The following is a 62,094-nucleotide window of genomic DNA, read 5'->3' as shown; positions in this document are numbered from 1 at the left end:
CAAATGTATGTTTCGATCATTTGCCAAAATCTACGCCATATTTGAACCCCCTTCGCTTCAAAGCCATAAGTTATTATATTATTATACACAACTTATAATTGTGTGTAGATATGTTGGATTGGAGTAACATACAGAACAGGTGCAAATAGCAAATATTCTCCAAATACGATGTTTCCAATATTCTCCAAATCGTATTTCATCGTATTGTCGCGGTAATACACAAAGAGGTAAGGCCGTGAATAAAGTTTCACCCTCCGTACAATTAACGGAGGGAAGCATTTCGAGTAGGGATGTTCAAGGCAGAATATCGGCGACACATTTATAATGCTTGCTTTAAATGCGGCGTCAGCATTTTTTGGGGCGACCAATTACTTCGCGATAAGCTTCGCCTAATAATTAAGTGTCAATAGGGTGTATTTACCGCCGCAAGTTTAAATGCGAAATCTTAAGGCAGTCTACGCCTCTCTGTTAGCACCTGTTGTGCATCTTGCTCCAACCAGCATACCAACATCAGGCCTAAACTTATCTAGCAAAACTTTCGATTTAATAGTTTGCGTATTAGGCACGTAATAGTGTTTTTCATATTGTTTGAAACGACAGATTTAAAGCCTGTTTTAACAGTGATTGCTCGGACCAAGCTATGGTAAAAAATTACCTAGTGAAAGTTTGCAAAAGTATAGCAAACCATAGGCGTTAAACCATTTTTAGTCTTTAAGAGAATGATAATATTTGATTTTCAAACACGTAAGCTGGTCAAAATTTAATAAAATAGCCATATGCATTATCTAAGTAAATTCTATTTATCAAATATATGTTTCGATCATTCCCCAAATTCTACGCCATATTTGAACCACTTTCGCATCAAAGGCATATTTTAAGTGGGAAGTTTTCGGCCCATATCTGTTTTTGCTTGCAGAAACAAGTTAAGGAAAATAAAAAACAAAATATATAATATAAAGTACACAATACAAAATATTAAAAACAAAAATAATAAAAAAAATAAAATAAAAAAAATAAAATCAAGTAAAAATAGAAAATAAACACTAAGCCCTGAAAATATACCCCCTGACAAAATATACAACAACCGCACCCCCGCTATGGCATGTTTCAGACCGATTTTTGTCCAGAGCATTATAGAAAAAGTGAACATCGTAGAACTTTCAAATTTTCAGACATGGCGTAGAGTGGTATGAAGGTGCTGTGTAGAGGTTTATGAGGCTGCACCCCTAGGCACCTCCAATTGGGGGACAAAAAACAAAAGTGTTATGTCATCGTTTTAGTTCATAACAGCTATCTACTACTATCTAGCGGCAGAAAAATTTCAATACAGAATGCTTTCATTCACTTGCTTTATTCAGCTCGCGTCGCGACGAGGCGGCAGCTGGTATCCCTGCTGCGCCCTATTGTCCCGCGCGTGCAACATTTGTGTTGGAAGTGGCTTGCCTAGTAAAACTATGCAAATGCGACTTGCCTTTCATAAAGAGGCCTCTCTAAGTAAAAAAACCTATTGCTCTTACAACACAAAATATTTTACCACCGCAAATTTAAATGCGAATCCTACAGGCAGTGGACACATCTCTGTTAGCACCTGTTGTAATTGTTGCACCATTCAAACATATCAACACCAGGTCTAAACAAATATAATTATACAAGGGCCGCAACAACAAAAAGCTTAAGTTTAACGCATTCTTAACGACGACGTTACAAAGCTACGTCATAACATGGCGTCATAAATAAATAAATCTTGCGTTTATTGGATTTAAATTGGCAAAACTTTCAATATAAAACGTGGCTTATTAGGCACATAAACGTGTTTGCATATTGCTCAAAACTACAGATTTAAACTCTGTTTCAACAGTGATTGCTCAGACCAAGGCATGGTAAAAATTTACACAGTAAAAGTTGGAAAAAGTATAGCAAACCATAGACGTTAAATCATTTAGAGAGAATGAAAATATTGACTTTTTAAACATGCTAGCTGACCAAAATGTAATAACATGGCCGTAAGCATTATCTACGTAAATTTTTATTGATCAAATGTATGTTTCGATCATTTGCCAAAATCTACGCCATATTTGAACCCCCTTCGCTTCAAAGCCATAAGTTATTATATTATTATACACAACTTATAATTGTGTGTAGATATGTTGGATTGGAGTAACATACAGAACAGGTGCAAATGGCAAATATTCTCCAAATACGATGTTTCCAATATTCTCCAAAACGTATTTCATCGTATTGTCGCGGTAATACACAAAGAGGTAAGGCCGTGAATGAAGTTTCACCCACCGTACAATTAACAGAGGGAAGCATTTCGAGTAGGGATGTTCAAGGCAGAATATCGGCGACACATTTATAATGCTTGCTTTAAATGCGGCGTCAGCATTTTTTCGGGCGACCAATTACTTCGCGATAAGCTTCGCCTAAGTGTCAAATAGGGTGTATTTACCGCCGCAAATTTAAATGCGAAATCTTGAGGCAGTCTACGCCTCTCTGTTAGCACCTGTCGTGCATCTTGCTCCAACCAGCATACCAACATCAGGCCTAAACATATCTAGCAAAACTTTCGATTTAATAGTTTGCGTATTAGGCACATAATAGTGTTTTTCATATTGTTTGAAACGACAGATTTAAAGCCTGTTTTAACAGTGATTGCTCGGACCAAGCTATGGTAAAAAATTACCTAGTGAAAGTTTGCAAAAGTATAGCAAACCATAGGCGTTAAACCATTTTTAGTCTTTAAGAGAATGATAATATTTGATTTTCAAACACGTAAGCTGGTCAAAATTTAATAAAATAGCCATATGCATTATCTAAGTAAATTCTATTTATCAAATATATGTTTCGATCATTCCCCAAATTCTACGCCATATTTGAACCCCTTTCGCATCAAAGGCATATTTTAAGTGGGGAAGTTTTCGGCCCATATCTGTTTTTGCTTGCAGAAACAAGTTAAGGAAAATGAAAAACAAAATATATAATATAAAGTACACAATACAAAATATTAAAAAAAAATTAAAAAAAAAAAAATTAAAATAAAGTAAAAATTAAAAATAAACACTAAGCCCTGAAAATATACCCCCTGACAAAATATACAACAACTGCACCCCCGTCTAGTTCTTTTTTGGTTTCCTATGGTTTCCTATGGTATGTTTCAGACCGATTTTTGTCCGAAGCTTTATAGAAAAAGTAGACATCGTAGAACCTTCAAATTTTCAGACATGGCGTAGAGTGGTATGTAGGTGCTTTGTAAAATTTTATGAGGCTGCACCCCCAGGGGGCTTTGCTTGGGGGGTAAAAACCTGAAATATTGCGTTTTAGCACTTTGTAGCTAACGACTGCCATCTAGCAGCAGAAAAACTTTCATACAGAATTCGTTCATATTCGCTTGCTTTGTCCAGCTTGTGAAGTGACGAAGCGACTCACCGCCTGCTGCGCTTTATTGTCCCGCACGTGAGACTTTTATTGTGCGAAGTGGCACGTCCTAAACTGGGCTCGTGCGATTTGCATTTTAAAACGAGGCTTCTCTTTAGTAAAATGACTTAATGCTGTTAAGAAACAACTTATTTTACCGCCGCAAATTAAATGCGAAATCTGGTGGCAACTCTAATCCAACATATCAACACCAGCAGGCCTACACAACTTAAAATTGTGTGTTGATATGTTGGATTGGAGTAACATACTATACAGGTGCAAATAGCAAATATTCTCCAAATACGATTTTTCCAATATTCTCCAAATCGTATTTCATCGTACTGTCGTGGTAATACACAAAGAGGTAAGGCCGTGAATAAAGTTTCACCCACCGTACAATTAACGGAGGAAGCATTGCGAGTAGAGATGTTAAAAGCAGAATATCGGCGACTCATTTATAATGCTTGCTTTCAATGCGGCGTTAGTTTTTTTTCGGGCGAACAATTACTTCGCGATAATCTTCGCCTAATAATTAAGTGTCAATAGGGTGTATTTATCGCCACAAGTTTAAATGCGAAATCTTAAGGCAGTCTACGCCTCTCTGTCAGCACCTGTCGTGCATCTTGCTCCAACCAGCATACTACCAACATCAGGCCTAAACATCTAGCAAAACTTTTGATTTAATAGTTTGCGTATTGAGAACATAATAGTGTTTTTCACATTGTTTAAAACTACAGATTTAAAGCCTGTTTTAACAGTGATTGCTCGGCCCAAGCCATGGTAAAAAATTACTGAGTAAAAGTTTGCAGAAGTATAGCAAACCATAGGCGTTAAACCATTTTTAGTCTTCAAGAGAATAATAATATTTGCTTTTCAAACACGTAAGCTGGTCAAAATTTAATAAAATGACCATACGCATTATCTACGTAAATTCTATTTATCAAATATATGTTTCGATCATTCCCCAAATTCTACGCCATATTTGAACCCCTTTCGCATCAAAGGCATATTTTCAGTGGGGAAGTTTTCGGCCCATATCTGTTTTTGCTTGCAGAAACAAGTTAAGGAAAATAAAAAACAAAATATATAATATAAAGTACACAATACAAAATCTTAAAAAAAAAAAAAAATAAAAAAAAAAAAATAAAATAAATAAAGTAAAAATTGAAAATAAACACTAAGCCCTGAAAATATACCCCCTGACAAAATATACAACAACCGCACCCCCGTCTAGTTATATGGGCCGAAAATTTATTTTCGGGACATATCTTGTTTTTGCCGCTATTTATATGGGCCGAAAATTTATTTTCGGGACATATCTTGTTTTTGCCGCTATTCTTTTTTGGTTTCCTATGGTATGTTTCAGACCGAGTTTTGTCCGAAGCTTTATAGAAAAAGTAGACATCGTAGAACCTTCAAATTTTCAGACATGGCGTAGAGTGGTATGTAGGTGCTTTGTAAAAGTTTATGAGGCTGCACTCCCAGGGGCCTTTGCTTGGGGGGTAAAAACCTGAAATATTGCGTTTTAGCACTTTGTAGCTAACGACAGCCATCTAGCAGCAGAAAAACTTTCATACAGAATTCGCTCATATTCGCTTGCTTTGTCCAGCTCGCGTCGCGACGAGGCGGCTGCTGGCATCCCTGCTGCGCCCTATTGTCCCGCGCGTGCAACATTTGTGTTGGAAGTGGCTTGCCTAGTAAAACTATGCACATGCGACTTGCCTTTCATAAAGAGGCCCCTCTAAGTAAAAAAACCTATTGCTCTTACAACACAAAATATTTTACCACCGCAAATTTAAATGCGAATCCTACAGGCAGTGTACACATCTCTGTTAGCACATGTTGTAATTGTTGCACCATTCAAACATATCAACACCAGGTCTAAGCAAATATAATTATACAAGGGCCGCAACAACAAAAAGCTTAAGTTTAACGCATTCTTAACGACGACGTTACAAAGCTACGTCATAACATGGCGTCATAAATAAATAAATCTTGCGTTTATTGGATTTAAATTGGCAAAACTTTCAATATAAAACGTGGCTTATTAGGCACATAAACGTGTTTGCATATTGCTCAAAACTACAGATTTAAACTCTGTTTCAACAGTGATTGCTCAGACCAAGGCATGGTAAAAATTTACACAGTAAAAGTTGGAAAAAGTATAGCAAACCATAGACGTTAAATCATTTAGAGAGAATGAAAATATTGACTTTTTAAACATGCTAGCTGACCAAAATGTAATAACATGACCGTAAGCATTATCTACGTAAATTTTTATTGATCAAATGTATGTTTCGATCATTTGCCAAAATCTACGCCATATTTGAACCCCCTTCGCTTCAAAGCCATAAGTTATTATATTATTATACACAACCTATAATTGTGTGTAGATATGTTGGATTGGAGTAACATACAGAACAGGTGCAAATAGCAAATATTCTCCAAATACGATGTTTCCAATATTCTCCAAATCGTATTTCATCGTATTGTCGCGGTAATACACAAAGAGGTAAGGCCGTGAATAAAGTTTCACCCACCGTACAATTAACGGAGGGAAGCATTTCGAGTAGGGATGTTCAAGGCAGAATATCGGCGACACATTTATAATGCTTGCTTTAAATGCGGCGTCAGCATTTTTTGGGGCGACCAATTACTTCGCGATAAGCTTCGCCTAATAATTAAGTGTCAATAGGGTGTATTTACCGCCGCAAGTTTAAATGCGAAATCTTAAGGCAGTCTACGCCTCTCTGTTAGCACCTGTTGTGCAATTTGCTCCAACCAGCATACCAACATCAGGCCTAAACTTATCTAGCAAAACTTTCGATTTAATAGTTTGCGTATTAGGCACGTAATAGTGTTTTTCATATTGTTTGAAACGACAGATTTAAAGCCTGTTTTAACAGTGATTGCTCGGACCAAGCTATGGTAAAAAATTACCTAGTGAAAGTTTGCAAAAGTATAGCAAACCATAGGCGTTAAACCATTTTTAGTCTTTAAGAGAATGATAATATTTGATTTTCAAACACGTAAGCTGGTCAAAATTTAATAAAATAGCCATATGCATTATCTAAGTAAATTCTATTTATCAAATATATGTTTCGATCATTCCCCAAATTCTACGCCATATTTGAACCCCTTTCGCATCAAAGGCATATTTTAAGTGGGGAAGTTTTCGGCCCATATCTGTTTTTGCTTGCAGAAACAAGTTAAGGAAAATGAAAAACAAAATATATAATATAAAGTACACAATACAAAATATTAAAAAAAAATAAAAAAAAAAATTAATATAAAGTAAAAATTGAAAATAAACACTAAGCCCTGAAAATATATCCCCTGACAAAATATACAACAACCGCACCCCCGTCTAGTTCTTTTTTGGTTTCCTATGGTATGTTTCAGACCGCTTTTTGTCCGAAGCTTTATAGAAAAAGTAGACATCGTAAAACCTTCAAATTTTCAGACATGGCGTAGAGTGGTATGTAGGTGCTTTGTAAAAGTTTATGAGGCTGCACTCCCAGGGGCCTTTGCTTGGGGGGTAAAAACCTGAAATATTGCGTTTTAGCACTTTGTAGCTAACGACAGCCATCTAGCAGCAGAAAAACTTTCATACAGAATTCGTTCACATTCGCTTGCTTTGTTTAGCTCGCGTCGCGACGAGGCGGCTGCTGGCATCCCTGCTGCGCCCTATTGTCCCGCGCGTGCAACATTTGGTTGGAAGTGGCTTGCCTAGTAAAACTATGCACATGCGACTTGCCTTTCATAAAGAGGCCTCTCTAAGTAAAAAAACCTATTGCTCTTACAACACAAAATATTTTACCACCGCAAATTTAAATGCGAATCCTACAGGCAGTGTACACACCTCTGTTAGCACATGTTGTAATTGTTGCACCATTCAAACATATCAACACCAGGTCTAAGCAAATATAATTATACAAGGGCCGCAACAACAAAAAGCTTAAGTTTAACGCATTCTTAACGACGACGTTACAAAGCTACGTCATAACATGGCGTCATAAATAAATAAATCTTGCGTTTATTGGATTTAAATTGGCAAAACTTTCAATATAAAACGTGGCTTATTAGGCACATAAACGTGTTTGCATATTGCTCAAAACTACAGATTTAAACTCTGTTTCAACAGTGATTGCTCAGACCAAGGCATGGTAAAAATTTACACAGTAAAAGTTGGAAAAAGTATAGCAAACCATAGACGTTAAATCATTTAGAGAGAATGAAAATATTGACTTTTTAAACATGCTAGCTGACCAAAATGTAATAACATGGCCGTAAGCATTATCTACGTAAATTTTTATTGATCAAATGTATGTTTCGATCATTTGCCAAAATCTACGCCATATTTGAACCCCCTTCGCTTCAAAGCCATAAGTTATTATATTATTATACACAACTTATAATTGTGTGTAGATATGTTGGATTGGAGTAACATACAGAACAGGTGCAAATAGCAAATATTCTCCAAATACGATGTTTCCAATATTCTCCAAATCGTATTTCATCGTATTGTCGCGGTAATACACAAAGAGGTAAGGCCGTGAATAAAGTTTCACCCACCGTACAATTAACGGAGGGAAGCATTTCGAGTAGGGATGTTCAAGGCAGAATATCGGCGACACATTTATAGTGCTTGCTTTAAATGCGGCGTCAGCATTTTTTGGGGCGACCAATTACTTCGCGATAAGCTTCGCCTAATAATTAAGTGTCAATAGGGTGTATTTACCGCCGCAAGTTTAAATGCGAAATCTTAAGGCAGTCTACGCCTCTCTGTTAGCACCTGTTGTGCATCTTGCTCCAACCAGCATACCAACATCAGGCCTAAACTTATCTAGCAAAACTTTCGATTTAATAGTTTGCGTATTAGGCACGTAATAGTGTTTTTCATATTGTTTGAAACGACAGATTTAAAGCCTGTTTTAACAGTGATTGCTCGGACCAAGCTATGGTAAAAAATTACCTAGTGAAAGTTTGCAAAAGTATAGCAAACCATAGGCGTTAAACCATTTTTAGTCTTTAAGAGAATGATAATATTTGATTTTCAAACACGTAAGCTGGTCAAAATTTAATAAAATAGCCATATGCATTATCTAAGTAAATTCTATTTATCAAATATATGTTTCGATCATTCCCCAAATTCTACGCCATATTTGAACCCCTTTCGCATCAAAGGCATATTTTAAGTGGGGAAGTTTTCGGCCCATATCTGTTTTTGCTTGCAGAAACAAGTTAAGGAAAATGAAAAACAAAATATATAATATAAAGTACACAATACAAAATATTAAAAAAAAAAAAATTAATATAAAGTAAAAATTGAAAATAAACACTAAGCCCTGAAAATATATCCCCTGACAAAATATACAACAACCGCACCCCCGTCTATTGTTTTTTGGTTTCCTATGGTATGTTTCAGACCGATTTTTGTCCGAAGCTTTATAGAAAAAGTAGACATCGTAGAACTTTCAAATTTTTAGACATGGCGTAGAGTGGTATGTAGGTGCTTTGTAGAAGTTTATGAGGCTGCACCCCCAGGGGCCTTTGCTTGGGGGGCAAAAACCTGAAATATTGCGTTTTAGCTCTTTCTAGCTAACGACTGCCATCTAGCAACAGAAAAACTTTCATACAGAATTCGTTCACATTCGCTTGCTTTGTCCAGCTTGTGAAGTGACGAAGCGACTTACCGCCTGCTGTGCTTTATTGTCCCGCGCGTGAGACTTTCATTGTGTGAAGTGGCACGTCCAACACTGGGCTCGTGCGACTTGCATTTTAAAAAGAGGCTTCTCTTTAGTAAAATTACTTAATGCTCTTAAGAAATAAATTATTTTACCGCCGCAAATTTAAATGCGAAATCTGGTGGCAACTCCAATCCAAACATATCAACACCAGGCCTACACAACTTAAAATTGTGTGTTGATATGTTGGATTGGAGTAAATACGAAACAGGTGCAAATAGCAAATATTCTCCAAATACGATTTTTTCAAATATTCTCCAAATCGTATTTCATCGTATTGTCGTGGTAATACACAAAGAGGTAAGGCAGTGAATATACTTTCACCCATCGTACAATTAACGTAGGGGAGCATTGCGAGTAGGCATGTTCAAAGCAGAACATCCGCGACTCATTTCTAATGCTTGCTTTAAATGTGGCGTTAGTGATTTTTCGGGCGACCAATTTTATTCGCGATAAGCCTCGCCTAATAATTAAATGTCAATAGGGTGTATTTACCGCCGCAAATTTAAATGCGAAATCTTGAGGCAGTGTACGCATCTCTGTTAGCACCTGTTGTGCATCTTGCTCCAACCAGCATACTACCAACATCAGGCCTAAACATCTAGCAAAACTTTTGATTTAATAGTTTGCGTATTAGGCACATAATATTGTTTTTTATGTTGCTTGAAACTACAGATTTAAAGCCCGTTTTAACAGTGATTGCTCGGACCAAGGTGTAATACCAATTTACAGAATGATGAATGGTCGGAATGGTCGGAACGCTCACAGCATTATTATTAAATATAATAACACTTGACCCACCTTCACCCAAACGCTAACCCCCACCCTAACCCAAATATTGTGCGTTGGTTTAATAATTGTTTTAACGGGGTAACATTTAAATTAGTGAGCGTTCCGACAATTCCGACCGTTCATCATTCCGTAAATTAGTATTACCCGGACCAAGCCATGGTAAAAATTTACCGAGTAAAATTTGCAAAAGTATAGCAAACCATAGGCGTTAAACCATTTTCAGTCTTTAAGAGAATGATAATATTTGCTTTTCAAACACGTAAGCTGGTCAACATGTAATAAAATGGCCATACGCATTATCTACGTAAATTCTATTTATCAAATATATGTTTCGATCATTCCCCAAAATCTACGCCATATTTCAACCCCTTTCGCATCAAAGACATAAGTTAAGTTGGCAAATTTTCGGACCATATCTGTTTTTGCTTGCAGAAACAAGTTAAGGAAAATGAAAAACAAAATATAAAATATATAATATAAAATACACAATACAAAATACAATATATTAAAAAATAAAAAGTATAAAATAAAAAAAATAAAATAAAATGAAAAGTAAAAAAAAAAATAAAATAAAGAATAAAAAATGATTAATAAAAAATAAAAATTGAAAAAAATAAATAAAATCAATTAAAAAAAAAATTAAAATAAATAATAATTGAAAATAAACACTAAGCCCTGAAAATATACCCACTGACAAAATATACAACAACCGCACCCCCGTCTAGTTGACAAATGTTACGGGGTTTCGTTACTTAAAAGATGTATGACATGCTTCCCCAAGTGATGTGTGATATAGTCGATTATTTAGTCGTACCATTTCAAAACCGTCACGCAGCATTGTACTTTGTTTGCATACTAAATACGAACGAAAAAATGTGAGTATTTTTAAATTTCGAAGAAAAGCTGATCGATACGGAAAAACATTTTTAAATTGAAAGGCATGCGAAAAAGTTTCACAGTTTTAAAATTAAAACATATTAAAATAAATATTTAAGGTAAACCTACTTGTCACTGTTCTTTAGAATGACCTTGGTAGCCGTGAAACGCTTTTGATGAAATGAATATTTATAACTGAACTACAAATTAACCACTTCTCGCTCTACCGACCCTCAATTTGACAATCAATCTTGTCGACAATCTTAAGCCCGTAGTTCAGCTGCTGCTATAAACTACCGTGCATTTAACAAACAAAACTGTCTTTAGTTTTACAGTTTTTAGCCGAACAGCGATTAACCTTACTTTAAAGTTTAATAATATCAGACAAAAAATTATTTTTACAAAAATCAAACACGATTAACAAACTGTTTTGAAAATTTACAAATAATCGCACAGCCCGGTTAATATTTCTAATCTCGCAGCTACTTCAATATCAACTGATGTGCATTTAGAAAACAAAAGTGTCTTTAGTTTTACAGTTTTTAGCCGAACAGCGATAAACCTTACTTTAAAGTTTAATAATATCCGACAAAAAATTATTTTTACAAAAATCAAACACGATTAACAAACTGTTTTGAAAATTTACAAATAATCGCACAGCCCGGTTAATATTTCTAATCTCGCAGCTACTTCAATATCAACTGATGTGCATTTAGCAAACAAAAGTGTCTTTAGTTTTACAGTTTTTAGCCGAACAGCGATCAACCTTACTTTAAAGTTTAATAATATCCGACAAAAAATTATCTTTTTTACAAAAATCAAACACGATTAACAAACTGTTTTGAAAATTTACAAATAATCGCACAGCCCGGTTAATATTTTTAATCTCGCAGCTACTTCAATATCAACTGATGTGCATTTAGCAAACAAAAGTGTCTTTAGTTTTACAGTTCTTAGCCGAACAGCGATCAACCTTACTTTAAAGTTTAATAATATCCGACAAAAAATTATCTTTTTTACAAAAATCAAACACGATTAACAAACTGTTTTGAAAATTCGCAGAGAATCGCACACCACAGTTAACAATCTACCAAACAATTAAAAACTGTATTTATATTTTGGTGCTTAACCAAACACCGTTTGCTTTTGCAAAAAAGCCCCGATTTCGCAAATTGAAAACAGTCGTAGTACAAATAATAACTTTTAGGCCTTTGTACAAACAATAGCTTTTTGGTATAGGCCTACCAAATAACCGATTTCAGTGCTTCAAATCCAGTAATAACAATAAGCCCGTTTATATGCACGTTTAAGCCGGATTCGAATCTGATTCGTTAATTTATTCTCTCTCGATTTGGCGCTGGAATGAATTAAGTTCTCTCGTTTCCTAATCTGACAAAAGGAGTGGTTTTCAATCCGTTCTCCGCCTAATCTGTTCGTTTCGCTGACGGCCGGAATTGTTTGATGTTGAATGACCTGCTTTAACGCAGTAAACATCACGCCACTTTTGGGGCATTATGACGTAACACGAACGGCTAGTCGTAAACTAAACAAGTTTAGCGCATAAGGAAAGAACATTACACACACTCGTTAGAATCAGATACTAATTTGTGACATAGGCGCTGGTCTAGAATCCACAACATATAACATTATTTGTGTTAGGATGCGGGTTTGGGTAGGTTTAAATAGTAATAGTTGGCCCACCCTCACCCAAATATTGTACTTTGCTTTAATAATTGTCTCAACGCTGTGGTAGGATTCTAGGCCAGCGCCAAATACAGTTTTCATTAATGTTTGGTACATTTTATCACCTTCTTTTGTCCACTTTGCCTTGTATATAGCGTTGACCAGCACAAACAAGCTTAACTTTCCTGCACTTACATTCTGTGTGCCAGGTAAACTAAAGCACTATACAGACAGTCAAAAACGTACTTAATCGGCAAACCTAACTCAAGTAATTCTTGTTTTTTTTTCAATGTTAGGTGAATAAAAACGAACAAGCAGCAATAAATTGCTACCGCAAGGAGTAGCCTAAGCCGAAAAATTGGTTGTGCGTTAGAGGTTTACTGGAATATTACGTAATAATGCATATCAGTGCAGTTTGTACACTCAAGCTGGCTTGAATTTCGCGCCATGTAATTACGACGCTGGAACGGATTACTTTTCAAGCCGGCTTGAACCTTAATCTAATCTGCCTGAGAAAGGTGCATATAAACAGGCTTAGTAAAACTGTTTATGGTTTACAGAATGACTTTTTGGGCCTGGCTTACAGTTTGCCGACCACTGGCCTAGGTTCAAGTTTAGATAAAGAGTCAGGCAGATAGATATGTATTTTTTTACTCAAATTGTGTGCTTAGAGAAAAGGAAAATTAATCTGATGGTGACCTAGCATTTCTTTAATATTCATGAAAAGTATGATCAGTGGATTTGTTGTGCAATTTTAAGGCCTATGATTTTAAAGTGGATATTCAATGTTTTTGCTATATTTTAGTTATGCTTACTATATTTTCATTTTGTCCTACTATGTTTTTAATATAATGTTTTGACGTTGGATTATTTTGTAATGATTTTATAATTTTCCATGTTTGAGTAGAACCTTTGCTTTCTTTTAGTTGATTTTGGTAATAAATTTGTTTTGCTAGTTGTTTATCCTTGTCAGGTTGCTATTGTATATTTTGTATGTCAGAATTTTTTCAGCATCTCTTGTTATGTTGCATCTACGAAACATTTTTTTACTTTAATCGACTTTAAAATTCCCTTAGTTATTCATGGCTTAGTTGCCAATTTTTTTTTCTCTTCAATGAGCTCTACGGGTCATTGATCGTATTGGTACGTGTGATAAATGCCGTGTCTCTTATAACATGTGGAGTTTTTCTTTCTTAAGTGGCGCTTGAACTAACATGAAAATAGGTAGGTGATCAGAAATATTATATTCTGTAATAATCGCTGCGGTAATATAATTTGTTATCAAATTGGAGTAGAAGAGCTCTAAACTTCTATTGTGTCGCTCAAACCTGGTAGCCTTGTTTATATATATTTGTGCCTGTGCCTAATATTTTGGTAATGTATGCAATGATGTTCCTGTTGGCATGATTCAATAAATTAATATTAAAATCCCCTCGTTTAATAAATTCAGTTTTTCGTTTTAGAGTTTTCTAGTTTTATAAGCAGTTGGTCTTCAAATTTATCAATATTACTTAATGGATGCCTGTTCCCTGTATACAGTGCCCACTACAAGTTTTTTTCATTTGGCTGTTCATAATTTCAAACCATAAATTTTCTCATTGATTTTCCTTGTTTAGTTCGATTTGAACGTCTGGACGTATTTTAATAGTTAGTGCCCCATAAAAAATATGTTTTTATTATAACCACTTGTCCACATATGTATTTTTTGCTGTATGTTTCGCAAAACAAATAAATTTAATTGGAAATAACTAACCAATTATTATTCTATGCCACAGTATGTGCATGTATCCCATGAGCGATTATTTAAGTTTTCCAGTAAAGCCTTTCGTTATTGTTGGCATGGCTTTTCTAAATTACTATTTTTTGGTCAGCGTTATTTGAAGATATTTTGAAGTAACTCGCTTTCATTTATTGAGTAAATATGGTGTAATAGATGCACTTGGTATAGTCAAAACAATGTTTGATGATTTTTTGCTTTAATAAAAGCAACACCGTTTGTTTAACTTTGAAATAGCACTGCGATAAACAGCGAATCTGTATTTAAACTGGGGAAATCAGGTGGCACTACATAAAGACAAATTGTATTGAATTTCTCGACAAGCGCACAACCGTGCTTCATCAGGTCAAAGTAGAAAATCAAAAAAGCCGGTAAGAGAAAGACAGAGCAATGACACGCACATATCGCGCACATTGCTCCGTCTTAGCAAGAATCGGCGCGATTGGCTAAAATAGAAAGAAAGTCCTATGCTCCTAGACAAAAAAGTAGTCTCTTATCGCGTTTATTGCGGCGGTTTACCAGAAATCAATTTTCAGTTGTAAACACGTTGGATTTTTCTTATGTTGTACCCATTTGGTTTAGTTTGATAGTGTTAGGCTTTTACGACAAACTCATATTTTCGTCACGTTTAAACGCTGCGTATTGTCCTATAATACGCTACTTTAGAAAACTTACTCTGGTATTACGTTAGATTCTAATTTACTGAACGTAATATATATGCAGTCAACGTTAAGGGTGGTATACGTTAAAAGCCGTTTTTGTTACCGCCTCTTCCTACCCGAGAATAACGTAATATGTAATAGTTAGGGCCATTTTTATTTTAACCTAAAAAAAAATTTTTTTTACTTTATATTTATCAAATTTGTGGGGGTTTGAATAATAATTTGTCGATTTCAGACTCAAACGTTATATTTTGTCGAAAAGTCAACGTGTTTTACGGATTATGAAAAGAGCGTCGTGTTTTTTGGCGATAGATTTAGCTTGCTTAGGCATTTTTGTATTACAGAATGTCAGTAGGCTATTCCTGAAATCCAAACTGTTGATCGTCAAAAAGACCACGTTGGTGAAGGATGAAGTGTTTTATAATAATTATTTCAATACGTAACAATAAATAAAAAAGATAGACAATTTGCGATTAAGGTTACTGCTGATCCAAGGGGGCATTGTGACATATTTCTTGCTTTTATGGGTGTTAATATGGTTTGTGTCGCAGTTCCTGATTTACAATGCTTCCACGACAATTTTTACAAAAATTACTCTAAAGAGACACAAAAACTTCGTCAAAAGCCATAATTTGACAAATTTTGACTTTATTAAAAAAATTTAACTCTATTGTAAATTTTAACTAGTAACAGTGATCAAGAGCCCACTGCATGATCGATCGTTCATTTTGTTTAAACACGCAAGTTTCAGGTTTATTTCGCAAATTATCGTGCTTATTGCAGGTGTATTTAATGTACATAGCCAGAACAGTTACGTTAGTCCTTTATCAGTTAGAATTTAACTGGTAAATATAGGCTACACTATTTAACTTAGGCAACGTCTGGTATTGATCCACTGTTTCATATTTAACATTCACTTGTCTCCCTTAAAAATGCATAAGATTTTTTTAATCCTGTTTTTTTTTTTGAGAAAGATGCAGTTGTAATTTTTTGCAAACTTTTCTTTTGTTCTTATTTTAGCAAATAGCCCACGTTTCCAATATGACGTTCATATATGGTGATATAAAAAGAACTCAATAAAACGTGTTGACGAGTGTTTTTGCAATATAGTTACCTTTGCCTCAAAATGTAACTGCCACATAAATGTATCAAGATTATAGGCCTATATACATATTTCATAACTATATTCAATTTTTTTTAAATATTACAAAAATAAATATAGCCCGAAAGACAAATATATAAAACTAACCAAATATATGCAAATGTGACGTTAAACAGTAATAGGCTAATATTTTATAAAACGTTTTTGAGATAACATTTAACATTAATTTAATTGACGCACAAACAGATATTTTTAAGCAGTTAGAGAAACAATCCGGCCGAAAAAATATTTAAATGTTTTTTTTTGTGCAACTTACAGGAGTTGCCAAAACACTACTTTTAAACGAAAAACGTTTGAAGAAAAAAAATTAGGAGGTTTATAGTAGGTAAATTACCAACAATATATACTCCTTTAGTAGGTTAAATAGTACGAAACTAAAGAAGTACATAGATTGAATATATTAAAGAATTTGCCAGCAATTAGACCGCGTTGAAACTTGTTTGGACGTCAATAAGGAACAATAAAACGAATATACCCAATTCAACATATTAAGCTCTACAATATAAAGAGAAAAAAATGAATGGCAACAGTATACATTATACATCAAAAAAACGAACACAGTGGATTGATCAAGATTTCTCACGGCTTATCATTCCAACGCAAGCGATCTGGAAGATTTTAAATGACTGTTTTTAGTCGGCGATTCGCTTCTTTATCTCTTCTGATGGACGTGCCCTTCTTTATTGATGGGAAGTCTTTTTAAACTTCGTCATGCTTGTAAGGGGACTTTTGTGTTTGGACATTCCCGAAGTATACAGCCATGGGCCTGTGATGGCTTTCGGCCAGGGTCACAATTAGAGTTTCCATAAACATGCCTGGACATTGTCTGGCACTTTACTTGACGCATTTTCGTACCAAGACCGCATGATGTAGAACACTGCCCCCAACGCCCTGCATGCCACTCTGGTTTGGTGTGGAGATCTTTGCGCCTGTTGATTAATGTCGGTTCACCGAACGAATGTTGTACAGAAGTTAAACGTCGTGACGTAGCTGTCGGACAGTTTCGAATAAAGCAAGGGAGCCGTTTGTAAGGCCTTTTTTTTGCAATGCACCTGTAAATAAATGTAATAGTTCAATGCAGAGGTTGGGGGATTCCCAAGGGGGGGGGACAGGGGGAATTTGGATTTTTTGTAAGAAATCGTGGCACAAAAGCGGGCTAATGTTTTTTGCCCAATGTGCCATGTATAACCTCCTAAATTAATAAAACGAAAATGTACTAGAAATGTACAATGTAACCGGAAATACTTTTTTACTTGAGCTTTCCAGAGGTATATTTTAAAAACGAATCCAGCCCTAAGACTGAAAACCGTAATAAGAACAACAACAACATCGGAATAAAACACACTTCGAAATAAGACGAAAATAGGACTAAAAACTAATATTCGTAATAACGCCGAAATCGAAATAAGTCCTAAACCAGTTGGAATAAGACCTAAATGGCCATAGTCAGGCCTATTCAACGGTTTACCTAACCCAAAACCCATCTCTAAAAACATCACTAACTCTCCTAATAAGTTTAACCCTAACATTACTCCCTTCTAACCCCAATCAGGGAAAATCATCCGATGCCAAAATAGCGGCGCCTTAACGGGACCGGTCCAACTAGGGCGTTCAAACGTATAGACATCAAAACGGCCGATGTCAGACAGACGGTCCCTGATCGTCCCATTCCCTCTACCTACAGAATCAGGCGTTATTCTGGCCATTAAAGCCCTATTTCGATGAATTTAGGACGTATTTCGACAGATTTAGGTCTTATCCACACGATTTAGATCATTGTTTCTCACAGGGAGCCACCTGACCCCCTTATGAAGGAATTTTTTAATTTGGGGAGAAAATTTGTTCCAGGGAGGAATTGTGGAAGAAAAATGATTAGAGAAAGAATTCATTTAATGAATGGTATTGTGAAGAGACGGCCCAAGGGTCGTAAGCATCGCTAAAAACTGCCGCACTACGTAAGCGCAGAGGGCATTGACCGTCGTTCACGATCGTTGTCGGATCAGAATGCCCTAACGACGAGCTTACGCCGTCATGAATCAGCTTTTACCTATAACTTTCACTGTGATTCGCATCATAGAGCCCATGTTTTCATAAAAATACAAACATTCAAGCGCTAAGAGGCGCTTAAGAGTAAAACTGGCAAACGATGCTAACGTTTTTTTTTTTATGTCGCGGCACACCGGTTACGGAGCACTGTCCTAAACCAGCAGAATTACTGCTCGCAAACAAATCCTAACACAATCTAAAAAGAAATAATGTCACAAACATAATATTAGGTTGTCTGTCGGACTCTTATGTGTTCATAATTACATGATTGTTTTGCTGTATACAAAGCTCTGTGGCCCACTGAAAACAGCGTCATGGCCCACTTCTTGGCCATGGCCCATAGGTTGAAAACCTCAGAGAAGCTAAGCTGGCCTACGAAGAAAAAAGGTTGAACACCAATGGTTTAATAAAAATAAGAAGCTTATTGTAGCCGAGGTTGGAGAGTTAACAGCGATTTAACTCGTTGACGTTCATTGTAAATTTTTCAAATAGCGGTAATAAATTACGATAACATTGCAAACTACCAACGGCCTTAAAATTCGACCGCACATTTATTTTTAGGTAAACATTATTACCAAATAAAATGTTAAACAACCATAAGAGAATTGTTCAATTATCCCGAAGCGTATCGTAGCTTTAAAATACCCAGGTGTGAAGTAATCGTATACGAACGTTTTAAATCACCCTGAAAAGACCCACACAATATCTGCCTTCATTGCTGCCAACTGTGGTCTTGTCGTAAGTGATATGTATATATCAAGTCGAGTTGTTTAAACCACAAACAGCTTAAGACACCTATACCAACATGTTTACCCCACCACGTCTTTATTGTTCAGTTTCACTGTACAACGGTTGCCATTGGCGCCCTGTATAAATCAGAGCCGTGCAATACGACATGCGGCACCTATTTTTGTTGTTACATGCACCTATAATATATATTTCTTTTTTTTGTAAGTAGCTGAAATTAATATTACTCTAACCATATGAAACGGGAAACAAAATCATCATCACTTAAGAGAAACGATGAACTGTTCGACATTCACTAATGTGTTACATAAATTCAGCCTAAAGAAACGTGACGATTGATTACTAGACTGTTAATCGGGTATTTTCATGAGTCCTTTTTGCCCACCCATGATAACCCTTTATCTTGAACTGATGTTTCTCTACCATAAACCGTTGTTTCTTCGGGCAATTGAATTTAACTGCCTGATGTAGTTAATATATTGTTTATTATTTGTGAAAATGTTGTTTGTTTGTTTGCTACAAATCGTTTAAATTTAAGCTTTTTCGCATAGGCTATATATTTTTTTTGTTCGCTTGCCATAAGGTAGGTGTATTCAGACCTGAGAATAAGTTATTATAACCTCGATTTCCGGTAAGCATTCCTAACTAAGTAGCTAACTTAGGGGACAAATTTAAAATCTACTGTTCTGGTGCCAATGGTGTATAACGTTCCGTATATAATAATACCGCTAACACGAGACATGTTTCGACCTAATGCCCAATTGACACCTACAAAAAATACTGGGAATCAAGAAATGCATTTAAATAGAGATTTTATATGACATTTTTATCAAGATATCCCGCCGTCACTAATATACAATATATATACATATAAAAACCTACTGTCAGTAAACAATTATGGCGTAACGAAGTGGTTCTTAAACTTCGGTCCTCTATACTTTTTTGCCGGTCCTCAAACAAACCAAAAAAAGATTGGCTTACTTTATGCAGTTGGCAAACTATGATGTTTTAACTACGCAAATGCAAATTTTGTTGCGCATCACGGATTTTCGTTTGTTTTTCAAGTAAGTATGTTACGCCCAATTTAGGGCAGTCTTTCAGCACGAAAGCGCCAAGAACAAATCATTGCACTTTAGCTACAAATTAAAATGCATTGGGTCGAAATAAATTCTGGCCTAAATTTTAGTTAATGGTAATGATGTCCTGACCTAAAGAACAATTTGTATTACAGTCTGGCGCTCGTGACAAGCGAAGCGAAAAAAAGCAAAGAAAGTATTTACTACGCTCAGGTAGTAAATACACATGCGGCCAGATTTTAAAGACCGAATTGCCTTAGTTTGAGAACATTAAATCCACTAAAGAGACAGGACACACAAAATCTTATGAAAAGTATTGAATTTCCACTAAAGAAACTAGTTGGAATCGCAAAAAAGCGAGGACACAATGTTAATAAACTTGCATGGACAGGTAGGTAAGACAACAGGCATAATTAGATTTGCTTTTGTTAATTGACCTAGTTAAACTAGGCAAAAAGTATTTCCCAATGCCCTGACAATCTTAGGCGGGGAATTTAATCCTAGACTAAAACGGTAGCAAAAACATCGCAATTGAACACCAAGACAAAGCCTGGTGCAATACATGACTCATTGCAACCCTACAGATATGTTTCGGCACAAATTTACAAACGGTAAAATGTTCTCATGACTTCCAGCGGCATCATCGCGCATAGATGTTTTTTGGAAACTGTCGTTCAAAACGTTAAAAATGTCAACATTGGTCAGTATACTAATGTCCGACCATATTGTGGTAACACTAGGGGATGGCATTATCTCAGCACAACGCGGTAAAGGCTTTTGGAAATTTAATACATGTTTATTAAATGACAAGCGTTACAAGGAAAAACTAAGACTAGTAATTACATATTATAAAGCAGAAAACCAAATAGGTGCAACCGATCCTCAAGGTGGCTGGGACGACTTGAAAGCAGTGGTTCGGGGAGAAATTATTAGATAAGCGGCCGAACTAAAACGAAGGTTTAAAAAAACTAATTAAGAAAACACAAAACGCTATTTCCAAAAATTCCGAAACATAAACAGCCCCTGCAAGAAAGATTGTTCAAACTTAAGTCGGATATTTAAAACACGGATGCTACGCTAAACAAAAAGCGCCGAAAATATTGCGTGTTGTGCCCTTTTATGCACAAGGTAACCCTTTTATCAATGTTAAAAGCCAAAACCCCCAATTATGCTACCCTTCTTCGCGATGTTATGTTCTGTGCTAACTTCCGAATGATATTCGGCTTTAAAAAGAGAGAGTATACCTCGGTTTTAAAAGATACATATAAGTATGGTCGTTAGCTGCATGACAGCTGTCCTACTATAATTTGTATTCTTGTGGTTTTATCGCCATTTAATTCTTAATAAAAAATGTTTCCCACTACCACGAATAATGCTATACTTTTTGGTGAGTGTTGCTTAGCCCTATAGGCAGGCATCTACTAAGGCCAAAATATAACAACGGTGCTCTGTGATGACGTAGTAGTTCACCACTAACCTACTTGTTTAAGCTTTCATGTAATTCTTATAGCGGAATTCTTGTGTTTAAAAATTGCAACTGATAAAGTTTTGAACAACAACTTATTATTGGCCTATTTATCCTTAGATCAAGATTAGTTGCTCTGAAAAATATTCTAAGAAAAAAATACAAAAAAGTAATACATTATAGTTTTCATTTTTATTCGTTGATTTTTTTTCTCCGAAGAGAATGGTGCTCTTGAATCACGGTTGCCGGTACGTAAAGGATTTTACTATTTTCCAGGTTCGACAGTGTCAAAGGGTAACAACCACTGGCTTAGTGTAAACTACATGTTTCAGTTTAGAACCCATTTACCCTTTAGAAGGACGTTTTCCTTTCTTCCCGCTTCTACATTTCACAAGTCTTGTTTTCCATCCAGATCCACACTTTTGGTTGCCATATGCTTTGCATTTTTTCCACGGACTTGTGACCCATCGGGGTAAATATTTTGCAGCTTTTGTTGAGGGACCGTTTCTGTGGATTTGTGACCTAGGCTGTAAGTGTTCAAATATAATAATTTTACCTTTATCAATGGAATAAGATTAATCTCCAAGGGCTACTATTAATGTCCATTCCATAATTTATGTTCTTCGTTGAAAATAATTTATTAATTATCAGATTATACCGAATACTTACACTTTTGCGCGTTCGTTTTGGTCTAGAAATGTAATATCTGTATTTTATTCTGGGTGACGATCGTGGGTTGAGGCTAAGAACTTGTAACGTTATAGGTTCCTCTAGGGGCAGGTGTGAGTGGATTACTTCGGTTGATACAGTGGCACCACTGTATTCAAAATTTGTTCCTAAATGCATTATAATTAAACGCATGTAAACGTCTCCAGCTTACAAATCACACACAGGTTTCCTTTACCGTTAACTGGAATGTCAAGTTGAATGGTTGAAAGTGTAAGTGCCCCATTAAGGATGTATTCCCCTCTGCTATTTCGCAAGGCTAGGTATATTCCGTCAGTTGTTCGCTTGCCCTTCTGTATAACTTTGATGGAAGCGGCTCCGACAGGGAAAGTAATGACATCATTATATCCGAGATTTTTGCTGTTGTATTTACCTTTAAAATGATGTAAATTTTTGTTTTCCGACATAGGATAAACGTTACACAACAAACTAAACCTGTACATAGTGTTACCAAACGAGATATAGAAGACTCCAAGTGTCAAGATAATGCCAATGTGCTCATTTAATGTGGGTAATTCGGAAGACAAAATATACGGCACAAATGCCAATCAATTATAGTGTTAAAATACTCCATATAGTTTGTAGGGAGTATAGCACCCAGTTTGCGATATTTGGGAGCGAAAAATTCTCATGCTATGTTTACTTTTTTTTGTTCGGTGTGCTATACACACTAAAAAACTTAAATTTGTTCGATGTAATGTTAAAAATGGTCTTCAAAAAAGTTTATTTTTTTAAACTCGCAACGTCAGTAAACAAAACCAAGCTTTTGTGCATAAAGGAAACGATGGGTTCATGGATCATCACCTGGCTATATTTTAATATAGTCTTCTATCGATAGAAAATTATTTTGAATTTCTTTGTGTATAGTTTTCTTATTAACCAGATATTTATGCACAACTGTGTATATTCTGGCAAATAACTGACATTAGCAGCCGATGAATAAATTTCACTCTACACGACCCTAAGATCAAAATAACTTTGAACTTTAATATTATAAATAACTCTATATAACCAACCTCTTACTCTCCTACAAGTCGATTTATGTCCTTTACATATGCCACACTTGTTGAATCTTGCTTTTGATCCCAATATACCATCGCAACCTGCCTCCATGCAACGCCCGTGTACACACAAGTTGGATGTATCAGGCCCACATCTACATGGAAAATTTGTAGACTGAAAAACTGCATAGTTCAATTAAACCCAAGCAGACCTTTAATTAATATTGAGGAAATAAGTTCAGTACGTTTGTTGCATAGAAATGATTATGTTTAAAAAAATCAAAGATCAACTTCGGAGCATAATGGTTGGAGGTTGTAGTAAGACGTAATAAGAATATCAAAGCCCATACAGAAGTAGGTATCATTTTGAACGTTGCGAATTGATGTTGAAAATGAATAAAGAGTTATTCAAAACGTTCAAAATGATACCTACTTCTGTAAAGATCAACTCGTTTATATTTTATGTTAAAACCACCTTGTGCCATCCACCACTCTATCAGCTAAAGTAATGTAGGCTCCAGTTTGTTGCGATTGACATATTAGTTTGCACCGATCTCGTGCAGCAATATCATGATATTTCGGTGTCCATGTAGTAAAGGTTCTATCGCCAAGCAGAGGAATGTTTTGGCCATTGAAAGCAGCACACTGTTCACTTCTGAAGTTACCAGGTTCTCTACCGTTGACTTTCGGGCATTTATGGATATTACAGCTGTTAAATATAATTCTATCCCCCAAACAATATCTGCCACCATTTTGAGGTATCGGATTGTTACATTGTCTACTTGCCATCTGAACTCCTCCTCCACAAGACCTATCAGAATGACAAGTTGTCAATTAAAAGCAGTTCAACAATAAAAAAAGATGATATAGAAATTTAAATTTTGTCAATATTCATGTAAATGATATACCTCGAGCATGAACCATACTGGCTCCAGGAACCCCAGTTTCCGTTTACAGGCTGCATGTTGGTTGGTTGAATGCACTTCCCTTGCCAGCATTTTTTACCAGGCGAACAATAGGTACCATCCGCTCGTGGATAATTTCTTGTGTGACATGATTCACTGCATATAGGCAGTATTTAGTCTAGGCTATTGTATTGCAAGATAATAATATTTTCCAAACTTTTGCACTTATAAAAACTTTACAATAAACAGTCCGCCTTGACTATGTAGAATAATTAATGGATTACGGGCAACCATTATCCATTATTTTTTTTAAACCAAATACTTTTTAGGACTTATGGGCCTTCTAGTCGTTAATTCTTAAACTAAGAAACTTAATTGATGAACTTACGATCTATGGGCGGATGGAATTTGACACCAAAGTCTCCCACATTCCATCATGTATGGACACTCAACAGCACCTTTCCCGAAAGCCATCTCACATTGAGTATTAGCGTTATACATTTCACCCGGAAGGTCGCGAGGAAATATCTGAAAGCATAAATTATATAGCCATTTATCCTCGCATACAGCTGCAAAAAACGGGGGGTAAAAACGTATCCCGCATCCCGAAGTAATTTATCTTATGCCTTTTCTAATTGACAACAAGCTAGGGCAGGGAATCTATGCCATTTGTGCGAATATATAATGTTTGCAATACGGACATCGTTTTTCGTGCAATACCTTTTGAAACAAAATAAACGCAATATATAATAGTTGTGCCTTGCGCGATCTTTTCACATAATTTCCACTCAACCGTCTCGCAACTAGGGGTGGTTTGAAGTTAGTAATATATCAATTACTTACTTGACAATTTTTTGTGTTACTTATTCAGGTTAATTGGTAAGTAAAAGTAATGCGGAGCTCTCTTATGTGGTCCAAATTTTTTTAGCGGATATTTCAATTTTGGTAATGGCAAATAAAAGGTGCTACTACTGCAACCTGCAGGGCCGCATGTGGAAAACCATTGAAAGGATAAAAGGCGATGCAAAGAGTCACCCCTTACATATGGTTAGAAATAAATATCAAAATGTTATTCGTCGCACACACACACATACTTGTTCTGGATTTACTGTAAATTTTGAACACCAAAAATATTTAATTATACGTGGAGATTTAATAAATATCATCATGCGGCGAACAGTTAACCAAACCTATTGATTTTAAACTAATAAAATCTGATCATTAGTTGATACATTCACAAAATTCAAACTAACGATTTATAAACGTCAGAGAACACAACCTGCATTTGTGGATGTCGTTTTAAGAAATGATTTTTACAATCTATTGTTTGCTCTTTTGGTTTGCTTCCTGGTACAGTTGTTTGTTTACGTTGGAAACGCAACAAATCAAGAGAAATAGATTACGTTGTGGTTAATTCTTACATTATTCACACCTGTGTTTTCTCTAAGAAACTTCATACTAAAGAAATGTTGTTATTTTACTTCACAAATCGTCTTGTGGTGCGCACATTTAAGCAATTGCAGCGCACCCTTATAGGCTTTGAGGGAACTTTCAACTCACACAGAAGTAGTAGCATTGTATCGTATTATGTAGAAACCTGTACCGAATTATCCAGTATTTACCTTAGGCTTGGACGGATAGTCCAATAAGCAGTTACCACGCCCTTCTTGCAGGTAGTTTAGCACTGCTTGTCTGGAACATGGGCTCCAGGGTTGCTTGCTATCAACTTGTGTCATAGTTGAACTCATAATATGCGTTGTGGGATCAATATCCACGAAATTGTAGCGACAAAGCCTGTTGTCATCGTGCATCATGTTTAACACGTGCCCAACCTGCGTATATTAAGTTGTCCTTAGTAACACTGTTATATGGGATAGTCCGGTTCTCAACCTTTCATGAGTGGTGGCCCCATAAGCTCTCAAAACTTTGTGGTCCCCCTTTCTCACGTTTTTGAAAAAATGGTCATGGAACGATTACTCTCTAAAGTCTTAAGTCAAAACAAAAACGACGAATTGAAGTCCTGGTTTTCGCCTGATCTACAAATTTAACGTATGGTTGAGACAACACTAAAATCGTTAAGCGGAAAATAAGTTACCTCATGGGCAACAGTATATGCTGCTGAGAGTCCATCGTCCTGAACAATCGCACAACTGTGATGGCTGGAACACATTGTTCCAACCTCAGCCATACCTGGAATTGGACACAATCATGTACGTATTACATAAGATTGAATAAAAATTAGTCATTTTTAGATTTCACTCCAATAGTGGGTATACTCCTTTCGGTCATTCGCGTGTGTTTTGTATTTTTTAGTTGAAAAAAATGTAAGCGTACATTTCACTAAGATATGACCAGGATTGTTTTACCGTTTAGGTTTGGTGACCGCTAATAAATTTTAGAAGGCTGAAACAACCCGCTTACAACGACAGCTGCTAATAATTATCTGCTGTAGATGTATAAGTACACAGTATATTTTGAGAGACCAAAGCAACTTAGAGGAAACACTGGAAACCAGTGCTCTTGAGAAAAGTTATGTAGCACACGGCCGTTTTTGCGTATTGTGTCTCGACATGTATTAGGGCTACCATATTTTCGGCACCCCAAAAGTAGACAGTTTTTGCCGGCAAGTAAAACGAAAGTAGAATTGTTACGTTTGATGATGTTTTACATTTCCTTGGTAGTTGCAGGCAAAAGTTACAAAACCAAAGCAAAGGACTGATCATTTTAACGTGATCGTAAAATTGTTTAGACCTAATATCATTTAAATTATATACAACCGCCAAGATGCTCCAAACTGATCCAACTAATAGGCTTGACTTAGTGCCAACTTTGCTAAAATAGTCGGTCACTTTAGAATTAGATGAAGATGAGGCTTCATTTTCACCTCTATTATCCTGCTTATGCTTCGTGGTTTTAATATGGCCAACGAGGCCAACACTACCTTGCCACAGAAATTAACGTGCCATATCCACAAGTAATGCATTCAGCTTCGAAATTAATATACGTCCTTTTGTGAAACAAGGTGTTTTTCTGAATACTTCTGGCGTAGCTTATCAGTAAACATAAATTCCCCTTTGGCATTATAATTTATGGCTTATTTTGCTTTATGGTTGTCTAAATTTAAAGAATAATAAATTCTGTTGCAATTTTTCTGGCGCAATGTTTGCAATAACAATCAAGAAGGTAGGGCTAGTAGGGCGATTTGTTGGAAAAAAATTTTAAACCAGCAATTTAGCATGTTTCATGGCTACAGTATTTTTTTGGAAATAAATACAACATCTCCCCTAAAAGTCTTGCTGAAAGTATAAGCAACTAACTCGAAATGCGAAAAAAGAGGACATTTGAGCATTTTTAAGCTTCCTCGGAGGACCTTTCACTTTTTTTGAGAAAAGAGGACATAAGGTAGGCCTAATATATATTATGTATGCAAGTACAAAAATATTTGCAAAAATGCGATCTGTAAAACTGTGGTACGCCATAGATACATGTATGTTTTAAACCTTAACAGTGTCAAACTTTGTAGAAAATTAAGATGATGGACTGATGTAAACCTTGCACTGTAAACCGTCATTGCAGAACATTAATGTGTTTCAAAATCAAGTCAAGATTTTGATTTGCTGTTCCAATCAAGATAAAACAGATTGCTAATTTAAACAAGGGTAGAATTGAACCCTTATTTAATATAAAGAAGGTGTGATTTACACTAGTACAATTGTGGACCACTCAACAGTCTCTGTGGACCACGTGAACTAATAGCATACGAAAACTATATTTTGTATCACTGGTCAGAACATACTGTTTTATAGATTTTTTTTACATAAGCTAGCATAGAACCTGTACAAAAGTTAAATGTACCGAGACGTATCTAAGATACAAGGTATAATTTTATACCTTCCCTAAAACATATGTTTTCTAAAGTCAAAATTCAGCTGAACTAATTTAAGTTAATTTCAGACATACGCGATGTTGTATGCTAATAAAAATATAGTTTTAAAACCGTTACAAATTCACAGTTACTGTTTGCGCAAAATTTTGGTGAAAGGTGTATAGCCTACAACCTATAGCCTACAAGTGTATTTATATTGAAAAGATAGCCTATATAATAATGCGCCCTGTGAGTAACAGATTTCCCTGGGGCGGAAACCTTTTATGGAGAGCAAAACTGTATTGGTGTGGCTGTCTAGAGAGTTAGGTAAAGAGAACGGATTGGTTTCAGGCCTTTGAAACAAGGTGGGTTGTACCGTTATGCTTGATTAATAGTGCGTGCAAGATCCACTTTCGTAGATTGCATAAGAGTTAACTAGCACTTTAGTATAAATAAATTCTTATTTTACCCTAATGAGTAAACTTGTATATCTCTTCAACCGAATTATTACAGATTTACTGATTTATAAAAAAAAAATTAGACAAAAGAGGACATCTGTCAAACAGTTCGATAGATTACCAAGTGTATCGCACGAGTCTCCACAAAGATCTTTTCGTGTCAACAAGATGGCAAGGTCTGCATGTTCGGGATCACTTTCGTCAGGAACGTTATGACGTTTTTGCCATTTGCAAAACTCATGCAGTGTTCGAGCTGCGCTGGTACTGATCGTAAGGTTGCTTCGTTTATCGTCCACGACCAAAATCTTTTAAAGAATTAAAAAACATTTTTCAGGAATTTAACAAATAAATTTTATTAGGCATTTACATATATCTCTAGTTTCACCTTCACTATGCTAAGGGCCAAGGCACTCCCAAGACTAGGATGGGAAAAAACTCTGTTAGCAACCATCATAATGCTGAGGATATAATGTTCCAGGTCTTCACCATGCTTTTCCGCCATTGATGCATCCGCCACAACCAGGGTTTCGATGTAACGCTGGCGCGACAAAAAGTCGCGCTTTTGGCGTGACTTTGCGGAGTAAACATTTGGATTCTTAAAGTCGACAACAAATTGCTTCGCAGTTTCGATTTCGTCAGAGGCTTTGTTTAGATTGACGACCTAAAACAGAATATATGAAAAAATTAATGTTAAAGCTGATTAGGTCGAGTAAATCGACATCGTTTCGAAACGAACTTGTATGATCATCAGTTAATGTAATGGTTATCACATGTAGGCTAATGTTAATCACGATGATACAAGTGTGTATCGAACGTAATTAAGATGTCGATTTACTTGATCTATTTGTATTTGACTTTTTCAAAGCTGCATTACAGATACGTGCATAGTGTAACTTACTAAAAATAAAACTGTGGAAATTGTTTCTAGATTAATTAAAATAAGTTTTTTTGTATCGAGCTTTGTGAGTATGAAAGTAAATGGTAACTTACTTTTTCTTTTGTATCCTCAAATGGGGAATTTAAGGTTTGTTTATATTTTGGTATAGGCTGTGTATTGTGTACTCCACACTGGGGTCTTTGATCGTAACCTGGACGGGGGCCTGTCACACTGAGGCGTTCGATAACGTGTTGGTTTGACGAGTTTCTAGAAATGTTAGCTGAAGGTCTGATAGTGTATAGATAATCTCCGGTATAAATCTCGCCCGTAAGACCTTCACATATGCTGAATGTTGCTTGTGATCCAGGTTTGCTTAGAACTGAGCCTTTGTAGAAGCATTTCCTTAGCTGTTGGTTGGCGAGGTAAGGCAATGATGTATTTATGAATTGATAAGACGAAGTAAAAGCGGGTGAAATTAAACTGGAATCAGGTTCCAGACTAACCTTAAAGTCTTCACCAAACGCGCTTATTTTGTAAATTGGGTTGTCGAATACCCCGTTAAGATCTTCTTCGATGTTGCCTAATCTTCGACTGCGATAGGGTTCAATGTAATTATCACTAAACGTGTTGAGCAAGCGTGTTGGTGTAAACAACTCAATTTCCGGTAAATTCATTTTGTCTTTGGGGCGGGGCTTCACGTCCACTTTAGATGCTCCACAAAAACATATCAGTGATAGTAGAGGAATCCAACGACGAAAAAATGACATGATGCAGGACCAAACTCATAAGTCTATTATATTGCCGATTGACAATTCAAATGAAATATTATTCAATAGTTATCACTTTTGTTTAATAAATTATAATATATGACCTGTGAAAACAAAATGCTTTGTTCTACGTCCTGGTAAACACAGCCAAACAGTTCAGATAAGGCATTGGGTGTGACGCGTGACCTTCCACGAATTGTTTTAAATAAGTATGGCGAATAAGAACGAGCGTTAAAGCATAAAACAAAAAATCGTCTGGGTTTATTAACAAATTGCGAAACTGATATTGTTAATTGACGTATAAGAATATTAGCCAGCATGCTGTTGTATGGACAACACCGTGCTACAAAGTTTTCCTGAACCTAGATAAAACTCATTGCTAGCCGCTGACCAGCTAGCATACTTTCAGGAAGATCACCGTCGGTCGTATATTGCCGTTTTACTGAAACAAAAATGTTGTGTAACAGTTTAGCCTACTTAAAAACTAAAGTAATTCATTAAACTAACAAAGACCTAGCACAGGGTTTCTCAACCGTGTCCCTCGCCCCCCTGGGGGGCCACGGAGCTGTCATTGGGGGGCCACGAGCATAAGTCTGTAACAATGTCATGGTATTGCAAAACCTGTGTCACTATTTTGAATTTTTTTAGTTAAACTCAACTTGTAGTATTAAATCTTCTTTTCGCCTAATTGCCAATCATTGTTACGTCACATACAACCAAAATTTGTGTTTTTCCTGTTTACTCAGTTTTTCTTTGGAACGTTTAACCAGCATTTTATTAGTTTCTAAACCGCAAGTTGGAACAAGAGTAAAACTAATACAAGCAGTTGAACATTTTTTTTCACAGAATAATTGTTGTTGTTCCATTGATTAAATTTTGTGGTAAAATTAATTGTGTTAAGTAGCGAAGGATAGTTGATTTGAACATACTTTCAAAGAAGTTTACAATTCCAAATACGTTTTTACACGAAACTTAAATATGGTTTTGTGTTATCAAATGTCGAAAACTCGCAAATAGTGCGAGATTTACGCCTCTTTTGGCTTCACAAAAGTTAGACGAGACGGCCATAATTGTGCAAAGTGTCTGCACTGCTCGGTTGTGGTGGCAAATGCGTCATTACTACCCTCAAAACTAAAAAAGCAACCCCGAAGAAAGAATGACGATACCAATGTTATTTCTGCCAAAAGAATGCGATTCGACCAGGAAGCGACGTTACCTTATTTTGCATTTTAAGTGTATTTTTTCATTGGCTTTCGTTCAATCGAAGTGTTTTTATTAACGTGGTGAAATAAAATAAGTGAAAACACGTTAGACACAATTTTAGATTTTTTTATAATCGAAGGGGGGCCACGAGGATTAAAAGCCTTTCGAAGGGGGCCACGAGGCATGAAAGGTTGAGAACCACTGACCTAGCATATTATCGAAATAGGAAATAGGATAATAACCTACTGCTCAATACATTTGTCCAAATCAGAGATACCCAACTATCTAAACTTCTAAAGCAAAATCGAAGTTTGAGCTTAGCCTACAATGCGATACACCAGGCTTGTGTGTCGGCTCGGGTATACCTTATATTGCTCCGAAGAAGTTATAATACTGTTGACAGCTTGTTGTATGTAATTGAAAATTAAACTTTGATATAATTATAAAATGAACACTAATTGTAAAACCCACTAGAGTTTTGTGTAAACTTCGTAAACGAATTTTGTGCATTTTTTTTACCCTAGTACAGGGGTTTTCAACCTTTTTTTGCTCATGGCCCACTTGATTAGTAAAAAAATGGCGGTGGCCCATCAACGTTTGATGAAAAACACTAAGTTTCAACAAAACAATAAATTAATAAAGCTTGTATATTATATCAAATGTGTTACGTCGTCCGATACTTAATCGCGTGGCCTGGGACCGCCCAGGCAGGTAGCTCAATATATAAACAGGAGAATGAAAGACGCACGCCTTCTGTTTTCTATTAGGAAAACAAAGGGGCGTAAACGCAAAATCAACACTTGACAAGTAACACATATACACACCAACTATGATCTGTCGAAGCCAAGCAACACGTGGCTGTTCAAATTACACAGATACCCTATGGCTGCAATTAAAAACCACTACAGCAAAAAGTAAGCCATTTTGGGGCACTATAGCAACGTTACACGACATTCAATATGTACAACATATACATTATTGGAAACTACGTCAACGTTCTCTCACAGAGAATATAATTACTCTACTTAGCTACGTTCAAAATGGCCACCGGCAAACCACAGTTTCAAATCTTAACTTTGCTACAAAGCATTAAACAAGTAAGAAGTCCTAAAACCTTTTTAATTGCAGCACACCAACAGCTAAAAAAATCGGCAGCACACCTACGAAATATATGTTGATCGACAACATCAGCAAATATGATGGGCAGCCAATAGAAAAAGGAATATTTTGTAGTGAAATTCGGCGAAGGCGCCGAAAATTTTAAGTATTACATTCCTTTATCTTCTGATTTTGCGGTTTTCTAAAAATTTCCGAATCCAGTCAAAGTCCTAAAAATTGTACTCCCTTGCTATATCGCACGGTTGATCTCTTACATCTGGAATATTGCATAAGGTCAAATTACCTACCTTGATTTTTCGCGACAATTCGACTTATTAAAAAGTACCCTGGAACACAACCAACACAATTACGGTAATGTCGCGGCACACCGGTTACGGAGCACTGTCCTAAACCAGCAGAATTACTGCTCGCAAACAAAACCTAACACATAGTAAAAATAAATAATGTCACAAACATAATATTAGGTTGAGTTGTTTGCTATTTATCTGTCGAACTATTATGTGTTCATAATTACATGGTTTTTGATATCGCTGTATGCAAAGCTCTGTGGCCCACTGAAAACAGCGTCATGGCCCACTACTGGGCCATGGCCCATAGGTTGAAAACCTCTGCCCTAGTAGATATAACTAACTGCTTCATTATGGCTTATATGACGCACGCCGAAGTAATTCAGAATTGATAAATGATAGTGTTAAATCCTGCTCAATTCGTACAGTTTCGTAATAATGAGATCAACTGCACAGGTTACAATATTATGGATGAGTTCAAAGTCAGGAAATAATATTTTTCAAAAGCATTTTATTTAAAAAAGGTTGGGGTTTCCGTATTACTGCTGCTAAGTTTCGATATAAAATCATTGCGCGACGCCCCTCAAACATTAAAACGCGCACAAGTGCAGTGATTCTCAAGCTTTGTTAGCATCAGGATAAATTAAAACATTTGATTTTAGGTTTTAAAGGGAGTCGCCAAAGCATCAACGAGGTTTGTTACGTCACACGCAAATTGTTGCTTAAAAATTGCTGATTCCTACGACAATTCGTGTGTTAGGTCACACGGTTGCTTGTTTGCTGCTGATAATTCTGCAGTCTGTTTTTATTAATAATTTGTGTGACTGGCTGATTTAGTAGTTGTAAGTAGTTCGTTAACGAATAATTCGTTTTTTTAAGTTGTTTTTATATCGCGGTATGGTATGTTATGTATGGTGGCCCATGACTGCCATCCTGTTTTTTTTTTCAATTTAACAAAAAAATAATAATTTAAAAAAAAAAAAAAAAAAAATTTAAAAAAAAAATAAAAATAAAAAAAAATAAAAAAATTATTAACTAAACTGCACTTTGACAGAACATAGAGACATAGTCGCTTGCACTCCGGCGTACTACAATGCCTCGCTGTGATGTCATAATGTTTATGATATATTTTCTGGAGCGTTGTAATAATTGCAATATGCAAAGCTACATGAACACACATGTGTGTTTACAACTGAAATCTAGCCCTTCTGAAGCTGCTTTTTGACCAACGATTACGGCTTACATATCGTGAGTTCGAACCTCACTGCAGGCTAGTTGTTTTTCTAGTCTGCCCTGCTTGCATCATTGATCGACAGGTTCGGTGTTTAGAGTCTGCAATGGCTTTCGGTATAATAATGTGCAAAGCTTGTATGTATCTGTAATAGCACAGACTTATTAATTATCTGATTACCAGTCGAACATGTAGCGTAATTTTTTAAAGGTTAACTTATTTAAGATACATGGAATACTAACTCATTTACAAAAGGAAATGATTTAATTTCGAATCGTTATTGAACAAAATTAAAACGCTCCCGGAGCCGCGATAGAGAACCACTACAACAGAACGTAGTGGCGGACAGTTTGAGAATCTTTGTCAGGTTAAATTGAATAAACATGTTAATATGAAAAAAAGTGGACTTTATTCAAACTGACTTTTTATTAGATAAAAAAGCAAATATTCCTATAAAATGATTTATAGCTATTTCATTTAAATAAGGGTGTAAAATTGGCGCGTATTGGGGTTTCCGTTTTAGGCGCGCTCAAAAACAATTTAAAGTAGAGCGTCTTGTAAAGGTTAGTTTACAAAACAAGTTCCATTCATTGGATGTAATCGTATAGTTCTGATCTGTCGGAGAGGGTGATAAATCTAGACGAATACGACAGCGCAAACAAGAGGATTATTATTTTTTTTAATGAGAAATTCCACAACTCCGGATATATCCCATCTATACTCTAAACAACTTTCAACTATGTCACATTGCAGACATGTTATAATTGCTATATCAACGTTAGTAAGCGGCAGCAAACGTAAGATTTTTTGTTGTTGCCCTTGTACTGTTTTGAGTTGTGCGGGCATGCTTTTGATGGTTGGAGATTTGATTCAAACATTTCAGAGTGCGTTTGTAAAGTTTTTTTAAAATTTTTTTTAACCTGAAAATCACAGTCTAAGTGCAGCCATTTTCAAAATAACTTTGATCAAAGTCATGTTGCTTTCAACAAATATTAGGTCACGGTCAAGTCCAAGTCATTTGCTTTGCAAGTCAAGTTATTTGCAAATGAATTTTGACGAAGCTCAGTGTATTTAGAGCAACACATTAGTCAAAATTTTGAACAAGCAGAAAAAATATCAAATAATAAACAAGCGGGAAAATTTGTTTTAAATGTACAAAGTCAAGTTATATTGGCCACTGTATGACTTATCTTCAAACAATCTGAATGCTTGATACTTGCCAACGGTTTATATCCTAGTCGGTAATTTATCCAAATGAATAAAACTATTGGCTTGCATGCACTTAATTAAAGTCATTAACAATCATTACAACACCAGTACATAAGCTACGAAGTCTTTCGTCTAGTCTCTAACAAAGCTATACACAAAGCCTCATGTCGAGTCCCACATGATAAACAAAGGAGTTGGGTGTTGGATTCAGACCTCCTCTACTTTTTTATGTTTGAAACAAAGTGATTTTGCTCATGTAACTTTTGACACCCGATCTTAACTGTAAACGTTTTGAGATGTTCGCCCAAATGATGCGACGATGCTGTACGCACAAATTAGGAGAAAAAACTATTATACTGTGATCGACCATTCAGTTTGATTAGTGATTACATATGACAACATAGTCGTTTGTTATACTTTCAGTCTTTTGTTTTCTTTTTCTCTTACTGTGGTAGGCTTTAATAAATTTCAACAACAAATATCAAAATGAGCTTTATTTTAAATTATATAATATTCTACTACTTAGTTACGCTTGTATATCTGCTGTATGACTAAACAAAAAAATTCAAACTTGGGTATTACACACTCACAAATGGCTCATTTATGAAACACAGTTTTGTAAAACGTCGATGTACGAAATTTCTGCTAGCGCACATAAAAGGTACGACGTGGACCGACGTAACGATGTGAACAGCGACCAATATCCGACGCGACAGCCGCAAGCAGTTAATCTAACTGCACTAAAAGCATTCTATATGTCTAAGTTGTACAAGAAGTTTTCGAAGTGCAAATCCGCTGGGTTGTGAGCTTTTGTTTAGTACACAAACACTCGAACGGGCGGCGTAATCGCGATCTGCTTTGCCTTAGGCGCCCCGGACGTTTTGATTGCGATGCTGTTAGAGATAACGCCTTATTGTATTTTGACCTCATATTTTCCACATACACACTTAAACACCATAAAGCCTCAGCTGTATTCCCGACATACAAAACTTGACAAAACATAAACATGAGTTTACTTTTTCAGTGTGGTATACTTTTAACAAAGGTTTTGTTTTTAAGTATGGCGTCACAGTTAAACTAAAGGCATGTAAGACAAACCCAGTACACCCATATTTTGTGCCAGCGGGATTATAGTTCATCGCACACAATAGGAGTATTGATGTGTAATTTTTTAGAAAATTCAGGAGAAATTTTGACAAAATCACGCCAAGAACATGCATAACATACGTAATTGAAGATCTATACTTAGCGCTTACGTAATCACGCTTAAGGGCTAGAGCAGTCGGCTTTTCGTCACGCTTGAGCTGTCTGGAAGTTTAAACACCATAGAGATAAAGTTATATTCAATTATTGTAGAAGTAGATTACAAACAAATAATAACGTAGGGGGAAGTTTAAATGTAACAAACCTGTTCTTGTTAGAGGATATGTTTTATTCGACAAAGATGAATTTTTTACACACAGTTAACAAACGCATTGACGTAAGAATAGTTTTAACTTTCACTCTTGATTTCCTATTTGCGAATTACTACGTATATGTTGTTAGCAATCTGGTAGCAGTTAAGTGGTTTAGTGGCCAACAAAAAAGCGAAACAATTTTCAGCGTTTCATTTGCCATGTTATATGAATTAGTTAAGAAAGCTATTAAATAGGTTTGTACTAGTATACCTTTCTCAATCTAACTTAATTTACGATGATAATGACCTATCGTACGAACTAAAACTATCCATATTATACGTGCATATGATACAAAAGCTTTTTCTAGGTTTCTGACGATAAGGTAATTTTTGTCGTATTTATTAAATCATGTTAACCAACACTCCCTTCTATACCTAACACTGCTGCTGTGAAATTCACTAGAAAGTACAGAATTATTTGGTTGTCTGTTGTCTATCTTGCCTTCCAGCTCTAATGCTTTAGGCGATTTGATCCATAACGAACACCTATTATGTGAGCTAGAGTGGTGTCAGACATTTTTTCTTAACCGATTTGCAAACAACAGTCTGGGTGCCTTTTTTGTATCTCCGTGTTTGTCAGTGGGTAAAAAGCAACTGACGTCACACCAGAACAAAGATGATTTCATGAGCGTAATCATGTAAAAGAATATTCCAGTGGTCAGATACTCTGTTATTGGCCAGATTGAAACTGTTTCGCTGAATTCATTAACACAATATTAAAGTGTTTATTCTCTATGTGAAAAATGTATTCGATTTCGGACCTAATTAACATTTCGTTGAAACAGCTAAGAGGCCTTATGTCATCAAAAAGGTCAATGGTGAGCACCACCTTTTTAAAAGCTAGCTTTCAACTAAAATTAGTTTTCTTTGTTAGAGTTGGTGCTCAATTTTTCTTAATAACCAACAAAATATCTTATATTTTGTATTTCGCATGTGCTGTGCAAAGATAGTCTAAATAATATGCTAGTAACTTGAAGAGGTAGCGGCCTATTAACAAACGCCTTATTTTATAGTACCAAAATTCCTGTTTCGAACAACATATGGGATTAATTTTGGCAGTGGTTCTTAACCCGTTTCTAGCAGGATCATCTTTTAGCACTGCCACCTACCAAATGTGGTATATTGTTTTTGTCCATTATCGTTCAGTAAATTAATTCCCAATGCTTATCAGCAATTGGATTTTTGGAATATGATTTAATTTCTCAAAAGTTCACAAACAAGGGGCCTACGTATTTATTTAAGATGTCATCACTATAACTAGCATTAATAAGATATCTGCTCTTCTCGAGTGAAATTGTGTTCAAATGCGAAAATAAAGTTCTGTCCTAACGTTTGAATAGTTTACATTAGCAAAACTTTAATTGAAAAAGATATAAGACGCATTTCGCACACAAATGATTTATACATTTACGAAGATATAATTTTACCAAATGTAGGACTATTGGTACCACAGCTGGAAGGCTGTACAGATCCCACGCAGAAAGTTTGCGCAAAGCGAAAACGTATAGGCTACTTTGCGTTTGGCATGCTTAAAAATCTGTTAGGCCCACTTTTAAGACGATTGCCATATTTTAAATACGGTATAGATTCGCGCGTAAACGGTAACAAATTTAAGTCCCTGAGCTTGCCTGTTAGAAAATGGTGTTAGAAATAAATAAATCTTACGAAGGGCGATGACTTTAATAGGCTATCTAATTTAGGCCGTTATACTTTTGATAATATGCTTATGTTTAAAATATATAAAAACATGGAATGGAATGCACGTAGTATTCCAAGCGTGATTGGAAAACACGCAGGATCTTTCTTCCAAACGCGATTTCAAAACAGAGCCTGGTGTGGCACCCCTGACCTCTGTGACGTCAAAATTGTCGATCAATTTTGTCAAAATTACACATGCGTAGATAAATAACTGAAAAAAACTTGGCGCTCCATCGATTTGGTACGTAAAAAAAAGAAAAAAACAGGTCTACAAATACTTAGGCTTGCCATACGTCCCGGTTTACCCGGGACAGTCCCGATTTTAAGGCCTTGTCGCATGGTTTACCAATTTGTCCCGGATTTTTCAATTTAAGATTTATAAAAAAAATTAAAAAAAAGGAAAAACTCTTGAGTTGGCCATTTTGGCAATTCTTTCTCAAATATTAGCAATACTTTTTACTTTTTGGTTGGTAAGGGTTTCAAGCAAATTTTTTAACATAAATTATTTATTTTTTCAGCGGGTGTTAAGTAGAGGAAGGTAAGCGAGCGCCGTCGCAAACCTTTCACCGTTAAGCAATTTTTTCAAAGGATTTATTTTTTCACGTATGACGCAGTTTTGTGCCGGTATTATTTGCTTGAATATTACGCAAATCTAAACAATTGCTGTTACAACTTAAACTTAAAGTGTAACGTTTGTTACTAATTTTGGATCGATAAATGTCGCATGTTTTCAACATTACAAATCAAATTAAAGTCATAATACATACTGATTGCCTTAATAGAAATAAGTTTTAATGTTACCAACTTAAGACTTAGGCCTATATGTTTACACAAAGACAAAGAGTTGAATTAGTTGCTTTAAAAAATGCTTTTTGGTTACATACTTCGTTGCATTGTTTAAAAATCTTTAATAGCAATTACTTGTGTGGAAATAAAAATTAAATCAGGTATTTTGCCTTAATTAAAATTAATTACTTTTAGGTTTAAGAACGTCTTGAAGTATGTTACCGCGCAAAACTTAGGTAAAGTTCGCAAAACATTGCATTAAATGCGGCGGTTTTAAATTTTGATCGTAATCAATTTTCAGTTCAAACGAGATTTTACTTACGTTGGACGCAGTATAGTAGGCTACCAGGATTACGTGTTTGCTGAATATCACGCAATGCGAATAATGGCTGCTACAACTTAAGTTTTTACGTTAGTGAGTGGTTTCCTATCAATATATGTCACTGGTTTCGTTACGTAAAATATGTTTGACGTGTTTAGCCGTTGGATAATTAATCGTTTAATTTCAAATAAACACACATTATTTGCAATTTTGTTTCAACAAAATGTAAAAATTTTAGTTTGCGAAGACGAACAATTAGATGTTTCACAGTCACGCAGATAAATGCGATAATTTATAACACGCCATTCGATTAAATGCTGCTTCCACACAGGCTGAAGAATGTGACTACATTTTTCGGGAAGCATTTAGTAAACCCATTTCAGGCACAATAAGCAAAAAAAGAGTCAAGGGACGACCGACATATATGCTGTATAACAATTAACGATTAGAGAAATTAAAATGTTTTATTTAGAAAAAATTAAAATGTTTACCACTTTACACACAATTTAGCACTCCAGCCAGGATTATACGCTATCCGTAAATTACTTTTTAGTAACATGGTAAATTACCTTTTAAAATCATCGGCAATAACACACGGCTCAAGCAAATGACGCAGAGTACAACATAATATGTAATAGTTTTAAGAGGCCAGCTTGATGGAATCTTACATTTTATTTAACCTATGCTTGAAAATGATTTTGGTTAGGCTGCGGGTTAGCGTTTGGGTTTGGGTGGGTCAAGCATTAATATTAATAATAAATATAATAATACTTGACCCCCCACACCCAAACGCTAACCGACACCCTAACCCAAATAATGTGCGATGCGGTATGCGGTTTTTGAGACCTTTTTTGCGTTACTTTCCACGTACCAAATAGAAAAAGACCCCCAAAACGGTTAATGATTTTGCGAATTGCCAACTTTTGGGCTACTATGTTTTGATAGTTTCTCGGTTTTTGGACATCTTTTTTACTTATCATAGCCGTTTTCTGTTTAGTCAGAACAGTATGCTATGTTTGATGGAGATGTAAGTTGTGCGCAGGGTTGGGCAACAACTATTTTTGCGCGAACCTGTCATTTGTCTAAATAACTTAAGTCAAGTCAAGTCAAGTCATTTGAAAACAGTGACTTAAGTCAAGTCATTACAACACTGGTTTATTGTGTGTTCCCATTATATGCAGGTTACAATCCCTAGATCAACCTTAGTATGCAGCCCGCGAAGTTTTATTTTGCTTTTTGCAGTCATTGGTGACCCCGACGTGATAATGAACACGCATAATATCTTCTGACTTTCTAGTAGACCTAATCTAGAATAGTTTATATTAGGCCTAACCTATTGTTTTAATTTAATATATTTTTAACCTACACATTTGTAGCCTACCTATTTTAGATATATTTGATCGTTTGTTAATCTTTTATATCGTTATGTCGAAAAATAATTTGTTAACTTTATTTTCAAAGGTTTCAAGCAAACTTAAATCTTGCAACGATAAAACGTCAACAGTCTATAGCTGCCATGATTGGTAATATAAGGGCAGGTAAAGTTTTTCCGAGTCCCAAGGGAATTAATTCGAACTTTTCTATTTCTAAGCTACCGTTCTCTAATCACAAGTTTTCAGAAATAAATTATGTTTCTATGCCATCGGTTCCTGTTGTTTCACCGACTGCACTGCCGACCTCGAATACAGATTATGTTTCTCAACCTGCAGCTTCACTTTCAGCTGAGACGCAGATTGTCAACGACCAACCGTATTTAACTTTCGAAGCCACTTTAAGTCAATATCTATTTAAAAGTAGGCTAATACTCCTAACCTATCTTTTTCACCTTTCTTTTCTATAATCTTATCAGACAGGAATTCTTGTCGATTGATTGATGGTTCTAAGTATCTCAAATATTCGAAGCGTCCGCCGGACCTAACAGCTTGCAAGGAAACCGTTCGTGTTTGTTGCGGTAGAAGCCTACCTTCTTACGACGTTTAGGCTACACCTGATGATAGCCTAGTAAGCTTTCATAACTTTACTTTACCTTATCTATCTACGACTTCTGACTATCCTAACCTTCTTTTCCCCTTATTCTCAGCTGTTTGCTAGTTTTATGATACCGTTAGACGTTTAGTTAACGTTTTTGGGTAATTTTTAGCGCCTATAACAAGTTACCGTTAACGCAGGGATGGGCCAAACATAACTAAAATTGAATTATACCAATAGGGTCATTACGTAGGATGGCAGCTATAGTTTATTCGTATTTTTGTGCGCGCTATGCATTGTCAGTTATTGGTACCGGTACATACATGTTTATAGTTGTATGCACCATGCCTGTTTTTCTCTCTAAGCCGCCGCCATTGTAAACATTTTGCCGCCGAATTGTGAGCTCATTTTAATGTTGTTATAACGGTCGTGCAATGCAGATTTAAAATCGCGTTTGAGCTGAACTAAATTTACGGCATAGCTGTTTGGTCACTTTGCAAAATAACGCCCCATTTTGTTCAGTTAAAGTTGAAACGTTACGTAAGAGAATGTACTTCTCGCGTAAACTAATCTCTAAGTCTTAAGCCAATAAACAGATACAGTTATCTCTCACACTTGTTTACGGTGTTTGATCCGAGATATCACATCTTGAATAACCTGACTGTTTGTTTTTTGACCCGTTTTTTGCATTGTAGGCTATACATTTCTTGTGTATTCGCAAACGCCGGTGTAAGTGTTTTTACACAGATCGTTCAGCAACATCGAACGAGCTCGATAAAGAAGGGATTCTCAAACGCGAAGGAGCAGTTCAGTTTCAGCTCTTTGACGACCAACGCGCTTTGTGCGAATTAAGCGAGCTTCTTCTAGCCGGACAACTATGCATTTATCAACGCCTTGTAGGTCCGCAACATCTCTTGACTTCTGTTACAAAGAGCCGATCAACAAGGAGGACGTATCATCTAATGAACAATGTTTGACATCCTGGAGGAAGAAGAGCAAGATGGAGTTTCTCCGGACCTATTTTTAAAAAAACAGGGGAGTGTATGTAGCATCTTGCTCCATATTATAGGGTCATATCCCGATCATTTAATTGAAATAGTCTGGTGGATTGTGTCGTCGTCACGTCAGCCTAATGCGTGTATTTATCAAACTGGCTGCTTGTGCTTTGTCAATTGTTCAGAATTTCCTGTTTTTCGTTGGAGTGCTTTATTTAAGTGATGGCATTGAAAGACACTTTAGCAGTAGTTCATATACTGTTCATCGTGGAGTACAGATCTCGAACGTTACGGAGGTAAATTAATTATTGTACGTATTGTAAGAACCGTTTCTTGTTTGCAATAAATATTCTTCCATTGTGATTCGCACCCACACAATCACATTATGCTAATTCACCCCATAAAATTTAGAGTTTGCTGCCTTTTAAGTATCGAAGTTTTGTACTACGCATGCGCACACATCGGACTCGGGTAGTTTTACCTCGTCTTACTAGATTCCCTGATTCGACTGCGCAGCCCTGCTGTAATCTGTCATCTATTTTACGCATCTTGGGAGACGCCATTAAACCTAATTAAAAAGAAAACGAATTGTGACGAGCACAATACTATTTTGGAATAGGCTATACTTCGACGCTTTTCAGTCGATAACTAGAAGTTTTAACTATCAGTTTCGCTTTTAGCTTGGTTTCTCAGTGGCCCATAAAGCACACGTGCTTACTTTTAATGTAGAATGCCCCGCTGTAACGCAGTAAACATCACGTCAATTTTAGGTCATTGAGTCTTAATACGAACGTTTTGTCGTTATCAGCTTGGTTTACGCCCATTAAACAAATGTTGTCCACAAAAAAGAATGTTAAAAACGACTTTTTACAATAGATCTTGTTAAAATTTCTGATTGTCTGGCCTTTTTGCAAAACTGATCTAAAACCTAAAATAATTAGATATTGATATACTATTTATACCAGTTCCAAAATGCCTTAATTAGGACCAACTAACAAAACACAAAAAGTAAAGTTTAGGTCGTGGTACACTAGTAATAACGAACTACATTGTGAGGGTTCCGTTTTTTTTCAACTTTATGCATCCCATAAAACCCTATTTTCTTAGAGTGTTTCGGATTAATAAACAGGACCTTATAAACAAATTATTTAGCAAAAAAGTAACTTCATATTTGCTTGAACTAATTTTACTGTACTATCCTTTTATCAATATCCCCCAAAACACATTTTCACCTCTCTCTGGTTTGTGAAAAAATAATATTGCCTGATTTTTGGCGCTTTTTCGACATAAATCACTGTTCGCTGTTCAGCAAACAAATATTGACGATGAAAATTTTAGCGGGAAAAGTAAGGTGTTCATTTTGCCTCGCTTTTTCTTACCTGCAACGTCAGCTGCGCCATACAAAATGTACACCAGTGTTGTAATCACATAGGTCAATGACTTGTTAGTCACTGTTTTTAGGATTTGACTTAAGTTTGTCGAACAATTCGTTCGAGTTGAAAAAGGAGTGTTGTCATTAAGCATTTTTTTATAAAATTTGGTTGTTTCTCTTAATTTGAAGGACACGTAAAAATGTTTTTTTTTTATTTAATTTATTGCTTATAATCGGACGAGTTAACCAATTGTAGTTGTTTTAACGTTTATGTTTTTTGACAACGAACTGATTTTAAATTGTCTTGATCTAATTATGACCTGACTGGACTTAAGTCATTATGAAATGACTTATTTACAACACTGGAATGCAACCTAAATCCTCCACATACGAAAAATTATTTAGATGCTCCTTGAACAGAAGTTACCCCGAAGTCGCTCTACCAACTGAGTTACACAAGTTTAGGGAGGAGCTAGTCGTGAAACAACCATACGCCTATGCTTGCTACATTGTGTGTTCATCACAGATTGTTAAAAAAGGTAATAAATAGTGCTTAAACTTAGCTTACGTTATTTTAATAAAAAAATTTGACTTTTATGCAACAAATTAATAGGCAATATATATTTTAGGTTTCATGCAGGTCCATGTGAGGCTGCCTCCACTCGCTTTATCTCCAACGTAATTTGACTTAAATCTTGAATGAACATTTGAATCTAAAACACAAAAAACATCTTATAGGTTACAGGTTGTCATGGTATAGTTTAATTTCCAACATATACACAGTTGAGTAAATAAGTCATTTTGAAATGGCTTATGTCGCAGTCGAGTCTTTTGAAGAATAACTGAGTCCCAAGTCAAGTATTTTGCAAGAATTAACAAGTTAAGTCCCAGTCCAAGCCATCAATTGCCCTAGTCAAGTCATTATACACTGGCCAACAAAACTCATTTTTTGTGCCACATAAGTTTTACAGATGGTATGAAATTTTTGGCCACTGAATCTGAAAATAACATCAATATCTTTCAACTGGGCTTTAGTTTTTTAATAACAATATTTTCAAATTTGGCTAGACAAAATCCCTAACTTTAAAAAAATTAAACTCCATTATCAGTAACATGCATATTCTAAATGTTTATTATCCAGTATGCATTGCTTATTCGTAACCAGATACTTCAATACGTTTAATCGTAATAGAATCCAGCCTAGAAAAAATATAGCCTGTGGTGAGGCTTGAACTTACGACCTTCACAATAAGTTGTTCTACAGCAACTGAGGTAAACAGGCTAATAGGGGAGCAAGTCGAGAAGCAACCAGAACAAAATTAGTTGCTGTATACCGTTACGGCCGAAGTCGTAGGTTCAAATCTCACGGCAGGCTAATAGTTTTTCTAGCTTGGCCTTGCTTGTACGACAATCCTAAATTGATTAACTGATTTCGGTTAGCCCCTTGAGGCCCCCTGTGTACTATTTACGTAATGTACTTTGATTGTTACTAAATGTAGATTTGTGTTTTGACACCACCTGTTATGGAAAACGAAAATATGTTGTTTACTGCTAATAATGCCCATTTTATTAATGTTTGCTCGATTTTTACCTTAAGTTTGATTTTTTCCATAGAACTCAGTGATTGCAATATTTCACATAATTGCATCAAAAATAAAAGTATACAGTATGGACGTGCTTGAAAGATAAATAAGGTATCACCAAAGTTGTAACATAAAGAGAATACCAATGTCAAAATTAGCCAAAAAATGGCACTTGATGAAAAACTATATAATATCTTAAAAATTAGAGCTAATTCGTAAAAATCAAGGTCGTTTTCCAATTTAGCGGTTTTCCAATTTAGCATCAAAATAGGCCTATGCAAAAACTGTTAGAAGTTTCTTGGCACCAAAATGTGTGTTGACCAGTGAATAATTAGGGTCAGCTTTAAATCAAAAACTAGTATTAACTCAACTAAAAAATACAGAAGATGTGACACAAGCAAGCTAATTGTTTTACATACAAAAATTAAAATAAATAACCCGTTTTTAATAAAAATATTTAATGAAAACACCTAATTTTGACGCAATGACTAAAGTCCAAGTCAAGTCATTTGATAACAGTCAATTAAGTTTATTACAAACACGGCATTATAAACACTCCAGTTATAATCCTGTAATTCATGGGAAGACCTATTTTTTACAATCAACCTATTGAAGGCAGGATGTATATATACACCCAGTGTACTTTGAAGCGCAGACCTCCTATTATTATTGTATTTGAGTTAGTGCAACACGTCTTTTCGAACATGTGCCTGTGGATATGTTAAACGTCACCATTCTTATTGCCTTTTACTCAGCTTGTGCTTTTACATGCATTTTAATTATTTTCATTTATGATTTCTTAACTTTCTTTATTGCCTTTAAGTGTACCAAAGCTTAAACAGTTAAATAATAAAGAATTTTTTTGATCGAAGGGGAGGACTTCATTCTTTTTGGGGCCATATATTTTATACCTTTCTATTTTTAGTATTATTGCTATAATATTGCAGCGCACAATATAAAACCCACATAGTATTTAGAAAAAATGTTACAAAATAATAGCTACAACAACAGCAGCTACTAAAAAATATTAAAGGCATAATAATATATGGGTTTTCATAGAAGGTAATTACAAGAAAACACACATATCTAAGCAGCAAGCTTTACACATACTATCTAGCTTTTCCGGCTTGATTTGCAAGTAGCGTTAGCCAAAGGTGACTTTACCTACATCTCTAGCAGCCTTAATTTTCCTGCCCATTTTCAGGTTTCCCTTTTCATTTCTTTCAGTAGTTTTGTTGTTTAAAATACACAAAAGATTTGTTTAGAAACTTAACAAATTTAGCAAAGCTTTGCAATAAGCAACCTAAGTTAGTATTTAAAACTGCAAATTTCTTTAAGCATTTTAATCAGCTGTTTTTAGCAACAATTCAAGCGGGGTGTTTGGATAAAAGTCGCAACATGAGATACAAATTGCACAGCATAACTTCATTAAACATTTCAAGGATTTAAATCCATAAACCCATATTGTGCTTAAACATTCCTAAAACGGTATATTTTATGTCAAAAATTAACATTTTCAATATGTTTCAAGGCGACGTCTGCTAAACATATAACAGTGCAAGTTTTTTTCCACTCTGGAGCATTTTTACTTTGCTTCAAGGTTAAGCACCTATGTTTGTACAAATGTTGATTTATTTCTAAAAACGTGTGTTACTTCTTATATTTTAAATCAGGGTAATATATTATATATTTATATTTGATGCAATAAATTATTGTAAAAAAGTATTAGATTTAATCATACTGTAGCTTCGGAGTTATATACTATTAGTTGGGAGTCTCCTGTAAATGTTTCATAAATTTGCACTAACCTTTTCAAGCTGCAATCCTGTATTTTCAATAGGCACAGTTGCTTGTTGCCTTAGATGTTTGTTGACAAGTTGAAACAGATTATGAGTTGCTATCTTAATTCGCCCCAACAATAGCGTCTTTTTGGCAGCAGTATTCTTAAAAAAAATTGCTCATCATTAAATGCTATTAATTAATCTTGATCTGGTGTAAACAACCTACTTAAAACCTAGGCTATACCTATTTAAACATCAATCAACAAAGTTAACCTACTTGAATATGAGTCCACTTGCTTTCCCACTTAACAGCCTTACTTTGCGCTTGATCTAAACGGGTTTGAAGTTGAGCTAGCTGATTATTGTAATATAATATCTCATTGTTCTTTTCCTCTGTGAACTTCACCAATCTGCCTTTTTCTTTTTCGATTGCATCTTGATTTTTTTGATCTCGGTCCAACAGATCCTTTGTTTATGATAGATATCCATGTAGAGAGGAAATTGCTTGTAGTTATTAGTTTATAGCCATATTTAAAAAAAATATATATAATAAGGTTTCAGATTTGAAAGACTTAACTTTATTTTAATGGCATTTTACGCAACCATGTATTGTCAGGTTAAAGTAAGAATAAAAGCTGTTATCAATAAAAAGGAAGCCAATAACATAGTATGTAGGGCAAAATATAGATGTGTTTTTGGAGCAAAGAATTGTATTATGATCAGTGGTGTACATGTTGGTATGTACCATGAGTGGTCTCGCGAGCCGCATATGGTTTTTCAACAATTTTGTTTGCTTAAGTTAGCGCCTATTGCACATTCTAACTTGGATCATGTTAATTTCTTGAAAAAAACATCAATTTTGGCTAAAAATATATATTTTAGAATTTTTTACAGGGTGATGGGATTTATTTAACAACCCAGCAGGCCAGTGTGAATAAAATGAGTGTTAATGTAGGTAGCACATGATTATAGTTGTATAAAGGGTGTCAGTAGGAAATTGTCTACATTAAAACACTAAGTGTTTTATCCTGCCACTTTTTTATTCTGTATTTATTGCGTTTTTAATTATAAAACATTTCAATTTAAAATTATTTTCAGCAGACCAAATTTTATTACCACTTGATGTCAATAAGAAAAAATATAAATATATATATTAAATATAAACATAAACAAACTTACTAGATGAGTTGCCACTAATGTATCATATCTTCCAATTATCTCTCGTATTTCACCAAACTCATCTGTAGATTCTTGGACACGCTCCATATATTTTTGAAATATGGAGTTTTTTTCTAATTTTTTTTGATATTTATCTCTCTCTTTGGAAAGGTTTCCAATATCATTCTTGAGTCTAGCAAATAAAAAAATGGTATATGAAATACCATAACTGTTATGTGATATGTTAAACCAAAAGGTAAGCAAATTATTACAAATTTCTGCATAAGCAATGAAGAAAATGGAGTGGAAGTATGAAACTTTAGTAACCACATGTTTCTTAAGCAAATATTTAGTGCCCCTTAGATAAGGGGTAGGATTTATAGGTGGTTTACTTTGAGGGATGAAATTGCCACAACAACCGAGCAAAATGTAAAGAACTTTATGTAGATAACTATTCAAGTTCATACGAACACAAAATTTTACCTTTTTTACCTTGCTACAAAGGGTAATTTACCAAATTTGACTATAGAAGACTTTGTGATGTTAAACTAAATCCCTGTCACGCTACAAACTAAAATAACCTGTATATTTTCAAAATTGCTCAAATGTTGTACACTTGTAGTTTTACAACCTGATCACAATAAACTTTATTCTGTCAAAATTAGTTAAGGGGTTAAAACTTATTTTGTTTTTAAATTTTGGGTATTTCACATTAGCTGAAAGCAAAATTATTTTTTAAATCAGCAAACGGTAACAAAATTTTGACAAAAATATCTTAAAAAATGTTTTAATTTTCTTAAAGTGCTAGGCTTCATTGGACCTTTTAGGGATACCACTGTCACATAAGCTTTGTAACATAAGTATCTAAAAATTGCATTTTGATTAGAATTACAAAATTTGTTCAACGCAAGGTCTGAACTATAAAGTTTTATAAACATACAAAAAGGTGACATTGGTTTTTAAATAAATTGCTTTCCAATATGTTTTACTTTAATTATTTATTTATTTAGTGTCTATGGAACGTTTATTCGAAATATTTTCTTTTAAACATGAGTGATTGAGTGGTTTTACATGATAATGTGGCCCGCGGCAATAGTCTACGGCAATCCCCTACTACTTGCTTACTACGTCAAATATCAGATTCTTAGTTATTTTTTGGTTCTTTGTCTTGGGTTAAAATGATAGGAATCCAGCCATAAGATCGAAATAAGAACAACATTAACGTTCGGAAACACAATTCGGAATAAGACCGTAATAGGACTAATACCTAATCGTCGTAGTACAGTCTAAATCGGAATAAGTCATAAACCCGTCGGAATAGACCTTAAATGACCAAAAAAAATTAGGCCTATAAAACATTTTAGCTAATCCAAACCCCATCCCTAAGTAAATCGCTAATAACCCAATAATTTTAACCCTAATTACCCACCAATAACCCTAAAGAGGGCCAAAAAATCAGGTGCCAAAATAGCGGTGCCATACGGCTCCCTTTAAAGTAAGGCACCCAAAATTCGACACAAAACGGCCGATGCCATTATACTTATAGCCCCCGATTGTCCCATACCCTCTCCCTACAGTTTCAGGCATTATTTTGGCCATTTAGGCCTTATTTCGACGAATTTAGGACTTATTCCGACAGATTTATGTCTTATTCAGACGATGTAGTTCTTATTCTGTCGTAGATATTACTGCATGTTTGGCTTTATTATGTTGTTGGTGTTAATACAATGGTTTTATTGATTTTTCTGAGTTAGGTATTGGTCATTTTTAGGTCTTATCGTAATATGCTTCCAAATTAGATTTAGAACTTACGATCAATATTTCCCGTGGATTTTGCCAAGAAACTTAAAGTTGCAAATTTAACAAAGATTGGATGCCGAAGTACTTATTCACACAAATTGTTCTTATTTCACTCAAATGCAAGAAAGCAGTATGTTTGCTGTGCAATGAAAGTGTTGCCGTGTTTAAATAGTACAACATTAGCCGCCATTATGTGACAAAACATGTAGGCTAGGCTATAAAAGTACAATTAATATATCGATTAGGAATCCGGCCCGCCAAGTACTTTTTTTTCCAAATCAGGCCCGCCGACTGGAGAAGTTGCCCGCCCCTGCACTAGACCCATCAAAGTACACTGCACACCTAGTATATTGTTTTCAAAGAAAACAATGAACTAATTCTTTAAAGTTTGTGTTTTCTTTCTGATTATCTTTTACATGATGTTACGAGGGTTTATGAGATTTAAAAAGACACAATATCTTATCTTAAAATAGAATATACACCTTCAAGGATTGAATATTTCACTGATGGCTGTGCGAGTCAGTAAAATAATTGTAAAAAATTCTAAATTGCGTAAACATGAAAAATATTTCGGTGTTGTGTTGTTTTTTAGCTACTAGTCATGCGAAATCTGCATGTGATGGAATAGGTGGAACAATAAAAAGAACAACATTCCTGGAAAGTTTTTGACGCCCATAAGACAAGATTTTAAAATCTACAACAAATTTATGTTCATGTTCACTTTTTTTGTCTATACCAAGTGTTATTTCAAAATTATTAGAGGAAGATTTGACTGAAACATGGTAACCTTCAAGAAAGTTTTGTAAATGCAAGTACAATTCAAGTTACACAGAGTTTTTACAATTTTCAGATACAAAATGGATAAATAACAATGACCAATATGCACAGTAACACAGTCTGTTGCAAAACAATATTTTTCAAGGAAAGTAGGCAATGGAAATGAGGATATCCATGTAATTTTTTACATTCAAAAGTCCCTGATGTATTATTTCATTTCCCTGAAAGCAGACTTAATATTAGTACCAATTGAGCAAACCTTTGCTCTGTAAATGCTCTATCAGTATCATTGTCACAAGATCAGCAATGTTTTGTCAAGAGATCAGCATATGTTTTGTTATTCCAATGTTTTCTAGTCCCTTACCAGTTAATTAGTTTTTTATGTAAGTAAAATGTTACATTTTTTTCATAAACACACGTAACTTGATGTTTTATGTTTATTGAATGTGTTTCTGAATTATTTGTGTTTTTACGTTTAACTTTACACTTACTTTCCAAAATACACGAGATAAGCAAAACTTTATTGACCTTTTAGATTACTCCTACTTGCAGTTTAATTGGATTTCAACCAGTGATATCTGACATACATTTTAATATGAATAACAATACCAGGTTTAAAAGGAGTATTAGGAAAAAATTATTCAATAGACACCTTGCAATTTTTTCATAAAATGTAATGTGATATAAAAAATTTAGAAGGCTATGTTACACAGCTCATATGACAATGCAATTTTTAAAAAGTCCTAAACTATTTTAAATTAAAGTACTTGGATAATCTAAAATTAAAACATAGTTTTTAAATATTTTGCTTTAAAATTGTGTTCCACTTCACTAATTAAAAAAATGGCTTACATATCATTAGTACACTGAAATTTCACAGACTCACAGACTCATCAACTCTGTGGATCAATGATGCAAGCAAAGCAGGCTAGAAAAACAACTAACCAGCAGTGAAGTTCAAACTCACAACCTCAGACCATACCAGGACTGTCGCCCTACAAACTGAGCTACATAGGCTTAGAGAAGAGAGAGTCCACAAACAACCATACACCAAATCTTGCTACATTCTGTTAGTACAAGCAACTTCTACAGTGCCATATCATCATTCAATGAAAGAAAAGTTTCAATGAAACAACTGTGATCTAGCCCTTCAGAAGCTGTTTTTTTACCCGCCCTTAATCAATTTACACAAAATAAAGTTTATTGTGATTAGGCTGAGACACTTTAAAAGGGTGAAATATATAAAGAAAACCAAGGTGTATATTGGTTAAAATTTCAATCATTTATGGTTGTTTTGACATGTAATTACCCATAAATCGAACAAAAGACCAGTCACATGCATTGTTAAAAAAGTTATCTGGGAAGACAAAACATACAAAATGTAATGTAATTTTATTTATAATATAAATGCACTTGGAATTAGGATATGTGATGGGTTTTAACAGACAATGTTGGCAGAATCTCGCCAGCCTTCTGGTGACAAGCATTTTTAGCGAAAAATTCTTCGGATTTTTGGTCTAGCCCCAAAACTTAAATGATGTGTTCGTCAAAGGAATGTATCAACCTTGCCATGTTTAGGCGATAAACAAGACTATTAAGCAGTAAATGAATTAGAAAAAAGTTTTTTGCGACATAACTAAATACATATGGGGTGTGTTGAAGTACAGTCTGGGGGTGCACATGTCTGCTTCTTACTCTAACACTGTTACATAGATAAGCCGTTTTGGGGCGAACTCATGTTCACACATGCAGCTTAAAATCAAATTGAAAAGCCAGAAAAAAAATCTTAAAATTGGGAGAAAAGAATGTTTTTTTTAACTGGGATAAATTTTTAATAAAAAAATAACGGTGTGTTATTATCCAAGTTAATAGAAATTATTTGCCGAAATTAGAGTCACACAGTGAAGTGCAACATGGCATAGTATGCATAATATCTCTTGGCTGAATAGATATGATTCAGAAACACAACCATAGCTAAACGAGGCCGAAGTTCGCGCAAATCGCGAAAATTTTTTGCGTTTACGTAATTAAAACAGCCAAAAATATAGTTTAAGCCTTAAATGAAACAGCATGGCCTAGTACAGGGTGGTCCAAGGTTGACAGCATCGCGGGCCACATTTTTGTTGGCGAGTTGCTCGCGGGCCACACATAGAAGACTACATCAGTGCTTAAAAAATTGTTTATTTAACAGTTAAACACCAAATGTTTTTTGAATATATGCGTACATTTAAACACATTTGCTATTTTGTTTATTAATTTTTTTTCAATAATTTGTCAACATCAACATCTATATCAGTAGTTGACAAACGCAAGCAGGCATCTAATGTCTCGTCTCCCAACCGGTTCCTTGTATTAGATTTCAGTCGTTTCATAACGGAAAAGGCGCCAAATATAGGTGCTCCCGAACATCGACAACATCCTTAAAGCAAAATCCGTTAAATTTGGAAGTTCTCTTTGTTGACAAGCTTCCAAAAATCTTCGTTACTCTCATTCTTTTTGGATAGGAGAAAAATAGTTGACTGCAAATCGCATAACTCTAACTGGAGGCGTATCTATCATCAAATTCTTTTTTCGCGTTGAGAAGCATCTCTGCAAAAGCAGAAAACTCTACAGTTTTTCCCTCTTCAAGTAATAATTGACATGATGGAAAATGAGTAACAAGATTATTTTGGAGGTTGTCCAGAAATAATCTCAGATTCCTGCGAAAAGCTTCAACATGCCCGAAAAGTTGACTAATATTTTGATCTTTTTGTTGCATTTTTTTGTTCAAAATGTTCAGATAACCGGTAAAATCTGTTAAAAATGCCAGTGATGCGATAAATTTTTCATCGCTTAAAAGAATCTCGCATTTTTCCATTCCCTTAATTTCTTCGCGTAGAAAACACTTAATTTTCTTTCGCAAAGTAAAAAAATGCTGCAAAGTGTTTGCAGCACTTAACCATCGAATTTTCGAATATAACTCATTTAGGAAACTGATAAATTTTCTGTGCCTTTGGGCTTTATTTCCACCTCTGATGGCGTTTACTATTGCCATTACACTACTCATAATGTCACTCATTTGCAAGACTTTAGTGCACAATTCTTCCTGATGGATAATACAGTAAAATGTTTGGCAATTTATGCCATTGGTTTTCAACAGCCCAACTAGTCCAGTTTTGCATCCGACCATTGCTTGAGCACCATCTGTCACAACAATGGAATACTTTTTAAAGCCACCGTATGCATTGGCGACAGATACAAGACTGTTGTAAATATCTGAACCTTTTGCTGTCCCATGAAGTGGAGCTGCCGTAAGTAATTCTTCATGAATAGTGAAATCGCTGTCAACAGTGCGGATAAAAATTAGAAGCTGATTAATATCGCATATGTCAGTGCTTTCGTCTAAAGCCAAGGAAAAATATTTACATTTGTGAACTATATTTTTAACCTTTGAAGTCACATGTTCACTTATTTCCATTACCCTTCGTGCAACAGTTTGATGAGAAAGGGGCACAGATTCAAATTGTTTGGCCATTTTTTCGTTGCCAAACGAGAGTGCCATCTAAATTGAGCATTTCTTTACAAGTTCTCCGTCTCTGAAAGCTTTTCCATTTTTAGCTAGCATCAGAGAAACTTCGTAAGATGCCTTCTGGTCAGAAGTATTTATTTTTGCAAAGTTGGTAATACAATTTATTTGGTTTTCAAATCTGCTTTTTAAGTCTTTTAAAACGGCTTCTCTTGCAGCGCCCTCGTTCATATTTATTTTTATGACAAGTTTCATAATGGCGTTTTAAATTGTATTCTTTAGTAATTGACACAACTTGTAAACATATCAGACATTGTGGTTTATTCTTGGTCTCAACAAACAAGTACTTTTCCTCCCATATTGAGTAAAAAAATCTATTTGAATTAGTCAACTTTCTTTTTGCACTCATTTTTAAAAACTAACGCAGAGATAGCAGTGCTGTGATTTGTATTATTCAATCTGTGGTTCCCTAATTATGTTACTTTTACATTACAAAATGCCCACTATTTTGTCATTATTACTTTTATTCGTATTAAGCGTTTATGACGCAAAAAACACGTTTGATTTAAAGGCAGACTGTTGTAGGCAATAGCAAAATAGCCAGCCTAGTGCAGCCTACTGCTTACCAAAGTGGGATTAGGGGCCCCGCATATAGTTTGCGTTTATTATTTTTGAGACTTTTGTTGTATCACTGTAAAACTTAAATGGTCGCGGAAAGTTTAAATAAATCAAAAATGTTCGGCGGGCCACTTAAATTGTGGCCCGCGGGCCTGGGTTTGGACCACCCTGGCCTAGTACATCCTCGCTATGCCCATGCGCATGTCATACCTGTCTATTCAACAGGAATGGCAACTATCATGATTGCTTTTTTTGCCGACATAGTCGCCAAGTTGCCAGCTTTGATGCCAAATTCCCAAAGTGACTGCATAAATTCATGAAATTTTATAAATCGTTATATTGCTGGGCACATCCATCAGAATAAAAGCTGACTTTTGTGACGAAATGTATTCTGATTTTTTCAGGTTCACTACTTATGTGGCCATCTTGCCCATCTCTTTTATTTTATTGGCCCCGACATGAAGATATTTGCTAAATATATTCCATTTAATGACATACTGTGAAAATTTAAAAGCTTAAATGCGATAGTTAGTGGTATGACATGAGACACATCATCATTAAACATAGTCAACAAAATATCTGCCGAGTTACAGACTTTCTTATAAACATTTATGTATTTTTCTAGAACTTGTACAATATGTTGAATAGAAAAAAAATTAGCCAATGTGTTATTGTATGTCTGAATAATAGTTGTATGCCAAGTTGCAAAAGGCAGCGTATTCCTACATTTTAAAGTTTATCTCTTTTTGTTGTATCAAAAGGTGCTAAAATGTGAAACTTAATAACTAAATACTAAATAAAAATACTAAAAAACCTTTAGAAATTCCAAATACTATGTTGTCTAAAGATTACTTTGCCAACATAAAAACAAAAACTGATAGCTTCGGAAAATTCTTCGAAAGTCAATAAACTTCTAATGTGATTTTCATATAGAGAAATAACCACATAATATTTTAAGCATTACTTTTGAAACCAGCACCGAAATAAAAGGTGAAATAGCATTTTACTACAGGTTTCCGTTGCAAAATAAAGCCTCCACAAAGATAAAAAGCACTCAATCGAACCAAAAAATGACACGTCTCCACCTAGTTGTCAAACACTTCATAATTATGTTCGAAACCGCTCATCACAGAACAACGCAATTTTATGCAATCTTATTTTTTTATTAAGAACTTCAATTTTTTCAAGAATGAAAAAAATCTGAGAACATTGTTTTCAACCCAAATTATGCATGGAATGACATAACCCACTTTTGCATATTTGCGAACCACTATCAACCTAATAAACTAATAACAGGTTTCTTTAGCTTACTTGTTTTATAGCGTCACGGTATGATGTCATTTTGTGTAAATTTGGGACCGTATTGGTGAACCGCCTGCCATCGCTGTAAAAAGTAATTGCCAACCCCTGGTCCAAGGGTTCGAAAACTCGGAACTCCATTATTTTTGGCTTTATTGATACGCCCTATAAATTTTATATATTTTGCTTGTTTGAGTAACAACTATTTATTTAAGTTTTTTTCATTTTCTTCATGAATATCGCAAAATATTAAATTGTTCAATTAAAATAGGGGTTCTGGCTACAGAAAAACCTTTGCTGAATACAACAGGAGTAAAATCCCAACTATAGAACTCCTTTTATTACTCCATATAAACATAAATCCAGCTTTCTGTTAAGGCTGAATCACCTTTCAATGTCCTTTTCCTTTCCCCTTCTTAATTCCCTTTCATCATAGGATTTCTTTACAGCTCTGGCTCGTTTTGAATCATTTTCTTTTAAAAACTTATCAAACTTTAAAAGAGATTCCTTTAGTTGGTGTTCTTTACGTTCGAGTTCCTCGCGCCTTTGCTGCAGACTTTCCATTTTCATTTGAAATTCCTTTTTTAGAAATATATAAACATTAAACATATCAAACTACAATTAAAATGTTTCACCGTTTCTCAATACAGGAACATTAGCACAAGTGTCGTTAGTAGCAAAAATTAAAGAACGATTCGTTAGTAGCAAAATTTAATGTCGTTAGTAGCAAAATTTAAAGAACGATTATAAGCCAATATACAAAACTAATATTTTCAATTTTGAAATCCAATTACAGTGTATTGTTGTTTTCCTAGGTTTGGAGAGGGGGCATTATAAATGTACTTAATTACCTGACTTTGCCCGGACTATTAAGGTGTTTAACAATTTTAGTTTCCATATAAAATCGATTGCAAAAAAATTAGTATGATCATTATGTACTATGTTATTTCTGACTATTTACCATTTGAAAGTGTCTGTTTTATTAGTTTATTTTGGCTCATTGGTGTATCCATTGGTGTAAGGGTCAGGCTATGACCCAACAAATTATACTTTTAGCCAAGTTTAAAGATGGAAATACATTTTTTTCGCAAATTTAATGTTTAGTTGAAACATCAGTCTAATTAAAATAATTACAGCTTGCTTCGCTTGCTAGGTGTGCCATCAGGTTTTTAGAGGACTACAAATTCAAAGCAAATATGCAATGATAAAAATGTGTGACTAGGGTTGTAAAGGGGTGGAAAGTTTCCGGGAATTTTGAAGGACCCGGGAATAATGGGAATATTGGGGAATTTTCAAATTTGGCATTTATTATGTTTAAAACATTGGTTAAATATTTTATTAACCAGAAAACAATATTAAAAACCTGTCTTGCGCATTTCTAGACGAGCAGGAGGACATGCTATCCGGCAGCAACTAGTACAGGGGTCGGCAACCTTTTTCTAGTCGCGGGCCTAAACCAAACTAGAAAGATATCTGCGGACCGCACAATAAGTTAACTAAGAATTGTGTTATTAAAATGCTAGAACAACAGTAAATCAGGCGAGTATCGTTTTTTGCACTTAAAGACGTATTTAATTACATTTAAGGAGACAGTAAAGTGTTGGCGCAAAGCGCGAAAAAAAGCGTTTGTTTGGTTAAAATTCGAGTTCACACGTCGTCATCCATACTACTAATGAAAAGGGTAATGAAATTACTTTGAAGAAACGAGATAACTTTATTGGTTATTCTAATTCAATATTTGCTAAGTTTTTAAAAGTCTGGGCCTGGCGAGCCAAGTGAGCACATTTTTTTTGGTATAGCGGTATTTCTTTTAAATTTCTTTCCAGTTTTTATTACGCTGCCGAAAATAATAAAATGTTTAAAAAAAGACAAAAAATTTTAAATACGTTTTCTGTTTGTCCGTGACGCACTCGTCAGCTTTCCACACCGCAACGGTAAAGAAGCTTTAATCTTTTAAAAATACATTACAAAACGTGAACCAAACGGATGTATGAAGATCAGCACGTAGCGGGAAAATTTTTTGAACTCACGTAGTTAAAATAGTCAAAAAGTATGTGAAATGTACTCGTGTCTATTTTGTCAAATAGGCGGCGGGCCGGATGAATTACTTTGACGGGCCGTAGGTTGCCGACCCCTGAACTAGTACAACGACTTTGTAACTCACAAAACAACAAATTTTAAAGATTTAGCTACCATAAGCTGGGGATATTTTGGCCCAGACCAGTCAGTGTTGTTTTCACAGTATAAGGCCATTATTTTCCTGTTTCAACATCAAACTAAGATTGTTTGAAAAGTTTCCGAAAATTCCCCAAAATTCCTGTTAATTCCCAAAATTTCCATGGAAAGTTTCCGCTCTGAAAATTCCCGGGAATTTTGCAACCCTATGTGTGACTCAATTTTCCGTGCCATCAGGCTGTGGCCTCTTCAATGCTATTAGACAGGGGCGTATCCTTGAAGTCTCCTAAAGGGTAAGGCTAGCCACTACAGCCAAGGTTAAGAGCCTATGGCTGGCAAGATATGGCTCTTTTAATGTAGGAATCTTTCAAGGATATAGACCTAAGCCACTAATTCTTAGGATGATTTTTCAAACCAGCAATGATCCGATTCCAAAGTGTATTTTGTATTTATTTAAAACATCGCGCTTTTCGAGAACGCTGTTTGTCTTTTTATGGCTGTTAGCCTGTTTGAGAAAATCTCTATATATTTATTGAAATACCAACCACTGCGTAATTAAAATTATACAAACTTAACCAACGCATATGTTTGCCCTTAATATGTCCCACTGTCCTGTATTTTAAATAAGAACAAACTATGCGAACCTATTTAAATCATTATTTTTGTCAAGCTAACTAGTACTTAAAAAATATTATTTATGGCTCTCATTTATGGATATACATTAGCTCACTAAGGTTAAAAGGTTCTGGACCACTGCACATTAACTTTTATGCTGAACACAATAAACCAAACACCATGTTAAATCGTTCAAGTTGTATACTTAAATAAAATGTCCAAGTTGTATACTTTATTAAATTTAGCATATATTATTATATACTATACAAGTTGTGCATTTCTAAAAAAAAATTGTTTTAATAATGGAACTACTTGCTTCTTTCTGTGCGGCAAGGGATTGCTCAACTTCAGCCATTTCCCGACGCTTTTCAAGTAGGCGAGTTGCTGGAGTGAGATGATCGTCCTCTCTTTCTGGCATTTTTCTGCAGCATAATGACAAAGTACTATCAATGTAGAATATGGCGTGGGAGCCTTCAATAGACTAACCGATCAGGTGATCAATAATAATGCAATCAAGGCAGGCTAGAAAAACAACTAACCTTTGGTGAGGTACCAACCCACGCCCTCTCATACCAGGATTGTCACTCTACTGGGCTAGGGACCTTAAACTGGAGCCTGTAGCCGGAGCTAAGCATTATCGCTGAAGCCAAAGATTTTTTTGGCCATTTTTATTATTTTTGTGGACCTGGAGCGGGAGACATTTTTTAGGTTTTGTCACTGGTGACTTGTTTTAGTTAACTTGTTGAATTTACAAAGTAAATATTTTTTTCAACGTTATAGGCTGTGATACATGTTGCGGACTGCAACATTAAAGAATGAAGAAAAAAGAGAGAATTGAAAACAACGAAATAGAGTAAAAATTTGATTTTTGAACCAATCAAGTCATTTCCGTTCCAGCTACAATTCCGAGCTAAAACCATATTCGAACTTCCTCAATGTGAATCTTAATTTAAAGTTAAAAATCATGCACCACATTTCAAATTAACCCGAAAACATCCAAAATCACTTGAATCATTAATTTACAATGCGCCTTTCATAATTAAACTTAGGGGAATTATATCTCATATACCTAATATTAAAATCAAGTTTAATTGTTAATGCTTCTCGTGGGAAATGGTGACAGTGGTATTTTCCCCCGGCCTTTTGGCGTTTACTACCGACTTTTAATATTGTATTTTTAAACTATTGCCGGTTAGGTTGTATAATGGCCGTGGCGTCCTCGTAATTACCGCCCTTCAGATTAGCGGGACCGACGGGTTGGCGTGGTTTGCGCCGACGCGGCGCCTCCCCTCTAAATGACCACTTTATCACACCGACGAGACGCCCCTGGGCAAAACAATCTTTACAGTCTTCTGCTATATATTGGGCTAACTTAACTGACCAAAATTACGGTTTTCATTTTAGTATCATCTAGTCTGAAGGGTTGAGGTCTAGGCTGAGTTATTATTGCGCTTGTGATTGCGTTGTTCTTAATCTAGCCTTAACATACCGTCCGTGTTTGTGTCAGCCATTTTTATTGCCTGTTTGAATATAATAATTTGTACATTCAGCTTCCGTTTGGTATTATTTTGTGAGAATAGACAGACATTTAGCTAAACAGAGCATTTAACATTAGAACTCACGTTATTCCAAATAAAACCTTATTAACGTTAAATGTAAACAAACAAAGACATTAAAATACGCAAGTTTATTTACCCAGGTAAGACAGTTTTTGCTAAGTATTATAATTTATAAAATTTGTCAAAATTATTTCAAGTAAAAATCGGTTCAAAATGTCTATAAATCGTTTACAAAATTAAAAAACTATAGTCATATTTTTGAAATTATCATTCAGCTAACATTTTATCATAAAAAATTATTTTTTTTAAACTATATTCAACGACATTTTAACTGTATTATATCTTCATTAGAGTAACATATATGGTAGAATTAACCACCAAGACGTAGTTTATCGCATTATGTTGAGCTCGAACTTCTTTTTGCTTTATATAAGTGAGTATCTCTGATTTGGACAAATATATTAAACAGTATTTTTCTATTTTTACCTATACCTTGTATTTTAGCTTTTTACACAACAGTTTTTTTAAATAACCAGCATCTTGTTTTTTTATTTTGAAAGTTTTTTTTTTGGAAATGACAAAAATATCAACTACGCATTCCCAAGAGTTGCATAAACCTGAAAAACAACTGAATTATGTTTCACCGGTTGTTAGTAAAACATCAAAAACGAGTGGTTGACAATTTCAAGACACTAATGCAGTACTTCAAACAATAATATGTTGTTTAAATCAATTTATTTCTAATAGGTGAAAAACAATTTTTTTAGGTCAAATTTTGTTTCAAAAACATTTGCAATAGTCAAAATAGGTATCACACACAGAAGTTAGTTATATGTAATAGTGCATAGCTTGAAGCGTTGCACCAAGGAAATATGCAAGTTTTATATTCTGTAAAGGTTTTCCCAAAATACAAATTTGCTTGTTACTTTACACATATAAAAAAAATGTCACTTACACCAGCAATTTGTCTTCAAATGTGCTTCTAAAATAATCCTCTAAATTAACCGTCATTTTGATGTTTATCAGCACTGCATGAACTAAATCCTAAACAATAAAAATACCTCAACATTAGTTTACACTAGGAATGTGCAACCTGCGCCAGAAGAGTAAAAGTATGTGTCCCGCATATAAACTCATTTATTTTGATTGATATGTTGTCGCTTACTTGAAATTGCCTCAGTAATTGACCTTAGCAACTCCTGTGTTGGTCAAACTGGTATTTTTTTGTCAAGCACTGCCTAATGATATTTTCTGATGCCTTGAAAATCATTTCACTTTTTGCAAGCACATGTTGCTGCGAGCAATTTTTTTCTAAGATGAAATATTGCAAAGGAAAGCAAAGAGGCCAGCTATCGGCCCAACATTCAAAAAGTCAACTTTGAATTGCTCATAGTTCTGTGAAAGCAAACACGGCAGACAAATTCGAAATAATGTGGATAGAAAGTAAAAATTCCACTTTTTTGTCTAAAAGATAAAGTAATTCTGATTAGTTTATTGTGGCTTCTCTAAATTGAAAACTTTATTGTTTTAAA

At 35.1% G+C, this 62,094-nt stretch overlaps 2 protein-coding genes and 1 long non-coding RNA gene across 3 annotated transcripts; 1 reads left to right on the top strand and 2 right to left on the bottom strand.

The window, feature by feature from the left end:
* Positions 1 to 15,949: 15,949 nt before the first annotated feature.
* Positions 15,950 to 30,146, bottom strand: LOC146140611 (A disintegrin and metalloproteinase with thrombospondin motifs 4-like). Its single transcript, XM_083391097.1, has 13 exons — positions 29,393 to 30,146; positions 28,788 to 29,063; positions 28,524 to 28,707; positions 26,175 to 26,269; positions 25,702 to 25,911; positions 24,468 to 24,607; positions 24,083 to 24,235; positions 23,650 to 23,985; positions 23,190 to 23,329; positions 22,352 to 22,546; positions 22,117 to 22,283; positions 21,796 to 21,974; positions 15,950 to 17,165 (listed from the first exon to the last, which is right to left on the bottom strand). Exons 1-13 carry the CDS (start codon positions 30,044 to 30,046, stop codon positions 16,823 to 16,825), a joined length of 3,072 nt encoding a protein of 1,023 aa, XP_083247223.1. The 5' UTR covers positions 30,047 to 30,146; the 3' UTR covers positions 15,950 to 16,822.
* A 12,352-nt stretch (positions 30,147 to 42,498) lies between these two features.
* LOC146140610 (uncharacterized) lies at positions 42,499 to 51,766 on the top strand. The gene is made up of 3 exons (XR_014501292.1): positions 42,499 to 42,616; positions 44,098 to 44,231; positions 51,672 to 51,766. It is a non-coding gene; the product is annotated as an uncharacterized LOC146140610 (long non-coding RNA).
* On the bottom strand, positions 44,252 to 61,602 carry LOC146140609 (coiled-coil domain-containing protein 42 homolog). Its single transcript, XM_083391445.1, has 7 exons — positions 61,518 to 61,602; positions 59,320 to 59,425; positions 56,602 to 56,792; positions 48,236 to 48,407; positions 47,334 to 47,522; positions 47,084 to 47,218; positions 44,252 to 44,405 (listed from the first exon to the last, which is right to left on the bottom strand). The coding sequence occupies exons 1-7, from the start codon at positions 61,571 to 61,573 to the stop codon at positions 44,325 to 44,327; spliced, it is 930 nt and encodes a 309-aa protein (XP_083247571.1). The 5' UTR covers positions 61,574 to 61,602; the 3' UTR covers positions 44,252 to 44,324.
* Positions 61,603 to 62,094: the final 492 nt, after the last annotated feature.

This window comes from Ascidiella aspersa, chromosome 6 (assembly GCF_963924565.1).
Source record: "Ascidiella aspersa chromosome 6, kaAscAspe10.2, whole genome shotgun sequence".
Lineage (NCBI taxonomy): Eukaryota > Metazoa > Chordata > Ascidiacea > Phlebobranchia > Ascidiidae > Ascidiella > Ascidiella aspersa.
This window is presented reverse-complemented; position numbering and strand designations above follow the sequence as displayed.

What these genes read in the sequence shown, in the direction of transcription:
- LOC146140611 (XM_083391097.1), bottom strand. Translation starts at nt 30,046, where the DNA reads ATGTCATTTTTTCGTCGTTGGATTCCTCTACTATCACTGATATGTTTT. An exon ending in CATATACTGTTGCCCATGAG is followed by an intron (nt 25,912 to 26,174) that starts GTAACTTATTTT and finishes TAATATACGCAG; the next exon opens with GTTGGGCACGTGTTAAACAT. An exon ending in GGAAAACGTCCTTCTAAAGG is followed by an intron (nt 17,166 to 21,795) that starts GTAAATGGGTTC and finishes ATTTATTTACAG; the next exon opens with GTGCATTGCAAAAAAAAGGC.
- LOC146140609 (XM_083391445.1), bottom strand. Translation starts at nt 61,573, where the DNA reads ATGACGGTTAATTTAGAGGATTATTTTAGAAGCACATTTGAAGACAAA. An exon ending in CCCTTGCCGCACAGAAAGAA is followed by an intron (nt 56,793 to 59,319) that starts GCAAGTAGTTCC and finishes TTTCTAAAAAAG; the next exon opens with GAATTTCAAATGAAAATGGA. An exon ending in CAGGATTGCAGCTTGAAAAG is followed by an intron (nt 44,406 to 47,083) that starts GTTAGTGCAAAT and finishes TTTGTGTTTTAG; the next exon opens with ATTCAAATGTTCATTCAAGA.